The sequence below is a fragment of the Tinamus guttatus genome, unplaced genomic scaffold (assembly GCF_059628265.1).
Source record: "Tinamus guttatus ecotype Peru unplaced genomic scaffold, ASM5962826v1 Tinamus_guttatus_pri_ptg000035l, whole genome shotgun sequence".
Lineage (NCBI taxonomy): Eukaryota > Metazoa > Chordata > Aves > Tinamiformes > Tinamidae > Tinamus > Tinamus guttatus.
The window spans coordinates 8781244-8850351 of record NW_028288569.1 but is presented as its reverse complement, the minus strand read 5'-3'; the positions used below and the strand labels follow the sequence as shown (position 1 = coordinate 8850351).

Sequence of the window (69108 nt, the reverse complement as noted above, 5' to 3'; positions counted from 1 at the left end):
TAAGGCGTGCAGAGCTGATAAAAGGCAGCTCTGATGGGCTCTGTCAGGGATCTCGGAGAAACAGCGTGGAAAAAATCTGCTAACCCATATCCCAGCCCTGGTGTCTGGGGCCTCGAGACAGCGAGGCACCAGGGGGGAGCGTGGGGAAGCACTGGCAGGGCTAGCGAGTCCCATGCCCAAGTCGTACATGGGCCCTTCAGCATGTAAGAAAACTCCTGAACAACCAGGAGCCTGGAGCAGATGCAACCACCCTACAAGCAGGTGTGCAAGCCCCTGCAGCCCTGTCCTCGAATGTTAGTAACTGAGTGTGCTGTAAGCCTGAAGAGGCCAAGCCAGGGTGCTGCACTCACCCTGTATGGTTCAACAGTTTGTCTAACTGCAGGGATAGAGATAAGAGGGATCCCAGCATCATGGATATTGTGGAGGAGTGAGGATAACATTAGTGTGTGCCAGTAAGCTGGGAGGAGCTGAGGCCATGGGATGTGTGTGGAGAAGGCAGCAGCAGGACTCAAAACAATCGAGATGAATTGGTGAATTGGTCTCAAATCAGCAGGATGGAAATCATACAAGAGCAAGCACAAAATACCCCAGTGAGGTGCTGGAACGCTGATGCAAAATGGGGACTAATTGGATAAAGAGCACCGCTGCAGGAAAGGCTCCCGGGAGCGCAGACAAAAACTTAGTCAACTCTGTCATGCTGTTTCAAAACAGACACGTCTCTTGATGGGACCCACTAATGAGAGATTCATAGGCCAGGCATGGGAGAAAATGAGTGTGTTGCCGTTGGCTCCAGAGATGCCTCAGCTGGAGACGGCGGGCACGGCGCTTTCCAAATACTGTAAACAAGCTGGGGAGTGCTCCGAGGTGCAACAGCAACCATGATAAAAAGTTTAGAAAATAGCCTATGAGGGAAGACTGAAAGAATTGGGTTTGTTTAGTCTGGAGAATAGAAAATTATGAGGGAACATAGCAGTCTTTCAAAGCATAAAGGCTTGTCCTAAAGATTAGAGTCCAAGAACGAACACGAGGAGAAATGGGGTTACTTTGCAGGAAAGATTTAGGCCAACCATGCAGTAAAAGTGAGGCTTTGGAGCTGACCAGGGTTACTGTAGACTCTCTTCCACTGGGGCATTTGAAGTGGGGCCAGAGAAAAGTCTGTCAGGGATGGCTCAGGTATGACCAATGTTGCTCAGACGTGAGGACCATAACTGAGGCTGTTGCTGAGCAGCTGGTGGTGTGTCTGCCCCTTTCTTACCCTGCACTCTGCGCCGGGGGGGCCTGCAGCTCTGTTCAGAGCCCCTCTCTGCCAGCCAAGCAGGGGAACAAGGTGACCCAGCGCAGAGTCGCTGTGTGCCATGATCTTCGTGCTAGCCTCGCCATGCAGCCCATCACCTCCCTAGGTCCCTCTGTCCATCCCAGGTTTTCAGCGGGTTTCCAAAGCTGATTTGTGTTCTGTTATTTATGTAGGTGCAAGAGACTTACAGGATCCCAGCAGAGAGATCCCAGGAGGTCTCAGATCACCACGTGCTAAATAATATCGATCCTGAAGACTTTGCTAAATAGACGAGGCAGAGGAAAGTTTATTCCCACTAAGAAAATTAGAGAGCATATGAAAAGAAGTGGAGGGGAGTCGAGTTCTTTAGCCCTGAGAAGAGAAGGGTTTATAGCCTTCAGATATCTAATGGTGAGTGCAGGAAAGACAGAGCCAGGCTCTGCTGGGTGATGGACAGAGAAAGGAAGAGAGTCAAGGGCACAAATTGCCATGGGAGAAATCTTTCTGGACAGAAGGCAAAAAAATCTTGGTGGATCAGCATGGGTACAAGTCTCCCAGGAAAAAAAAAAAAAAAAAAAAGGTAAAATCCCATCGGGATTCACCTCACCTCAATGAGGTCCTGCACAACCTGATCTAGCTTTCAAACCAGTCTCGCCCCGAGTGGGGACTGCGCTAGAGCCCTGCTTCCACCCAGTGCCCTTGCCACCAGCACAGACTGCCCCCGCACAGGCATTTCTGTCCCTGCACGCCGGGGACCTTTGCTTGGTCCGTATGTTCTGCGAGGCTGGATCCCTGCTGCTTGCATCAGGCCTCAGCCCATTGTAAAGCGCTGTGCAGTAACAACATTTCTTGATCGTGATTCACAACAATAGCTACCACCCAAGTTCTTGGCTCACTGCGAAGTCCAGTATCTAGCAGTGCTCAGCTCAGCCCAACACTATCTGCCTCCCTCCTTGCTCCGATTGCAGCCTCGGAGCCGGCTCTGACCCCATGCTGTTCCTTCTTGCAAGGCCCAGGCACCCTGACTGCTGCGTGGAGTGAAGAGGGAGCACTTGGAGATGAACTTTTAGCAGAGCAAGCTCTGGGGAAGGCTGAAGCCCTTGCTTGTCTGTCCCTGATTTATTGATGCCTCCCTAATTGTGGAATGCCAACCATACATGGAGATGTGCAGAAAGACAGCGCTTGGCTTGAGGGGAAGAAAGGTCATCGCAGGCAAATCAGACACAGGCAACAAGAAATGTTTTTGTTTTGTTTTGTTTTTGGTTTGCTGCTGCAGCAAATGTAATAAATGTGCATCTGCTGAGCTGCTTCCACTCACAGAGTTTTCCCTTGTTCCAGATTTGGCTTTAACTCTCCTTTGTATCTCCTGACTAGCAGTGATCTGCCCACCAAGGGTATATGTGAGAGAGAGAGAGACAGTGTTCGTTTCCAAAGCAGACATTTTTTGTTTTATTTTTCATCTCCTGCCAGCCATTTTTTGGATGGAGGCATTTTTTCCCTTCTTTTTGCAGGGGGAGGGAGAGAGGAGTCATAATGTAAGCATGAATTTGAAAATGATCTGTAGAGGTAAGATTTAATAAGCTTACTGACAAAGTAGCAGGCCAAGAAAAAAAAAAAGAAGATGAGAGCAAAAACTTCCAGGCCTTCTCTCCAAATGGTTTAGCAGTGGGCGTCTGTCACTGATTAGAGTGGGCTGAGTTGTTACCTCTGAGGAGCAGAGTAGAAGCAGACCAAGCTCTGTGCCTCCAGCCACACACATCTTATCTCCGCAGTTTCACTCCGCATGCAGTCACTCCTCTCTTCTCAGCTTGCTCTTCCAGACTCTCCCCAAGTCAGCCCTCTCCCCCGTTAGCCCTCATCCTACACCACGTCTGCGAGATGGATCCCATGGCCTTACGCTGGTACCAGAGCTAAGGAGCATTGATTTGGTGACCATGGCAGAAAACGTGCAGTCTACACTCCACTCAGGGTTCGTTATACTGATGGAGCATTTGGAAGGCAGCCTGCTGTGGCATAGCGGCGGCAGCATCCCCATTGGGTCATTAGGTTGGGGTTTCCAAGTTGTGCTACTGAGGCAGCGCTTTTGGTAAAGCCTTTTAGTAATAACTCTTGTTGCAGACCTCTATCCCAACAGGCATTCTAGAAGAAGGATACTACTCACAACTGCACTAACATCTTGTCACCCAGGGTTTTTTTGGTCATTTATTTATGCCAAGTTGCCTTACTGGCTTTCCTAAGTCTTCTTCACCTTAACTTTAAGACTTATTTCTGCCACGTTTCGGTTACTGCAACACAGCCCTGCTTACCAATGTTCTTCACCAGTGCTGACCTGATTCAGGGTTCGGGGACAGCTTTTGGTTCAGGTGCAGGGCAAGCTAGCCCTCCGAAGTCAAATTACACAGACACCAAGGGTCACAGGCATGGATGATCCAAGCAGAACTTCTCCACAATTTAGGACAGTTTGGTTTGAGCAGTGCCTGTGTTTAGGAGACACTAAGGAGGGAGCAGTCCCTGGCAGGGCAGAAGTGAGAAGCAGCAGCAGGGCTGTGTGTGGCAAATCTGTGCAAGTGCCTTCCCACACTCAGCTTGGACCTAAGCGCCTGGAAATCTCTTGCATTCCCCTGGCAACAGATTCACTTTCCAAAACAAAATGAACTAAGACAGAATCATTTCCTATGAATGAAGCTGGAATGAAACATAAAACACAGACAGAAAAATATATTTGTGACATCCTAGAAAGAGCAGAGGGAATGATTTCATCTAGCATCCAACCCACTTGTAAGATAATCAGCAGCCCCTGAGGAGAAAGTCATTAACACACAAACACATTTTATGCTGGCCAAGGTGAGAAAGGAAGGGCTGTAAGTACCGAGGTGACAGCTACTTTAGGATCAAAGGAGAAGGCTGAGAGGAAACTGTAAAACTAACTTCAGATCTGAATGTGGGAGGCTGCCTGAACAAAGGGGAAAACTTAATTAAATGTGGCAAACAATGACTATATTTTTTGGGAAATGGGCAGTGATGATCTCACTTCCACAATACTACACCTGAGCAAACATTATCTGAAGATGGTCTGGATTAAGATCTCACTGCCAGTATGGTAATGCTGACCTAACCTTGACTTCAAAGGCTAAGAAGACTAACTGGGGGAAGCTACTTTGCCAGGGGTGCTCAGCATCAATTTCCTCTCTTGCCGAGTAGCTCCAGCTGATGGCTGCTGGGCACCGCGGAAGATGCGACCATCTCATTCATGCTAACTATTTCTGCTAATGCATAGAAAGGAAGTGAGGGTGGTACCAATGCTGAGGTGGGTGGCCTGACTCAGAAGTCTGCCAGGTGAAGCTCTATTTTTAATAGAACGGCTTAAAGAGACATGGGCGTCAACAGGGTAGGATGGCCTCCAGGTCACCAGATGCCGGTCTCACCATAGCACAAGTCTTCGGCAAACCATCGAGCCAGAAAGCAACCAGCAGATTTCAGCCACAGCCCAGGCTTCACTGATGATGGAACATTTTTTTGCATCCAGCTCGTGGTTGGGACAGGAAGACAGCATGACATAGTTTGTCCAAGCAAGCTCTGCACCCGTTGAGGGAAAGGAAAAGACGTGCAAGAAAAAATCAGCTTGAAGATCAGCTTGATGAGACTTCTGCGATTGACCTTTAGCACAAGAAGTTTATGTATGAAGAATGGAATCTACTGATATACTGAATTTGAAAGCTTGAATCTTGAAAGCTTGAAATTGAAGGCTGAATTACTAAGAATTGGTATATAAACTTGGCAAAAGCAAGGAAACTCAAAATCAAAAAGTTTCAAAAAAGGAGCTGAGGAATTGTAGACTACTTAATTTAATCTCAATTACAGGAAAACTTCTAGAATGAATAATACAAAAAGCTATTTGTAAGGAAATGGAATGTCCTGGGATGAGTAACAACCAATATTAGCTTCACAGTCTGGTCTTGACAAACCCATCTAATTTCCTTTTTAAAGAAGGAGAAGGAGGGAGATAGGGCTTTCAGGCCAGTAAGAAAAAGCAGATGTCAATATATTGACTTGAGTAAGTCCTTTGACACTGGCTTGCATGAAATTCTCATAAACTGGGAAGGAATGTGTGGTCTATCTGCTGCAGAGCAGATACAGCACAGAAGGTAGTGAACAGCACTTCACTCTTCAAATGGAAGAACATATCGAGTAGAGATCCACAAGTTCTGACTCCAGTCAGTATTCTCATTAGTGACTTGGAACAGCAAACAAGATAAAGAGACGAGGATTAAATTTGCAGGGCACCCAAAGCTGGAAGGATCCACAAGAACATCGGCGACAGGATGAGATTTTTGAAAAAGCAGCTTGACATATTAGAGAAATAGTTGAGAAAAAAAAAAAAAAGGAAAGAAAGGACACAGCAGGAATCCATGCAAGACTCCACACTGAGGAAAAACTGACTGAACAAATATGGCTATGGAACTACTGAAGCTGAGGTTAGAGCAGATTAAAAGCTGAACTGTTTGTCATCAGTGCCATACTCTCGGAAAAGCCAAAGAAAGATGTGCACTAATTAGATACAGTCTAGAAGAAAGCAAAAAAAATAATCAGAGGTCTAGAGAGCATGATCCGGGAACAAAATCTGAGAGAACTGGTGTTGTTTGGCTTTGAGAGAAGAAGACAAAGGAGAAAGATAGCAACTCTTTAAGTTTATAAAAGATTGCAAGCAAGGGGAGAACAGCACTAGTTGCTTCTACTTGCCTGTAATGGAGAGGATAGAAAAATAACAGACTTAAAGTGCAGCAAGAAAGATTTAGGCTTGCTTTTAGGAAAGTATTAGAACAAATATAGAAAAGCAGTGGCATAAAGTGTCCCTAGAATTCAATCTAAATTATTAACCTTCAAATAAAGGTTGGGTCTAAATGTTTTCCTACCCTTCGGGCTGATAACAGACCATTTTCTCAACTGGACCCTCACGTTCACTGCTCATAAACTAGTTATTAGTTTGCACTACGTTAGCAATGCAAAAAAAGGAAGGGCCAGGAGTAAAGATAGGGTAAAGGCAGACCAGGTAGGGTGGGGGATGTTGCCTCATAAATCATCATATTCCTACTGCAGCTTTCTGGAGAAAGCTGAAATGCACTTGGCAGGCACTGCATAGCATTTATTTAATGTCTTTACTAGCAAAAAGCATCTCTGAATATTATATTTAATTTAATTCAGTTGAATGTGGGTGACATGCAGTTCAAAGTGAACAGGTGACTTCACGACACACTATGTGACTACATTTCTATGGATCAAATCCTCTTCTAGTGTAAATCAGCACTAAAATTGGGTTTCTCATGCACAGGCGCTAACTCGAACAATCTTTGCCCCACACTCCTGCCCTACAGGCCATGTCCAGTGCTGTCATTTCCTGGTTACAGCTGTGTCTGGTGCTGCCATTTCCTGGTTACAGTAGCCTCCAGGTACACCGATCCAGCATCAATTCCAAGTAAAGACACTGTGAGTGATACATCGGCTGTTCCGTTTCGGTGCCTGACCACTCGAGAGCAAGACCGCAGCTCCCAGACGCGCAACAGAAGGGCTTGAAGAGCTTGGATGTGTTTTCTTCCACTTAGAGGTGGGAGAGGTGAACAGCTGGTGAAAATGGGGAGGAGATTGATGGCTTTGGAGAGAACAAGGCCCTCTCACTATGTGCAGACAGCTCTGGTGCAGAGAGCCAACTTCAAGTCTTACCTTGCCCTGCCTGACCTGTCAGCAACCTCAACCCTGACCTTGGAAGGACCACCCTTCTCCTAGGGGAAGAATGGTTTGGGGAATGGGAAAAAAAAAATCCTGTGGCGATCAGGTCAAGATTATTTTATTCCACAGGAGAGTGATGCACATAGAAGCTGGATGTCCTCCTCATGATCTGGTACTCACTGCACAGCAATTTCATGGTGCTCATACACTCTCAGACCCAAAACGTGGACTGAGACTGACCCGCTCATTACACTTCTGCATGGAGCTGCCTCCTTTACCGCGTACACCTCTTCGCTACAGTTTGGATGCCGTGATAGCACTCGCACCACATCCCTGGTAGAATTTGTTGAGTGCCTCCTACTCCAAAAGTCACCAGAATCCCATCTGGCTCTTGCCATACCCAAACACTTCAGCAGCATGAGCCCCAAGTCTAGCTTGCAGCTCCTGGCATCCCCCAGCAAGGAAACGACCCTCTTCCCTAAGAGCTGCTGCCTCTTTGCTTTCCCTTTCTTATAACTGGCTGTCCTTCCCTGTCTCGTTTCTGTAAAACACTCGGCGCGCGCGGCAGCTGGCGGGGGAGGGACTGCGGCGCTGGTGGAAGCCACTCAGATTTCACATTTATTTAATAGCTGCGGCTGTGCTTGTTTGATTTATCTTCACACATACGTTTGACAGATATGGTCTCATAAAAACTCCACAGAGTAAAAACACCAACAAGGCCTGCAGCCATGCTGCGCTAGCATGCCGGCTGGCTCCGGCGCGGCACCTCAGCCGAGACGGCGCGCGCTACAGCTGCTATTTCGAGGGGAAACCTTGGAATTTGCAACATGTAAAATAGAGGTTACTTGAATGCAGCCTACGTTCCCCAGGTGCTGGCATCTGGAGGGCAAAAAGAAGGCCCCAATATCCTCTTATCTTTAAACACTTCACTCTGTATAAATTGCTATATTCAGCTAAGCTCACGTTTGGGTGGCTAATCTCATCCTATTCCCAAATCCTGTGGGATATGGCACAGTACAGCTCAAGAGAGCTTAAGATTTTTACAGAAGTGCCAAAAAAAAAAATCTCTCTCCCACTCACAGTGGTTAGAGTAGATTTTTTCTTCACCCCCAGCTGCTGGGCATGCAAAGGGAGGCAAAGTGAAGTGGATGTAAAGGAAGCCACTGGAGTGTTAATGCGACCCAAAGGTAAGCTCTGGCTGCAGTCAGGTGGTGTTTCCCCATGCATACAAGTAACAACATGGTCTAGAAGAAGGCACTGAGTGCAGAGTGAATCTAATCTGTTGCTGTGGTGGCCACGTCATTTCTTTGCACATTACTCCCACATATGAAATGAAGTTCTTAACGCTCACCACTCATACTGAGATAGGGTAAATCTTGCTTTGTTTACAGAAAAATACGTGAAGCTCTATGTATCTGGCCAAGACGATCTTGGCTGGTTAAAACCGCTAAGAAAATTAGTGGTAGAAATTGTGACTGCTTCTCTGTGGGCAGATAAGATACTTGTGGTTCCTTCTCTCATAGGAACATTTTTTCCAGCTCTAGAAATATCATGTTTTCTATTTCATGCCAGTAACTCAGAAGGTTGCAACAAAGATTTGGAAGCCTCAGGTTTTCTTGGCTTTGTATAGTCTGCTTTCATGTACAGATGTATTCTCTATTGCTGAACTTTTAGCTGTGATACAGAGGCAGAGCTCGTCTTGATGCCATTAACTAGCCAGTTCTGATGGTAACACTTGCACTTGGCAAGAAGTTATTTTCAAAAGGTGAGGACTTTCCAAAAGTGGTTCCCCCTCACCCTGGGGACAGTTTTTCTCAGTGATAGAAAGGTCATCTTTTCTGTTTTAGGCAAACAACTACTAAGTCTGCAAACACCCCCGCCTTCAGGACATTCACTGGCTCTTCTGTTTTCGGAGGATTAGGAGTACTACAAAAAGATCGTAGATGATGGTCAGCGTGTCCGTGCATTTTCCCCACATTTTTGTCAGTATAGAGGATGAAAAACTTGCTTCACTTTCACTAGTATTTTGAAAGGGTAGAAGAGCAAGCTCCCAGACTGAGGGCCAACTCCAAAACACTGACTCCTTCCTTCTGGGGTTTGTGCCATTCGAGCAGAGATTGCCTGTGGACAATTTATTAATTACAACACCTGCTGTTACACGTCAGCATTGTTATGTGTAAGTGCCCACACACGTTGGGCAGCGTCTGGACTTGGACACTCAAGGCTTGATCCGTGACACAACCACCAAAGACCCACGATCTGATGCAACTTCATTCAGAAATATGCCAATCTTCGTCAGAGGAGGCTCCTTCCTTTCCATTGCCACAGAAAAAGAAAAGTTGCCCCCAGAACTGCAGGCTACATAGAAAGGGGGGTCCCTGGAGCCCAAGGAAGGCATTCAAGATGAAGTAACTGCATCACAGTTAATGCTATTGCAAGAAAGGGGAAAATAGCCCCTATGTATACAGACAGAAAAGGAGGACATCCTCACACCAAAAAGACAGCCACCTATATTTAGTATTTCTAACCCTTCTTTTTCACTATGGATAGCTAGAGACCCACAAGCAAGGTACCAACAAGCACTCAAGGAATTCAGCTGCTGGTTGGCTGTGCAGGACTTGAGAGCTGGAGGGTGAAAGTGATGCATGGAAATTAAGTTAATTTTAAACCGCAGGCAAGAGAGGAGACTTGCTAGCAGTTACTTAAGAGAAGCTGCTGACTGTTTAAATACCATTAAGAAGATTAATGTCAGCCTGCAGAACCACTGAAAAATTAGGGCTGAAAGGAACTCTGAAAGGTCAGTCTAGTCCATCCCTCTAACCTAAAGCAGGATCACCTAAAACTTGGACATCCCTGACAGATGTTGCTTAACTTGATCTTAAAGCTCTCCCATCCCCAGGCAGTCTATTCTTCATTATCTTTGTCATTAGAAAGTTTTTCCTAACATCTAAATTGAGTCCTTCCTGCTGTGATTTAAGCCCCCCCCCTTTTTTTAAATCTTCTCCATCACAGAGAAAAAGAAAAGATTATTTCCTTTTATGTGCCTAAAGCCTTTAGGTCTCTCCTCATTTGGATGAGAGAATTTTAGTTCTTCCAAGCTCTCCTTGCAGGTACTGGTTTCTCCTTCTGCCTGTTCTCCTTGCTCTCCTCTGGGCTGGATCCAATTACTCTACATTTCTGCTCGACTCATTTTCCCACCACCTCTACACCGTGGTCTAGCTGACTTGTGTTCAGCTTTTGATCCTTCTCTGAAGAATTCCCACTTAACCTGTCACTGCCCCCCGCAGATCACTGGGATTCATATTGCTGCTTAACTGCAGGACCCTCCAACCAAGCTGCATGCTGTTTCTTCCACACCATCCTCCCCATTTTTTTCCAGGTGTTCTTGAATTCTAATCCTGTCCAACACCATGTTTGTAATTTTATTTCACATGTGAGTTGTCTCTTTGTACATCTTTTAGTTATAAAAAATACTGAGCACAGCTAAACTGAGCACAGGACGTCACCCTGTTCAAGTGGTCCTTGCATTTCAGGCGCAGGCTATAGTTCACTGGGGGCCATTATTCGAGTGAATTTGTAGTTATTTCTACAAGAAACGTTCACAAAAATGACTTCAAACACCACATGGCTTTACAGCCGTGGGGCCTCTCCTGCTTCTAACCTGCCCCTACTGCCTCTCTTCCTGTCACCTCTACCTCCCCTTCCCCTAACCCAGGCACCCTCGCCTCCCCACAGCGGTCACCAGCCCTCACCAACCAGCCTGCAGGCACGTAAAAGAAAATAAAGGAGACATCAAAACTGTATTTTATTCCTCAGAAACCGCTGAGGAAGCCGCTCTGTCTCCGCGTACCCGCACAGCTCCCGCGGTCCCGGGCCGGGCACCGCGGCCGGCGGCTGCCCCCTGGCGGCCGGGGAGGGGGCGGTGACCGCCGCGGGGCATGCCGGGCCCTCCCGGCGGCCGTTGGAGCCGTTGGCGCCCGTTACCAGCCCCGCGCTGGCTCCTCACGGCGGCGCCTCGTGCTGCCCCCGCGCGGCGGCCGCGGCTGCTGCTGCAGCGTTGGGAGCGCAGGGTGAACCTAAGCTCGAGCAGACACATCGCGCTGCTGCAGCCCGAGCGGCCCTGGCTGAGCACCCCTGCCCAGAGGAGGCAGCTCTCGGCGCTTGGGGGACACCTAGATTTCACGGAGGGACAAAATAAAAGGCGCACAGAGCTCTCCCTCCATGCTGGGGTAGTCTGCCAGGAAGGTTCTCTATATTCTTATATCCAGTACTCAATCATACTTTGTGCCGTGAAAAAGACATGCCTGCCATCGCAAGTGGTTACGATTATAATTCTTTTGCCGTTTTTCAGTCATGATTCACTACTGGGAGGGGACTGTAGACTGCAGTTGCGCACTGAGGGGGCAGAAAGTGGGTGAAGGGATCCTGCAGCAGTGCCCTGACATAGCCCCTTTCCTCGGTGAGATGAAGCTCATTGAGCTTCCCCCCATCCAGAGCTAGGTTTCACCAAAACAGTAATAAGCATGAGAGGAATCAACAAGAGACTGAAAAACAAAATAAACCCTGCTGCAATACTGAAGAGATACTCCCTCCAAACCATCACTTTTGAGGGGCTCCTGCATCAAATGGATTTTATACCTCTGCAGCCCTAAGAAATGCTGCTCCCCCCAGGAGGCATTGGGCCTGGATCTGTCCCACCCAGGAGCCTCCCCTTCAGCACCCTGCCTCCACCCTCCCAGTGGCTCACAACTATCCCAGTATCCCTTTCCCTCCAAAAATCTCCCCTGTGCGAGGGAAAGGCAGCCAAGAGGGGATGAACAGGCTCCTTGGGCGTTGTAGCAGATATGCATTTCTGCTAAGTCTGGCCCCACAAGCTGTCAAGCTTTGTTGCAGTTTGGGGCTAATGGTTACAGGCCAGAGTTCAAGGAGGAATACAAGTCACTGCAGAACTGGGGACAAAGGCTTTATTACAATCCACTCATGAAGCAAAACAGCTAATGCACAAGGAAGAGGAGCAATAGGAACACACGCCTTGGAGGCAGTTTGCAACCTCAGGTATTGGCTGTAGGGGTCAAGCTTTCCTTTAGCATCCACCCTCCCTCTCCTTTAGCCTCTTGGTTCTGCACTGAGAGCATTTACTCACCCCACAAGGCTAACAAGGTAGCAAGAGGGAAGCCAGTGGAAAGAGCACACCTGCCACCATAGCAGGTCCCTAAGCTGCCTTTGGTCTCCCAGTAAATTCACATCTGCCTTATTACCTGCTCTCTGCTTTGCTGGGCCCTGGCTGGGGGATACTCTTGTGAGGTTAATCAAATCAGGCTGATCCCAGCATATTTCTTCCTCTGTCTCTACAACCTCATTCCACCTGTGTCCAAGAGCACCTCCTGTTCCCAGCTCCCCTCAGGGCTCCCATCTTGCCAGCAAGCACAGCTGCAGCTTGGCTGCCTGCATCTCAGTTATTCCCTGCAGCCTGCACAGAGCCCACCTGCCCAATGTGGATTGCCTCCCAGGAGTACCAGCTCTTAGCACATGCCATGGAGGACCTGGGCAGACAGGCTGCACCCCTCCTAATTGAGGGAAGGAAAAGGAATACTTGAACATGCTCCAAAAGGAAGAACAGCTCCAGCTTCCCCCATTCATTTACTTGCAGAGCTTGCCTAAACCTGCATGTAAGCTGCATCTTGCAGACAAGCAGTTTAGAGGCAAGTAGAGCTAGGCCAGCACAAGTTAGGGAGAGGTATTAACCCTTTTAGCAAATCCCACAGGCACTTTAGAGACAGACCTTGAGTTCAGCCTCACCATCTCTTCTCTACTCTCTAGAGACACTAGCCCTTCACTCTCCCTGCCTAGGTATTGCTTTGTTCAAGATGACTTATTCCAGCTACAAGTCCATTTTATCCTTCACAACTGCCTATCCAGAGGGTAGACACTATCTGCAGAGAGTGTATCCTGCAGAACACAGAGGGAGAATCCTATGAAGACAAACCAGATTACCTACACCCCTTCCAAACAGGCAGCTCCTGGGGAGCAGCAGTCTATCAAATGTCACTTCTAGTTGTAACTACACAAAGAATTTACTAAAATGCTCTTTATTTTCCAGTGCATCACACACTCTAATAGTCTAGTTTACCTTAAAGGCAGAGCAAAGCATAATATCTAGAGAACAGCCATCCCTTCAGGTGATGATGGGGTTGAGATACTAGCTACTCGAGAGGTGGAATGTGCACACACAAAGTGAAAGAGTCTACTTCCTAAGCAAGGAGGCCATCCAACAACCATCACTACAATTTTACATGCATCATACGTGTGAGTTCAAGTGATTTTTTGTGAGTTTGAGGGAGGAAGAGGTGCTTGCAAGAATGCAGTGCTGTGATCACATAGCTGACAGCTCTACTTTCAAAGCCTCTCAGGAGCAGAGCTTTTTGGTTAGAAGATCCCCTGTTCTCATGACATAGGACAAAGGCTGCTTAGCAATGAATACAAACATTGCCACAAAATCATGACAAATGCAGGTATGAAAGAGGGAAAGCTAGAGACAGTGCTTCAACATTTATTTGCCCCAAAAACATAAAAGATTTAAAACAGTTCTAAAAGCCACACAATGTTATATAATACTTTACAGCATAAATATTAACTGTGCTTCCCGCTTAGAAAAAAAATAGCAGGGAGGTCTTTTAGTCAGGCCTTTATGCCCATATGTACATAAAGGTGTTCCATTGACTTCAAGTACAGAGCAAGTGACAGAAGATGTACAGCAGAGCCCTTCATTCCACTTTGGTCCAAGACCTGGACATTCTCCCAAGAGAGATGCTGTGCTGCTGAGCAGAAGCCACATTCAGCAGATACTTCTCACACTGAGCACAGATGTCTACCGACAGCCAGTCTGTCATAGTCCGTGTGCAACGGCACAGGGGCTGCGCTAGGCAGTGGGGCTCCAATGTGACGGGCACACTGAAACAGAGGGGAAAGAGGGGCAGGATAGCTCACCCAGGGTTCCGTTAGAAGGTACAAGTGCTCTTGTACCTCTCCTCTAAGTCTTGTCCAGTACTGCTGAGTGATTTTATTAAATGCACAAACTCAGAGCAGCTGCTTCCACTTTGGAAAACTACTACGCCCCAGAACAGCTTCATTTATTGACACCTCTGTTGACCAACACTACTTCAGCTAACTGTCTAACAGACATCCGTGGCTGTTTCACAGTTGTGCGCAGGTTCCCTGTAACCATAGAAGTAGTAGGCCTTTTTGCCATCTGAAAGCATAGCAGCAACTTAATCTGTAAAGCCTCTTCCACAGGTCTGCATTGAGTCAGACCAAAACTCTGTCCACTCAGTGTGGACAACAGGTAACACTGCCCTGATTTTTGGCAAATTGAGTTAGATAAAGCCCCAGTATTTGTTGTTCTGAAGTATTTTGGTTACAGAAGAGAATGGTGTCTGAGGGAAAATATACCTGTTCTTCTAGCACAATATGAAACTTTGATTTGGAAAGGACAGACCAGAGACTGTTTCCAGCCCTGTATATGCTATTAAAAAAAAAATTAAAAAAAATAAATAAATAAAAAACAAAAAAAAAAACACCACACACCATCTACTGCACACATAGGAAGACTGAGAAGCTATTTGTGCATTACTGTTGGGTCAGCTTTATCCAAGATGAGCATATTTTTAGTTGTAGGCCTGAGGGGGCTACCCCTGGGTCATAGTGAAAGATGCCCAGCAGTATAGATAGAATACATGGACTCTGGAAATTCTCACAGAAATGAAGCTGTCACCAGGAACCTTGTAAGGCCAGGCTAGTATGGGCAACTCTGAACCAGTGCTGGAAGCTTGACAGCTAAAATGCAAAATGGACTTCAGAGCATCTACCCAGCTTCTTATAGGTCACCTAAAGCCCACAGCATTTTCCAAGAGCTGTGAAATCAGTTAGACTAGTGGCTTGGTTGATCATTCAGCATGACATCCAGCTCCTCAGCACAGGACCATCTGCTACAGTTGCCAGCACATTTACTGACTTGTATATACAAGTGACTGATAATACCCTTGGAAGGGGGGGGGGGGGGGACACACCCCCCCCCCCAACAACAGAACACAGCTGTCTCAACTTACCTAGAACACTTCCAGTGCTCCAGTTCATGCAGCAAGTCTGAGTTCTTCTGCTCCTGAGTAGATGGATCCTCCTCTTTGGAGAGTCTCAGAAGTTTTAAGAAGCCCAGTGGAAGATGTACACACATTCTGAAGGGCATGGACATCTGGAATCATAACACAGCAGTTGCCTTGGAACAAGAAGCCTCCTTCTTAGCAGGAAAATTAGCATGCACACAATTGGTCTGTTAGCCCATTTAGAAGATGGGCACTGTGATACTAAATATCCTGACCCTCCTATAAATAGAGCAGAATAATCAGGATGAAAGGATGCTTAGTATAACAAGGCATATCTGTGATTTGATTCCGTATTTAACTTTTAGAGCTTGGGCATCCTGACAGTTTTTTCAAGTCAAAATTGTTTCTTCCATTTTTCTCAGAAACAAGTTAGAGGGCAGATCTGAGGTATCAGTTGGATGAAGGATAGTTTCCTACGACTAGGGGAGGTGGGGAGGGGAGGGGGGGGGGAAATAGAAAACAAAATCCATATGCTGTTGTAAAGACCAGACTTGCCTTGATGCAGCAGTCACAGCAGACAACACTAAGAGAAAGAAATTCCCAGAATTATTATTTGAGTAAAGCTCAGCAGATGCAAAAGCTACAGCTAAGGGTGAGTTTCCCAAGCAAACTGTACTTTGATTACGGCACAATGACTTAATGGCAAAGTAAACAGGAAAGCTCAAAGCTTGCTCATTTTGCTAGCACTCCTGTTTGTGGTAGTTTAAATCATCTGAAGTGTGTCAGCATTCTTAAGTTGAAGGCTTTATCTGCAAGTGCCCTTTACTCTTCACCCAGCACTAATACCACAGTTACAATTCTCCAGCAAGTGCTTGCTTATTTCTAAGCAAATCAGTGCCTCACTATTACAATAAATAGATTTAAGTGAGGCTGAACTAGCCTCAAGTTCTTCTTTTCCTCCCTCACAGAGGAAACCATCTCACAGGTGGATACAAACACATCCAAATGTTTTTTCAATCAGAGCCTGTAATTCACTTTTCCAGTCCTGAAGAAAAAAATTCTGGTGAAGACTCTCTCAAGTTAAATGCAACTTTTATATTAAAATTGCTTTCCACAGAAGAGTGATTTCCAGGAGTTAACTATACTACCTGCCCAGTAAATACGGTTACTGTTGATTTAAACCAAAGAGTCAAAACTAAGGTTCTACTTTAGACACAAAGTTTTCCCAAGTCATCTGTAGGTATAGACACATCAGCCTGCCTAGGATAGTAAAGCGAGCAACCTGCTCCTATCTAAACACTACACCGGTTTGGATACTGCATGCTTTCTTTACAGCTCTTTGACTCTTTCTTCCTCCTCATTCAGTGCCTTTGTGCCATCTCACCTGCTGCAGAGATAACAGCTGTAAGGCCACTTCAGGAACATCTGCTTACGGCAGCTGAAACAGATCTGTGAAAAGGAGAGTTACTAGTGAATGCCAATGGGAAATATCTTTGTATCAACAGTATCTGCTGCCTGCCAAATTGCTTTCCAAATAAACCAACCGCCTAAATACTTTAGATCCACATAAAATAACAGAGATCCAATGAAGGATAGCAGAGACACAGGTATTAGAAACTAAAAAGGCAAGGAAGTCTTATTTGTAAGCCTACATTTTTATGATGTAGAGGTTTAGAGCAGCTGCTAGACAATGGGGGTTTAAAAAAAAAGCCTCTTGAATAAACAATAGCTGCATTGTGTAAGAGTGTAACAGTAGCTAGTTAGAGAGGGGAGAGAGACATTCTTTGAGGTAGACTGCAGCAATCCCAAAGAGATTAAGTCAGGGCAAATTTGAATCCAATCCTGAAGCAAAAAAATGAGTCATAAGGAAGCTGATGAGTCGCTTGAGCTTTATAAAACATATTCATACACAGCTGGCAGTCAGAAGTGATGTTATCTTGAGAACTGGAGCTTGAGAAAACTAAAAAAATTTGCAGCAGTGAGAACACAAAGGAGGCAAAGAGCCATTTGAGAAGAGGCAAGTTAAAGCAGGGCTGGCAACTGCAGTGAGAAGCGAGCAAAAATTCAGTCTCTGGAACTCTGGAGCAAGAGACTGGGGGAGTAGCACAATGATGTCAACAGGAACCCTTTGGCCTTGTCTATACTGCTAAGAAATGACGGAGCAAGAGGCTGACCCCCAAAGCCAAACAACAAGGGCATCCTCCCATCTATGCCATTCCAAGGGCTTGTCCTCAAAACATTTGTTCTAAGGTGCTGAGACAACCCAGCACAGACTTAGTGAATAAGCCAGCAGTTAAGGTGAGCAGAGAGCTGGCTGCCCTGCACCGTCTCAAACCTCCTTGCTCAGGGAGGGACAGAAAGCTTGGGGCAGAGAAGAGCTTGCAGCACAAGTCAGCTGATGGAGTCTAAGAGCCTTTGCCTCCCTGTATAACAGTACCAAAAATCACAACTAATTACTTGTCACTTCAGAGCCAACCAAGAGGAAGGGCAGACGGCTCTGCTGGGTTGGAAACAGCAGACAAGAAGCATCAAGCAGAGGCTGAGGAGAATAGAAGGCTGAGTAGTTTCCTAATCAAATCACTCAGCAACTTAAGCTTGATTAGTAGCCATCACAGCACAAGCATCAAGATTTTAAACAGCCTAGGGTCAGTCGGAGAACAACTTCGGCAGTTGGGCATGGAGGGACACAAAGCCAGCCAGCTTGTGGAAAGGCACAGAGACAAGGAGAGGAAACGCACCTTGGCTCTTGGAAAGACACCATCGCCACACCTTCTGGGAGAGCCTTCCTCCTCCAGCACCATCATTGCATATCTGATTCCAATTAGTTCAGCAATCGTTGGCAATGGCCATTTGGTAGGAAAGGGACAGTCCTAGGCAAGGACAGAAGTTAAGCATCCAAGAAAGCTGAAGGAAGCACACATTTGAGGTGGTCATCCTCAAAACTGGGTCTCAAGAAGCTCAAAAGCATTCCTTCCCAAAGCTTCATTCTGCTAGGATGGCCCCTATCGGCTGACACTTTCAGAGAAACTACTGCTCTACCAGAGAAAGAATTGGTACAGAAATACTGCTACAGTATTCAAGCTCTTAGACAAGAAATCAAACAGCATCTTGATGCTTCATTAGAGAAACAGGTCCCTTGGTCCCCTCCAAGGCTCATTTCCATCTCCAGAGCCTTCCCTGGGAATTCCTACCCTTTAATGCAGACCCCAGCACAGGTAGCACACTGGCCCCTACTCACCTGGGCACAGGATCCCTTCCCATGGCACTGGCCTGCCTTGCCTTACCTTCCCTTCCCCAGGACCCACTATCCCCACATGAACAGGGGATAAGAAAGCAATGCTTTGATTCAGGTGTGGAGTCCAGGTCACACCTGCGTCCCTAGCACCCTGCTGAATAAAGAGATCACACAGCTGTGGTCAGTTTAGGAGATCGTAGGGAAGCAAACAGAAAAGAAGGAGGCAAGGGCAGAGCACAGCCTGTCAGGGCAGAGCAGGGCTGTACCAAAAACCTAGCATTGCTTCTAGAGCAATGACAACTCCTGTATTGCAGGTCCTTAGTCACTGACACTGTAGTCCCTCCATTTTGTCCATTTTTTCTATTAGCACTTGAATGCAATTTAAAGGATGTTTGTGAATATATAAGTCTAGACAGAACATGGGGAGATGGAGAAAGCAGGGCACTGCACCAAGAGCCTGCTTGAGCAAGCCCTGACAAGAACCTTTCAGGTAATGCAGTTGTATTTTTCTCTTCATATGGAGGAGAGCTTTTACTTCATCTTCCTCAAGCTGGAAAAAAGAATCTCCATAGGGACACTAAAGCATCCAATCTTGTCTAAATTGTCTGCATGGAGTCAATAATACCTCAACTTAATATTGGTGTACTGTATAGGCTAGAGCATGTGGTCATTACAGTTGTATCAGACTGGGCTTGCCAGCTCATGTACAGAACTTACAAGCTCCTTGCTTTGAAGGGCACTCTCTAAAGATCTAGACCTTCTTCTGTATGGACGCAGCTCCTGTTGGCTGGAGCTCAGGGAATGGACAGGTTTAATGTCTCCTAGGATGGGTCCACTTATGGGAGCACATGTACAGTTTGCAGAGACACCTGGAGAGCAAATGAGAACATTAGAGTATTAAAAAAGGAAAAAAAAAAAAAAAAAAAAAGGCACAACAACACACCACAACACTGTCTGCTTTAAATTTCCATCCCAAATGCTGAGCACCTAAGAGCACTACAGTGCTTTCTGGCTGTAGCAAGGCTTACACCTCCATCTCCCTCCATTAGCCCCAGTCACAAAAAAACAGAGATTACAGTAATTATGCCTGTCAGTAGGCAGTGAGGAGTCTCAATTAGCATCATGTAGTTTAATTAAAAAAAAAAAAAAAAAAAAAATCAAGTGGTGCCTTTGCTGCTTGAAAACTTAAACTCATTTAACTTTTGCTATGAATTCCAATTAGGCCTTTGGGGACACAGTATCATCATTTTGAAGTCTATGTAGCTCCTGCAGCTTCAGTCAACAGAAGAATAGCTTTCTAAGGGCACCTCCCCAAGCTCAGTGCTTGAACTTCTCACAGAAAGTGTCTTTTAGTGCTTAAAAGATGTCCAATGAGTCCAGGCTAAGGCTGTAACCACCCAGCAGGCCACTGTGCTTTGTCACCACCCTAGTTAGATGCACATTTAGGAAGACACTGACCTCTGCTAGGGCAGGTTGTCACAGACGACCTGGTTGAGGCAAGCAGCATGCTGGAAGGCAGCAGGGCAGTTGCTTCCTGTAAAGCAAAGGACAAGACAGTCTCATGCTGCATGCAAGGGACACCAGTGCCAAGCCCACACATCAGGACCACCACTGCTAAACAAGACCAGGGAGCCCACTGTCCAGAAATGATCTGGATTCCGTCAAAAACAGTGGGAAGAGAGAGACACATGTGGTACATTTAGGTACTTCCAAAAGGCAATAGCAAGTTGGTTCTCCCAACAAGGAGGTCACATTGGACCAACTTCAGTTTCATGGGTTCTCTCTCAATCCAAAGCAGATATTGGTCTCAAAGCTTCAACGGTTCAGAAACCAGCTGCACTAGAATCCTCCTTTACAGCCCTCAGAGCACATTAGAAACATTTCCTTGGTTTGAGCTCACATGCAGCAACTCCAGAGAGCAGTTCAAGAGACTGCACCCCAATAATGTCTCCCAAACCTAGTGCAGTATCTGGGCACCCTTGTTTTTTTTAAGCTTCTTCCCACTAGAAAAATGGAAATCCAAATTTGATCCCATTACAGTCTCTGCAAAAAAGTTCTCTCGACTCTAGCAGTAATACATCTCACGGCTCTCAAATACTGAGCGTTCCTAAAAGAAGCACTGAGTTATACAAATACAGCTAGGATTTTCTGCCTTTAAAAATTCATATCCATTTCCCTCAGTTAAGCAACTGCATTTCAGGCAGAAATGTTTACAGAAAGCAAAGATTCCTGTGTGTATGCCAGAGCATCTGTGCTAGACATGATCTATCAGAGCTTAAGCTCCGCTCCACAGAATTTGACTATGCCTAGGCTGAATTCCAGACACCAAGCAGTCAAGCTTTGCCACAATCAATCCATGGAGTAAGAGAACCCAAACACTCCATATCCCAGCTCAGTGGCAACGGTGCTCTCAGTACACAGGCAGAACAGTGGAAATGCACTAGTAAAGGTGCTTCCTAAAAACAAGCCATTGGGTGCCATTCCACATACACTCGCACACCACCTGAAAATGCAAGTACATCTGGCATCAAATGCCTTGCTGCATAATGCAAGGAAATAGGATTTTAGGCAATATAGGCCAAAACTGCTCCTATGCTTACGAAAATTGCTGTAGGATCTAGTTTCAGAAACCAAGAACAGGCCTTGTTTTTTTATAGGCTCCAACTACACCACAAAAAAACATGCTTGCGTATGGCATGAGTTTCTGTAAAGAACTTCAGTGAACCCAGAAGCACCATGTTTTTCCTAAGGGACAAGACTACCCACAGTAAGATTTGAACTTGATGTTCCAGAATGGTATGTACATGGGTCTAAGTGCCTAAGTTAACTATGCCCCTCCAGAGTCATTTCATTTAAAGCCTTACCTGAACTTCTGGTCCTAGCTGCTGTGGTAGAGTGTTCAGAATTTTAACCTCTGTACTGAGATTTTGAAGAGGTGAGACACTATTACTTGCAGATTTCAAGGCAATATTTGGTGCCACAGGCATTTCTGAAGGGGAAAAAAAACAAAAAACAAACAAACAAAACACACACACACACACACACACACACACACACAGAGTGTGAAGTTTTCTGTTGTAACAAGGACCAATGAACATTAAACTCCACACATCAGAATTTACTAAGTTTTGTCCTAGCAGTTACATCATCTCTGTTTTAGGTGATGGCCCAAATCCTGTTCTTTAGTGGATAGTTATGCTGGACAGTCACTGTTTTCTTAGGGGTACTGGTTTCAGCAGGTTTGGGGCTAACCCAGGGCAACGAACAGAAATTTGAATCTCCCTACGAAAGGATAAGTTGAAACTCTTTTGAGTTTCAATAAACCACAAGCTGCTTCTCTAGAAAAGTATTCTTATGCCCTACCACCTGTGTCAACACCAAACCTGCATTCCTGCCTCCCCTGCATTACACACACCAAGGAAGAAAGGTGGGCTTTCATCTCCAGGGCAGCCTGTTAATTTTAGTCAACACTGGATTCACACACATGCGTCAAGTCACTTGGTAGCAGGTGAAGCCCAACAGATACCTTTGGGCCTGCTTCCATCTTCTTTTGATGCCGATGGCTGAAGCCTCTGCAGTTGGTTTATTTCTGCCATGAGATGTTCGTGCCAGCTGGGCTCCTGCGGCAGGTGCTTTTTCGGCTTCCTCTCCAGCACCTGCAGGCAGAGCAGAGCACTGGGAAGAGTCAGCAAAAAGCATGACCACCAGCCTCACAAGTGCCTCAGTTGGGAGCATGTTGTCTCAAGCACACCCCCCTCACCTGCCCTTGCGCTTTCCACGTCTCATCTCTAAGTTTTGGGGGCATATGAGATGAAGTTTACATGATGTGTTTGCTGTGGAGTATTAGCCACTGTCAGACTCAGATCTAACTCTGGCCAAAGTCTAGGAATATTTCAAGACCACAGAGCATGCCAAATGGAAGAAGCTGCAGAGGAAGCAGGGAAACTGATCTTTCTCCTCTGAAGATTTGTCACCTCCCACTTTCGTAACCCCATATATTAGCAGACAACGATTTTCTCAGGGTCTGCTCAAAATTTAACTATGGTTAATACAACCCTCTTCCAAATCAAATCAGGTAGCTAGGACGTTAGCCCACAGAAACCATTTTGGCAGCTCCAGAATCACTTTGTTTTGCCATCACCAGGTGCAGCACCCAGCCACTTACTGGTTTTAAGTGAGGCATAGGAGAAGCTGCACCAACTCTGGCGCCCTTGCGTTTTTCCTCAATGATCACCTGAAAGAACAGAAATGATGCTTAAGAAGTTAAGTTATTCCTGTACTCATTCCCTCTCCCATTCAGCAACATAATGGGCAGCAAGTCACCATTTGGGAATGTAGGAGGTGAAAAAGATATTAAAAAAAAAAGTAGGCAAGTATAGAAAAAAATAGGTTTGCTTTGTTTTTTTAAAGCAGACGCAGCTTTGCTCGCAACAAGTTACAGGCAATCTAAAATACCAGGCAGATGTTTGAGGCTTGCATAGGAAGTGTACAGCACTCTAGCCCTGGCAGATCATTAAGAGAGCTGAGAAGCTGCTGGAAACAATATTGTACTTTGAGATTTTAATGCCACGAGTGAGTGTTCCTGACAAGCATCATGGTCACATCATAGACCTGCATCAAGCCCTGCACTTGCTGCAGAGGGAAGCACTGACGAAGGCAGCTGTACCTACACAGATTTAGCTGCTTTGATCACTTATCCTTACTTTGAGGCTGTGCTGTTTGCTTTCCTTGTGTGTACAACTTGAACACATGGGAGGGCAGGTGGAACAACACTACAGCTTTGGGGCACTTTCATTCATTTGAAAGTTAGACCATGGTTTACTGTGCTTTAGAGTAGCTTTGCCAAAGGAGAAATCCTTGTTTAAGAGCCTTCTCAAACAGAGGCCTGATCAGCAGCACCCCATGCCTTCCTTCCGTATTTCTGGCTATATTTCTTTGGACTTGCAGCTTGCTGACCATAGCAGAGAAAATAAATAAATAACAATTCAAGAGCCAGTTAATCCTGCCACCTTGAGTTATGGTTCTGTACTGCACAATGTGGTCACACTATTGTACATTGCAAACACTACAGCTATGATGTACTGTCTCTTTTTCACTCCTGCTCATTGATGCATTGATACCAGTTCTCCAGATAAGACTGACATTTCTCTGAAGGCTGGAGCCAGTCAGGAAGAGCAAGAGCTAGGATTTTATAGGGGTGCATGGCTCAGCTGAAGCTGTTTAATCCTCTGCACTCCAGGAGCACTGACAACAGGCAGAAAAGCTCATGTCTAGCATGGTATGCAAAGTTTTCACTTTTAAAACATATAGCTCTTTATAATAATTAGAATTGTCTCATCTTCTGCCAAGAAATACGTTTGCAAAGCACTCCAGTGCCACAAAGTCTCATGGCAATGTTTTAGATCTGCTCATCACTTCCAGCTCAAGCTGCAGCAGGCGAGCAGCAGCACAGGCCTTTAGAGCTCACTCATCTCTGTATCTGTGCACATTTACCAACAGTCAGTGTTGGAAACCCCTACCACTCGAGTCAGCACAACGGCTGCCCTGGAAAAATATTCTGCTTTTCTTATCCTGCCCAAACTCCTGCAGCAGCCTCTGCCCAAGGCAGAGCAGAGCACTTGCTGAGAAGTGCTTTTACATTGCACACATCCCACATCAGCTGAGAAAGCAGGGAAACTAGGAAGAGGTGGCAGACACTGCACAGCTCAGGGAGCCTAGGGAGACGGCAGAAAGCCCAAGCAGTCGAGGGGCTGTTTCGTGCAAGGCAGCTTAATTGCGCCAAGGGAGAGAGTGTTGACCCCTGCAACAAGAGGAAATTTAGCATCCAGCTTCATAAAAGTTTGGCTACCCTGAGTCAAAGTTACTGGAAACAAAGTGCTTAGGAGGACAAACACTGAGTTGAGAGATGCTTCTGAACTCATAGAATACCTTGGAGAAAGGGTTGTAAGACAGGCTTTTAAGAAAGCACCTCAACAGACACCACCCAGAAGCCAGGCAGTCAGAGCAAGTGGTTTCAGAGTGGTTCACCAAGCACAGTGGCTCACCTTCCGAAGGGTGTACCTCTTCTGCTGAATATCATCCGCCAACATCTCGTAGGGGGAGCGGGCACACTTCTGTGGAGGGGCACGATGCTGAGGTGTCCCGGGCACTTTGCGCAGCTTCACGCCGCTCTGCAGCTCACGGATGACGGCAGGCCACAGCACTGTCTATGAGAAGAGAAATGAGCTTGTGGAGAGGTATTTGTCAAATCATGTTAAGTGGAGGGAGGAACCAAAGTCACTCAGAGATACACAAGGGCATTCTTGACACCCTCTTCAACCCATTTATAAATCAGCTGGAGATGTACAGTACATCTCTGTACAACTCAGAATTGCTTCTCTTTGTCAGTTTACAGCAAGGGATCCGGAAGCTGGTTCCTCAGAATCCTTTCTGAATCTTGTTGCTAAATTAATGACTATTCTTCAGCAAGACACAGTTTTTGTTATCAGGTAGCTAAGTCTATCCCCTCTCTTGAAGAAATACTTGAGAAAGATCCTGCAAGGATGTCAGGTGCCAGAGTTTCACAGTAGTGTAACCCAGGAATGAAATCTCAAATCTTACTACTAAAATTCCCCATACTTTCAGAAACAAATGCATGAAGGGTCCACAGATGAAAGGAGACAAGGAGAAAGGATCTCGTACTTTAACCTTCCCAGCAGCCCGTGTTAGCAGTTCCAGCCTGGAGACACAAGCCAACATCTGTTCATCCTGTTTCTCTCTCCTGTTTCCACAGGATGCTCAGGCATAAAGATAAACCAACAGCAGGGAAAGAGGGAAATAAAAACCAACCGAACAACTCATCGGCATGTTTAGACAACATTGCAGTGGAAGTGCTAAGTCAACAGCTTACCTGGATCCCAAAGGCATGCCAAGAAAGAAGCAATTGTATTATAAACAATGAAAGGGAAGCAAAACAGAAAACTGCCTCAGAACTAAACTTCTGACTTAGACTCCCCTCCCTTTTCCACTTACAGAACAGAGCATCTTCACTAACCCTCTCAGCTATCTTGGTATAATGTCAGAAGAGCCCTAGGCAAGCGCTGGCTGATGGCTGCCTTCATGGAGGAGAAGGAGGTTTAGCTGGGGTGTTTTAGCCTGGCTTTGGAACAGTTTAGCTGAACTCCGTAAAACCACAACAGCCATAAAAGTGGCCAAATACTAGCCACGTCTCCTGGGCTAGCATATTTACTCCATAGGAGAACACAAACATCCCTTACAGAAAGTCTAAGGCAGGAAAGAGCTGGACAAATTAAACAGTTCCAGAGGCAATGGGTATGAAAAATTTTATCCTGATCCATCTGCACTTTCTAAAGTTTTATTTCACATGATGACAGAGTTGTTCAGAAATGTACCACCTGAAGAGACTCTTGTACTATAATACTGCCACATTATTTTACAGACAAGACCGGCCTTCAGCTGACCCTTTCAGAGCCATGTGTACATCCAAACAGTCTCTCCAGCACAGGAGGCATCATTTTCACTTAAACTTTTCTTTCTCACCCAACTGAACCACTGCAGTTACTCTGCTTGCGCCATCCCATGTACTACCAAACTGGGTATAAGCTTTGTACCACGCAAGATGCTACTTGAACACAGGAGAGCAGAGAGGAAAGAGCCTCGCATACAATACTCCATGCCCACTGCATGCAGTGTTCATGTTCAACACGTAAGCAGTAAGACAGCTCTGCTCCTAAGAGATCTTAGCACATAGACTTCAAGGTGAAAGCTGCCTTGCAACACACTTGGACAAACTCTGCTGAGATGCCACCACTCTGCACATCAGGCTGTGGCCTGTACTTCAGAAAGCCCATTCCATAGGGGTCAATATGAGAAAGTGGCCCATGGACAGCCCTAGCTGCTTGGCGTCACTGAAGGCATCAGCTCCAGCCTGTGGGATACCAGCAAAGCTGGCATCATCATTATTTTAAACTCAAAAGAGTTTGTCAGAACTATGCAGTCAACTGCTGCTTAGGGACTTGGAAACAAGAGGCAGAGGATTTGCAACAGACATCCTGCCTTTGTAATTCATGTCTCCTGAAGAAGCAGAGGCCAAATACACTGGCCTTGGGGCCACACAGCAAAGCCTACATATTTATTCATGTATTCCCTGCAGAAAAGAACTATAGCAGTTGATGAGTTTGTGGTTTGGGATAGCTTGCCAGTTTATTTTAATAGATCACAAAATTGAGAATATGCCCAAACACACATTTCACAAACATTTTCATACGAATAGTTTGAGCACGCTTCAAAGCAAGTACTGTTTAGACAAAAGGAGCAAGTCCACAAGTCTCTCGGGGCTTGCCGTTTGTCTCCACGGACTCCAGACTACAGCACATTTGTTTATGCTGGGCACAGCTCCAGCCAGCAGAGTTATTTGCTTCTGACTGAGTCCTGACTCTGCAAGGCCACAGAGAGAAAAGAATAAGTTGCTTTCTCTGCCCCAAGCAGAGAAAGAACTAGGAATGGAGAGAATGAAAGGACACGAAGTGGCAGCAAGCAGAAGGGGGGAGCCTCTCCCTTCTTTGCTCCAGCTGACACTGCAGGAACTGCACAGCCAGAGACAGGTGGATCTACTGCTCTTTGGTCCCCTTCAACCTGCTCCAGCACGGAGTCCACACGATAACCGTGCACTGGTCCACCTCAATGCTGCCAACAGAGCAGTTTACTGGGAGCTAGCAGTTCAACTACAGAACAGAGCAGCCTGCTCTTGGCAGGTATCAACTCCTGCCAAGAGATTGGAGCTCATTTAGCAGAGGAAACAGCCTGAATAACTACTTGTGGACACTTGCTCCACAAAGAATGCCTCCAATTGCACTTTTAGAAGTGGTTTAAGTTGAACCACAAAGGCTCTTTGTGCAGAGTAAGTGTCCACATGAGGTAAACACATTTAACAGTAGTCTCACTTCCCAGCTTGTTTTACAGACAAGTCTTTAACTACTTAAGCTCTTAAACAACCAAGGAAGTTTTGTTTGGGTGTGCTTGAGATCCTTTTCTATTTAAAAAAAAAAAAAAAGTCATCAGAAAGCCTCAGAGAGCAAAAGTAGATTAAAAACACCCCAAACTCCTCCACAGTGGAAGAATTAAGTCCCTTACCAAGTATTTTTCCTTCTTCTGAATGGGATTTTCCAGCAAGCATTCCGTGTCCATTCTCCTTAGTCTCTAAGTAATGAGCATACAAGGCAATGATTATCTTGTCCTTTTCCAGTACTTTCCCATCTACCCATTTCAAGTTATCAGTGTTAATCTGAAAAAACAAGAAGCTGAACTCTACAAACATTCAAAAGCCTATAATTAATCTGGTGCAGACAGAAGCCTTCCATATTACAGAAGGTAGACCTTCTGCTACATGTTAGATTTCTAGCACAAACTGAAAATTACTCTAGAACTAGATGAGCACATGGAAGCAGAATGAGCACTGCTAATGGTTGATGCTGAAATACCTCTCTTGAGGTCTGGATGATAGACAGAAGCTTCTGAAGTTCCATATATTCAGTAAAAAGACTCCTGCAGGTCCCCTTGTAATGGCTGGCAGCCTCAGAAGGCCTGGGCAAGCGATCCTCACAGATCTGGAAAAGAGTGCGGCTATTTAAGGGGGAAAAGATCTCCCTGAAAGGAAAAAGGCTGTAGGCCATAGGGGAGGAGAGGAAGAAAAAAAAAAAAAATCTTAATCTGTAGTTGAGATAGTTTTCCTCATACCTCGTGGCCCCTTTAAGAAAAAAAAAAAAGGGGAAAAAAAAGGAAAAAAATACATAGGTACTTTGTTTTTTTTCTGTTAGATGGAGCGGAACAAAGGAAGATGACCAACTCTGTATGTACAATAATGTGAGCAGTTGTGTTGATTAATACATCTTGTGACTAAGTACCCCCACAGGGCAATCTCCAGTACAGATATCGCATGACAAAGTACTGCAGGTGGAGACATTTATCCTGGTTTCTACCCTCCACCCCAGTAAGACCAAGGCATTGGAAATGTTGAAACGCTGAAGCCAGGGTCAAGAGCAAACTACTAGTTTGAGCTGTGATATTTAACACTTAACTCTTTCAGAAACTTAATATTTGAGCAGAAAAACCTTTTTCTTTACCTAGATCCTTCAAAGGATTTCATACCTAGAGGATATATACTGTGGAGGTTGTACTCCCTGGAAACAGCTTCCTATACCTTGACCTGTAGGTGATCTGCTGGCCAAACACTTAAGGCTCAGTTCAGCTCTGGGGCCATGGCAAGCCACTTTCAAAAAATTAGGCCTTAAAGAAGGTTTCTTTGCCCACATCTCCCACATACAGCTACAGGAGGCTCAGTACTGCAGAGCTCCACAGAGAGAGCTGTACAAGAACCCTGCTCAGCCTTCCTGACTATCTCTTTGCCATTGAAACTTCCAGGCACTTAAGGCATTTTTCCTTTCCCACACACATGTCTTCTAAGCTACCCAGCTTTTTCCCTGGAAATTGTTGAGCCCATTCACTCACAGTCTTGTCTCATCAACTCTTCTACAGCTGCTACATTTATTGAGTGGGAAAAGGAAACCTTGATAACATCCTGCAGGGTGACCACCACTTTCATCGCCTCGTTGTCCAGCTTCAGCATGAGGCGCAGCAGCTTCTCCAGGGGCTCGCTCAGTTCTCGCTCCACCTGGCTGTCAATTCCCCAGTCCAGGGCTTCATAGATCACCACTCCCAAGTACTCCAGCAGCTACGGAAACAGGCCAAGGAAGCAGCCTCAGAGCTCTCACTTCCCCCCACACGCAGCCCTCAGTGCTGAGCACCTCCCACAGGGTGAGGGGAGCTGAAGGGCAGCTGCCCACCGGCTGGCCTGAAACACTCCCCAGGTAAGCTGTTTTAAGATGTTAAATGGCCTGACTAAGCACCATTAAGTGATCGGTATTTTAAAAGACAGAAAACCTATGGGCTAGGGCTAATCCATTGTCAACATCTTCTGCGCACACACTTTCCCAGGCCCATCACCATAGTTGAGTTTGAATCTAGAGCTTTATGTCATTTTCCACATAGCAGGACACAGAATCACTCCGCCAGGCCTCTGCTTCCCCAGGGCACAACAAGCAGGAGCACCATGATATGTTTTAAGCACCCAGAAACCTGGGTCTCCAGAGGTTGCCTTCTGCCACAGCAGGATTACAGCTGCATGCACATGAAGCTGAAGGCACCAGCTTACCTTCTCCTCTAACTGTTGAGCATTGCCAACATCTGAAAGGGAAACAGGAGAGGAGAGGGATAAAGAAAACTGTGTAGGGGTTGATAAACAGCTTCTACCTAAGTATTTGAACCAAATGATTTGTAAGATGGTCGCTAGAAAAGTTAGGAGGCTGCACAGATGAATTACCACTCATCCAGGCCTTTGGAAAGAGGCTCCAGGAGAACAGCCACATGATAACACACAAGTAAAAAGAAAGAAGAAAAGCATTTCCCTGTTTCCCCCACATTTTAGCTAGGTAAGAGCTAGGTACAGGAACAAGTCTAGTCCCCACAGCTACCTGTGCTCTTCTGATGGACCTTGAAGGAAATGGCACCATCAGCATGGATGAAGATGCTCCCAGGACCCTTGATGAGCACAGCATGGAGCACAGGGTGCAGCCCACGGGCCAGCTGCCGCATTCTCGAGCAGCACTGGAAGCAGAGGGCCCAGGCCTGCTCCTCGCTCAGGGCACGCTCCAGGCACCGCAGCACCTCTGCCAGCGACACCATGGGGGGCTTCTCCTCACATGGCAGCAGCTCCATCACCAGCAGCTCCCAGGCCTGACTCCAAGGCTAGGGCCCTCCCAGCAGCCTTTAACGGGCTCCACTGCTGTGTCCCACCCGCCCCCTTCCCTTCCCTGCAGGTGTGAGGGATAAAGCTCATTTTGCTCTGCCTTTTTTTTTTTTTTTTTTTTTTCCAAAGGGACACACTTAATGCCACCCTCTAACTTGTATCTATAGGAAAGCATGGGGCAAAGTGGAATCTAAAGAGATAGCAGGGCTTTTAAAGTTCGTGCTCAGCTTCACCTTGATGATTTCTAGTGGGAATATTGATGGGAAGGTTACTTGGTGCAAGGTAGAAAAGAGCAAGCTCGGCCTCAGGTAGGGAGGGAAGGAAGAAGAAAACATTGTATATTAAGGAGAGAAGAAGCCATGGGATCTCTTCTCCAGGATAACTACGGATAGGACAAAAGGAAATGGCCTCAGGTTGATCAGGGGCAGCTCAGGTTACACCTTGGGAACAATTTCTGCAGGGAAAGAGTTGGGAAGCGCTGGAACAGGCTGCCCAGGGTGGTGGTGGAGTCCAGTCCCTGGCAGTGCTCAAGAAACGGGGAGAGGAGGCGCTTGGGGACATGGCTTAGCAGGCAGGGTGTGCGCTTGGGCTCGATGCTCCTGAAGGCCTTCCCCCCCCATAATGACTCCGTGAATTCCAACCACATTTTCCAACCAGCTCCGGCCCCGCGAACCCACCGGCGCGGCGGGCAGCGGCCCCGCGCCCGGGCTCCCCCCACCCCCGGGCGGCGCGTTGGTCCCGCCCGCCAGCCCCGCCCCCCGCGCCGCGGCTGGCCCCGCCCCGCGCGCGGGAAGATGGCGGCGCCCGCGGCGGCGTGGAACCGCCTGGACGTGGCGTGGCCCGCGAGCGGCGCCACGGTGGCCGTGCCGGGACAACACGGCGCAGGTGGCGCGCGGGGCGGGCGGCGGCGCGGGGGGCCGGGGCCGGTCCCGGTCGCGGTGCCGCTGACGGCGCCCTGTCCCGCAGTGCGGGCGGCGGCGGCGCTGCGGCGGCGCTGCGCGGAGGCCGGCGGGCGGCTGCGCGGGCGGGCGGCGAGCGCCGAGGCCGCCGTGCTGCGCCGCGTGCTCCGCGCCTACCGGCGGCGCCTGCGGCGGCACCGGCCCTTCCTGGCGCTGCGGCAGGTGGAGCAGTGCGTGGCGCGCGTGGAGCGCATGGAGCTGGCGGCCTGCGTGGACGCCCTGGCCGGGCTGCTCCCCGGGTGAGTGCCGCGGCCCGCGGCGCCTGCCCCGAGGCAGCCCGGCCGCCCCTGAGTGTCACCTCCTCCTCCCACAGACCCAACAGGAGCAACTGCCGCGGGCAGGGCGAGTGCTGGGTGCCCAGCCAGCCCGTGCTGGAGACGGTCGCCGTGAAGGTCCTGGGAGGCTGCAAGCTCATCGTGCGGCTCCTGGAGTGCTGCTCCAAAGCCTTCCTGTATCCTCTTCTCCCCCGCGCGCCTCGCGAGACCGAAGCCAGGTCTGCTCTAGGCCCCATGTTGCTGATGGACCCATCGCGCGATTCCCTGGAGCAGCCCGAGTTCCTTTGATAGCCAGACATCTTTTCAAGTTATTACGGAGGCGCCTCGGGCCATTGGCTGGCTGCTGTTTTGGCCTCGGGCAGCCCTGAGTTTGGCTGCTCCTCTCCCACGTTATCCAGGCTATTAGCTTGTCAGTTGTGAATTGCCTCTAGTTGGGGCGCTCTGCAAGGCTCATTATGTGCTGTTTGTTTTTTAAGCTTAACTGGTGTAATCTTCAGCTTGTCGGTTCAACACCTCTGCTCCGAGGAATTCATACTTCTGAACACCGTGGCTTCAGGGCTGCTGAGCCGGCTACGGTTGGTGCCTTCAGAAGTCTGTCTTGTTTGTTGTCTGTCTTTCTGACATGCCTGTCAGGTAGGAGAGCTTCTAATTACACTTTGCTGCTGAGTGAGCTTTTTTTCAGTTGGGAGGCGGGGGAAGGATCTGGGAAATGAGAGGTGCTTCCATCCCTTTGGACTCGATTCCAGCACAGGAAGAGTGGAATAACTGGAGGCTTCCTGCATGCTGTTTTGGAAGGCTCTGTCCTTGGTTCGTTACAAACCTCACATAGAGAAGTTTGTACTGAAGCGAGCAGTGATGCGAGCCGGCTGCCAACGCTCCTGCCGGGCCTCCGCGCAGCGAGTCCTGCCTCGCGGTGCGGCGGGAAGGCGGCGGTAACGCCGTTCCGTAACACTGCGCAGACTTCCAGGGAAGTCATCGTTCCGGTCTCTGCCAGTCCCATGGAGCAGCAGTGGGAAAGTAACCGCTGGCTGTAGCTGAGGAAATAACAGCAATGCGCACAAGAGCTCATTGAAACTGTGCTTGGCACAAGTGGGTCCTTCTCCAGGGGACGCGGAGAAGGAGACCACGTGGGCATCAGCGCTAGTGCAGCCGCCCTGAGCTGGTACCTGCCGCTTTTTGGGGAGCATCTGCTGTTGGATGATTTGGGTTTGACCCGGGAACCTGCTGAGCCACAAGGCCCTAGGGGAATGGAGGGGCTCCCAAACAGGGCTCATTAGTTAAACGAGTCTTATGAACGTTGCCTCAAAGATGGAAGGCACGCTGACACAAGGAGCTCAATTGGAGAAAACTGCTGATGGGGTGTAAAAGGAAAAGCTCATACCAAGGGGGGATGAGGGAAGAGCTACTTGGAATCACTTCCATGGGCTCCTTCTGTCATGCTGAAGGTGGCTGCTCAGGGTGGCTTTGCTAGAGATGCTCCGTACTGTGTGCCTTTCCCCCGCAGGATTCAGTACAGGTGGGTGCTGCAGAGCCTCATTTCCTTGTACGAGGTGCTGTGGACATCGCTGGACCTCGTGTCGAAGACCCAGCAGATGCCTTATATCAAGGGATTTACCTTCCCTTCCGACATCAGCGACTTCCTTGGAGTTTCTGTCTGTGCTGAGGTGAAGAAGATGGCTAAAACTCCTAAAGCCACCAAAGCTGCCAGCTGGCTGAAGAAGCTCTTCCCAGCAGCACCAGAGGCAGCACCAGAGGCCCGGAGAGATTTGGTGACCCAAAGCGTTGTGGAAAACAAGGGCCTCCTGGGCTCCACAGACATTGGGAAGCCGGTTGTGGCCGCCAGGGCCAGCAGAGGTAGAGCATTCTGCTGCAGCACTGCTGCCTTCTGGCATCTCAGAAACTGACCTTCTCTTGTCTGCTTGTGTCCTGGCCCTGCTGCTGGGCTCTCCCAGGCAGCGACGGGCACGGGAGGCTCCTTCACAGCTATTTGTAACTCACTGAATCCATCCTTATCTGCGGCCAGTGGCCATGGGGGATGAGCATAGTCGCTGTCCCCTTCTTGCTGCCTGGAGGAGTGTTGAGCATGGGAGGCTGCTGACAACAGCAAGACACATGGCTGTCTCTGCGGGAAGTTGTGAGACTGCCTGCATTTAATAAGAGCCATTCTCCCTCTGTCTGTAGGGAAGCGCCCTGGGCTTGATGTGAAGAGCTTGCTTAGACCATCCCGGCGCCCAGCCCAAGAGGTTTGTTTGTGCAGAACCATTTTACACCAGTTCTTATAACTTTAAAATACCCTTAGACTCAAAACGTAGTTGAAAATGTCCCATTCTGCCCCCAGCCCTGCCTTTCAGAATACCTACGGTAGAACACTAGCTGTCTTTTCCTTAGGTTGGCTTTTCTGACCAGCTAGGTCAGCACGGAGGCTTTGCACTGAATAATCTTTTGTATGAGTTTGAGCAGGTACTTGTGGCTCAAACGAAATACAGCCCTGGAGAGCTGTTCTTTATTTCACAAGAGCAAGTAAATACTAGACAGGAATACAAGTTTTAATTTTCAGCCTCTTTTTGTATTCCAGTAAATGAGACTGCTCTTCTACTTTCTCATGCTGTACCTCTCTCCAACAGGGGATATCAGGTGTGTTGTGTTTTTAAAGAGCTACCTTCTTCCAATTTGCTTTGTTTCAGGCTATAAGCATCACATCAACACCTTCCAAAGCCAAGTCAGTGTCACTTTGCTCTCGCACGGCAAAGTCACCGCATATCAGATCTCTTGTGCAGATGTTTCAGAAAGCCACCTCTTTTGGGGAGCTGTCGGAGGCACTCAGAAAAGCTATTCTGTGGTGCAAAGGCAACAAACTGAAATCAGTGGCTTATTTTCTGCGTAACAAGTTACTAAAGAGCAACCGGCTGCACCATGTGGAGGCTCAAGGATGCAGGTAACTTTATATGAGCGTGGGGTTTCTTGATCTGATGCTTTGTATTTTAATAATGTGTCTTTTGTAAGGAAGTGCAGCCCATTTTCTTAATTTTGAACGGGATCAATAGTTAGGGCCCCGAGGCATTCCAACATGAATATGAGGGTTAGCATCAGTCATTGGGGACAGGATTTAAAAGGTGAACAAACCTATTCTGAACAGCTGCTGAAGTCATGTTTTGTGCACCTTCCTCCCCCTAAGCTTGCAGAAAAAGCTGTGCTGTGTCAAAACATCTGTCTGCAAATACTTCCTCTGTGGCTCTCAAAATGTGCGCTGCCGAAAGCCGTACCGTGGGGCAAGGCTCTGCCAAGGAAAGATCAAGTGGTCCAAGCGGTCCCAAAAGACTCCAAAGGCCGTTCAGCAGGAACGTCCTGAGCTTCCTGGAGCTGGTGAGGGCAGTTCTTCCTTCCTTGTGGCTTTCCATGCTGGATCTGTGGGTCACGAGGGACGTGCTGATGCCAACAGAGCCGCTGGAGAGCGCAGCAAAGCGGGGCCCCCTGTGCAGCTGCTGCTGGGAGCAAAGCCCGGCTCCATGCTGAAAGAAGCTGCGGAGAACATGGATATTGATTCCATTTTTGCAGCAATGGGTGTCTGATCTGGGCTGGGACCAGGAAAGGACTTAAGTCATTCTGAGCTTGTTTGCTTTTTTTTTAATAAAAATCCTCAGAACCCCTTATAGCAGCTTGGTTACTCGCACCTGAATTCTACTCCAGTAGGGCTGTACTGCTAAGAAAGCAATAATTATGTTAACAAAAATCTTAGTTTAAGCCTTTGTCTATCCTTTGTTATGGAGGAATGTCCCAAACAGCAGCCTAACCAGCATCTTTTGGACTAGCCTTATCCAGGAACAAGGGCTTTGAGTTACCTCCAACAACAACCATCCCTTCCCCCTTTCCCCAGCGTTAGCGTGGAGCACCTGCCTGAGCAGGGCCCAAGGCAGGAAGCCTCGAAGGGCAGGAAAACCCGGCACAGGAGAACTTGTCGTTCCTAGGGAGACAGGAGAACAAGACAGCCAAGATGAAAAAAACAACCTTCCTACCCGAGTAAGGATACGTGATCATTAGCACTAAGAAATCCATTTTATGCAACTTGTGAGAGAATTCATTGGTGTAATTATTTTAGTTACGAGGAGGGGGCATGAGAACAAGATGTTTTATTTGCAGAGTACACAGGATTCAGGGCCAGGAAGCACAGTTTGTGCTTGAAGGCACAGGTTGTCCAGTTATCCTTTTCTAGGTCTCTGGTCACGGGAATATCTAATAGTGACTTAAGTAGTTGTGAAAAATCAGCTCTCATTAGCTCTCTGGATACCTAACAATATAGTCCTACCTCAGACAGACTTCCCATTACAAGAACCTTTACAGCTCATTTTCACATTTCTTGAATTTCAAAAAATAACATACCACATACAATCAGGGCCCCTCATAGGCTTGAATACTTCTGAGTACAGGCTGAGGGCCAAGGCAGACATCCCGGCACTGATCTCCATCCTGAAAAAATCCTTCCAACAATGCGCATAAATTCCTTGCTTTGGGGCAGGAGGTGCCCAGCACGCACAGGGAATCACGACCCGTAGTTTGCTTCATCAAAGGCCTTCCTGGCTCGTTTCAGTTCTTCGTTCATAGTCAGCAGGTCCTTAACTCTGGCAAACTTGCGGGGGTCCTTGCGGATGAGGAAGACGATGTCCTCGACCTGCACACGGCCCTGCCGCCCGATGGACATGGCCTTGTGCGTCTGATAGAGGAAGAGCAGAGAGTTAGCTGAGGTCGAGCTGCGCCTTTGACGCCTAGGGATTTTTTTCCAAGCTTTCAATTCCATTGTATTTCTTGTCACTTTATAAGCAAAAGGCAAGCAATTTTGGGATCTGGGCACCTTGTCACAGAAGCACCTTTTTTTGCCAGTCAGCTATTGCCAGCTCACACACCTGCACCTGGCATGTACTGAGTTAGAGGTTTTAGCCTACAGAAAACTAACATCTTAATTAACATCTCTGAACCTGCTTTTAGCATCTTAAAAAAAATGATTTCATCCCTTTTTGCTGAGCTGTGTTAAGCGAGGTTCATCCTATCCTGTCCTCTGCCCAACTGGGGTGCAAGGATTGCGCTTGCGAAAATAAGAGCTAATAAGAAGGGTTTATTTATTTATTTATTTATTTTAATCATAACACCGAAGCGGGACTTACCATCTCCGTGATGAACTCGATCACGAGATCCTCGAGGATATCCACGGACTCGGTGTAGGGGTTCTGGTCGTCCCCGAAGCCGTACATCATGCAGCGCACTGCGGCGACAGGCGCTCGCCACCGCCGCCCGGCCCCCCGCGCCGCCCGGCCCCGCGGCCGCCGCACTCACACTCCTTGGAGAAGAGCCGCTTCCTCCGGCCCTGCCCGCCCTCCAGGCCGCCCGCCGCGTCCTCGGCGTCCTCCTCGAACTGGGGGGGGACACGCGGTCAGCGCAGCGCGACGCGGCGCCCCCGGCCCGGCCTGGCCCCGCCGGCCCCGGCCCCGCTCACCGGCGCGTCCTCCTCCTCGTCCGCCATCGCTGCTCGCCCGCGCGCGCGGCTTCCGCTCGCGGCCGCACGGATTTCCGGCGGCTCTGCTGCAGCGCGCGGAGGAGGCCGCCATGTTGTTGTACGGCAGGGGCGGCGCCGCGAGCTCGGGAGAGGCAACGAGGAGGAAAAGAGGGGAAAAAGGGAAAAGGGGGGAAAACCCCGCAGCGCGCGTGCGCCCCGGAGGTCAGGTCTGCACCGCTTCCTGCTGCTGTCGAGGCAGGACGGGGAGCCGAAGCCCTGAAGAAGGGAAGTGCCCGAATGCAACGCACTGAGGAAAACCAGCACTGAACAGGTGTAATCATAGATAATTCTCAAGAAAGAAAAAAAAAACACTCTGGGAATCTATCAGGAGGCTCAGCAAGGAGTGAGAAATGGCACAAAAGTGCTATATGACAAGGAGCTTAAGTCTGCTAAAAGCAGTGAGCTGGTGAATGAAACCCGGGCAGCTTTCAGGAGAAGCAGTAGCACTGTTCTTTATAGTGAGAAACCTCAAAGGGAAACGCGCACTTAATGAGCCCTGGAATTAAGGGAAACAAAGGAGTTGGATGTGCGGTCTGCTCCGTGTCGGCTCCCCCCAACTCTCAAGACTTCATGGCTGGAGCATCATACAACAGCACCAAGACAGAGGCTCATTCCCGCCGGCACAGCAGCTTCCCGCAGCCACAACTTCGACAGAAGTTTAATCCAGAGGATGGAGATGGCCCTTCCAGCAGCACCGGCCCCGGTTGGCCGTGCGCGCTCTGGTAGCTCCCGTGGACGCTGCTCTGGGGCTTCTGTCAACCGGCGTTTGGCAAAGGACCGGCGGCGGCACCCGCGCGTCCCGGCAGTGACACCCGCGCGTCCCGGCGGCGGCTGTCGCTCCTTGGGCTGGTGCCAGGCACAGCTCAGCATGATGCCCCCTAGGCCAGAGAACAAGCAGACTGTCAACCACATACCCTCTCACACCAGCTTTGCAGCAATCCCTGCCTTCTTTATTTAGACATCTAAAAAAAACAAAAACAAAAACAAAAAACTTTTGTTTATTTAAGTAAGCTCTGTCTTATGTCTTATGCTGTTTGGTCAAAAGATGTCAGAAAAAGGAGAGGCAAAGGGACCATACACAAACTATTGAACCAATTTTAATTAAATACCATTTCTCGAAGATGAATACAAAGATAGTAGAGTAGAACTTCTCTGAAATTATTGAAATAAATCTGGAGGATGGATGAACTTCCCTCACAGAAGCTTAAGGTGATATTTAACTACTGCCATTTGTGACAGGAAACAGCGCTCCTAACAGATTGAGTAGAAATCCCACACTGCCTCATCGTACGACCTCCTGTACAACTGCAAAAGGAGCCTCAAGATGTACGGTTCCTGCTACCCCTTTCAGAGTCCTTCTGACACTGTAACTGCCCAGGTTTGGTCTCCCCAGGACAGAGACCTGTATCTGCTTGTAGCCAGGTACAACTGCTGTGGGACAAAGTTTTGCCGTCTGTCGCAGCACCCCTAAAAATACAGGGCCTCACTACTGTGCTTCAGCTCGTGGCGTGGAAGGATGCACGTAACAAACGTGTCTCATCTCTAGCAGTTCAAAGTGCAGCTGCAGAGCTTCATGTTGCATCTAAAACAAGGTTTTAAATCAGCACTGACTGAAGATAAAATGCAGAGACAGCTCCCTTGGGTGTCATTCATTTATCTCACTCAGTCCCAAGCCAACAGCAATCAAAAGGCAGATCCCGTTAAAGATGTTCCTGTTCCTCCATCTGCTTGGAATGGGGACACCTTGGTGTGTACAAGCAAGGTGTGCCACCACACTGCACTTGTTACACGCAGGCAGCAGAGGATGCAGCTTCCCAGACAGGTCTCTCCTAAAAACATCTTCTTTAACGAAGCGTTGGCCATTTGTGCTCCAGACAGTGGGCAGCTAAACCAGCCGAGACTGGTGAATTTCTTAATACCATTCAATTAAATTTGGCAAACATGGCTTTTTTAATATTAGAGCTATCAGTCTTTTCTAAACTAAATGTCTTTTTATTAATCAGATTATTGGACTCTCTCTAGCATCTTAAATACAGCAGAGTTTAGGCATGCAGTAGCAGCTTTTTGGACATTGGTGGAGCGAGAGGAAATGCTGTATTAAAACTTAGCTCCTCTGTAGAGTTCTGTTTTTAATCAACCTCTCTTTCCCCCCACTCAAAAAAAAAAAGACCCTAGTACTTCAGGTTTTACAAAAAAATAAAAAATAAATAAATAAAAAAGCCAAAGCTCTGAGTTTGGTACCTCTTGTTTCGGATGTGCCAAGCAGATCAGGATCTTTTCAGTTGCCCTCTACAACAGGCAGGTTTCCAGTAACGTGGGCTATGAAACACCTTAGCAAGTGAACCCCCGAATACTTCAGCGAACTGTGGAGACAAAGGTGGGCACATTGAGGGCCTGATGCTGCCAAACTCATCGCTCACCACTCGCTCGTTTCAGGTAGTTTGCACCACGGTTTAGCTACAGGGAAGTGGCAGCAAGGCAGGTTACCTGACCAGGAACAGCTGAGGAAAGCATGCCTGAGTTTTCTCCTTCACGAACTCCTGGATCTCCAGTACATTCTTTAACAACACTCCCTTGGAAGCTCGGTCGATTTTTGTTAGCACCAGCTGCATGGATTCAAGAAGGGAGGGTTGACACAAAATGACTATTTGGGTACTGGCCTAGAACATTTCTAAGAGTGGTTCACCTTACAAGACAGACTGAAAGCTCTAGAACTTATTTAAGTGGAAAAATGTTTCAGCCCAATTCATCTGAGCACTGCTACAGCCTCCGTAAGGACCAGACCCTTTCAAGACCCTAAGGCTCAACACTGAAAAAAAGTTTTTGTTTTAATAAATCAAGCCAACCCCCCTCAAAAAGCCCAAAATAACGTAGACATTTTAGGTCTATTTTATTAACAATAAAGAAATGTGGGGTGGCAAGGGATGATACTACTACTGGAATGGGACATAACTTGCATAAATAAGCTAATGAAGAGAGCACACGCATTTATAGATTACCACTGGCTTACAACCAACACAGGTTACGCTGCCTCTGCCGTTTCAAGAGCACAGCATTACTTACCACGTAAGGAATCCCAAACTCTTCCAGCATCTCTATACCGATATGATCTGTTTTCTGGAGTCCGACTACTCCGTCCACTAATAAGAAAGTTCTCTTCAAGCTGCCAGAAATACAGGTTAACCATGACCACAGCTGTTATTTCATGGTTATTGTGGTATTTCTAAGTACATAGGCAAGAACAAGTAACGGGATTTGGAGGAGCCCAAATAAGCCATACATAATTGTTGAGAGGGTTGCTGCAGAGCAGCACCTTAATCTCTGATATTTTGGTCTGCCTCAGCCTGAATGAGCGCCGCAAACCACGGCAATCACTATGGAGGATCCCAGAAACTTGGGAATTTCCCAGCCTCAGCACTAGGCAGGAGCACTGCTTGAAGTGCCTCTCTTCACCCAGTTACACTGCACACAAATGCTGTGTACAATGCCCAGGTCTCCTTGCTCTGGGGAGGTGACGTTAAGTTGCGGCGCACTCGGGCGCTCCCTTACTTGGGCCGTTCCTGCAGGTAGACCTCCACCATCTCCACGAAGTCCTGCGGGGCACGGTAGCCGTATCCGGGCATGTCCACCAGAGTAAAATACTTCCCCACGTTGAAGAAATTCATCTTCTTTGTGTGGCCCTGGAGAGAGAAGATTTACCCCAAAACAAACAAACAAATAAATAAATGAGCATGAAGAACAGGGTTTAAAAAGTTGCTTTAAACAGCAGACAAGGCTAGTATAGGGCGGTGATGCCTTACATGGAATCATTATGCTGGGGAAGGCCTTCAAGATCATCCAGCCCAATCACAAACCCATCCCCACCCTGCCTGCTAACCCATGTCCCTAAGGGCCTCATCCACCTGTTTCTTGAACACTGCCAGGGACAGGGACACCACCACCTCCCTGGGAAGCCTGTTCCAGTGCTTCACCGCTCTTCCTGTGTAGGAATCTTTCCTAGTATCTAATCTGATACTGAACAGGCCTGCACTGTCCCCACTCGGAGGAGGCACCACAAACACTACGGCTACTCTCACACAGGGCTTACACCACGGCACCCGTTATGCCAGGCCCCCCTACTCGCTCCGTGCGCCGGGCCTCCCCATGGGGCCAAAAGGGCCACTTGCTGCCCCAGCTGCACAACTGCCAGGCCCCTCGGCCTCGTGGCCCCTTCCTGGTGGCCCCGCGGGGCACAGCGGGCACTTACGGGCGTTTTGGACACCCTGACCTCCACGGCGTCGGGGCTCAGCGCGAAGAGCGCGCGGATGAGCGAGGACTTGCCCACGTTGCTGCGGCCCACGAAGCACACCTGGGGGCGGGCACGGCGCGGGGCTGAGCGCGGCCGCCCGCCCGCCCTCCCCGCGGCCCCACGCGCGCCCCGCGGCCCCGCGCGCACCTCGGGCAGCGCGGACGGCGGCGCGTGGCCGAGGCGCTCGGCGGAGCCCGCGTAGCGCCCGCCGCGCCGCGCGAAGAGCAGCTCGGCGCGCTGCAGCTCCGCCACGGGCGGCGCGAAGGGCTCGGCGGCGGCGGCGGCGGCGCCGGGCGCCAGCGCCTCGGCCAGGCGCTGCAGCGGGAAGAGCAGCGCGCCCGCGCGGCGCCGCTCCAGCCGCAGCACGGCCGACAGCGACGACGGCCCCGGCGGGGCCTGCCCCGCCGCCGGGGGCTGCCCCGCCGCCGGGGGCTGCCCCGCCGCCCCGCGCCGCCCGCCGCCCCGCCGCGGCGCCCAGCGCAGCGCCCGCAGCATCGCGGCCCGCGCGGCCTGCCCGCCGCGGCGCCGCCCCGCGCACGGCCGGAAGGGGAGGCTCCCTGGCCGCGGCGCAATTGCTTTTATGTGTTTATTTATTTGGTTGTGCGGACGGGCGGGAGGTCGCGGAGCGGCTCGGGGCCGCGCGCTGGAGTCCTGCCTCGCTGTGGGGCACAGAGGCGCCGAGGCGAGCTGGCGTGGGGAAGGGCTGCCCTTCCTTTGAGCTCTGGGCCCTCCTTTTGCTCCTTCCTGCTGGGATCGCCCTGCTCTGTCCAAACCCAAGCTCGTCTGCGGGGTCTGGGAACTACAAGCGTGGTCTTCTCTGGAAGGGGGAAGGAGACAGCGTGGTTCGGGACGGCAAGCAACACCCCACCTAAAGAGTGACCTGAACAAACCACAATAACGTTATGTTGGCAAGCAACAAGAACAGGCCCGAGAGCGCTCTGCTTTGAACATGAAAACAACAACAACAACAACAAAACTTTTGCTAATAAATCAAAAATAACACATACATATAAAAGTACTTTTCAGAGTGCTGCCTTGAGCGTCGTTACTGGCTTTGACCACGAGATGGAAATGAAAGCCCAGCTAGAGCGTCTGTCCTGACGAAATCCAGTGCAGCGGGAAAGCAGAAAGGTCGCAGCACTAAACTAATAACCTGCAAAACGGGCGGTTGCTAGCAGGTTGCTGCAGAAAGGTTTGAAAATAAGGAAGGCGCCAAGGCAGGAATAACACGAGGGAAGCAGGATGTCGTGCAGCCACCCCTGAGACTCCTCTATTTCAAGTAAAACAGGATCTCAGAGCACTTCTCCTCTGAGTTGGGGAGGAAACGGTCAAACACGGACAGGCATTTAAGCCCTCTCCAGGGCTGTGCTGGAGGTGGATCTTGGCTACTTGGAGCGCCTGCCTGGGAGCCTCTGGTGGTGCCGTTGCCTCAGTACCATCCTGCTGCCTCGTGGCTGCCTCGTGGCTGCGTTTCTAGAGGCGATGAAGGATTTTGGCTGCCAAAATAAAGCCCCATGCCAAGCCCTGCAAGTACTTTTTATCTCTTCACAGGCACACAGTACGTTGCTGAGCCGCGACGTGGCTGCAAGCCAATGGCTCAGAAGCCGAAAGGCTAATTGAAGTAATAAAAAGAAAGTGATTATTTTGCAACAATCACTTTTAGTATCACAGAGTGAGTAGAAGCTTCAAGTTCTTACTCTAGCCAGTACCGAGCTAATACCTTTGGGCAGGAAAAAAGGGGGAGAAATGAAAGAAAAAAGAAGAGGCCTTACCCTAAGGATTACTGAGCTAGGCTGCACCACGTGTTGTGGGAAATTCTGCCTTTCCCTTTCTCAGTTCCTGTTTTTGTTGCTCCGTCAGAGGAACTTGTTGTCCAGATCCTTCCAAGTGCTTAGGTGCCTTGCTGCTGAAAGCCTCTGATTTTGGTAACTTGGAGCCTAGTTTCTTGCTGCCTCTGTCACTTGGAGAGGAGCTCTGCTGCCCACAGGTTCTATGCTGCAGTTGTGGTATGGTACGCCGTGTGCTGCAGGCATCTCTGCATCACAGTTACATGTGACCTTTGCATTTTGGACTCATGTCTAACCATGAGAAATGCTTGTTGCACCTGACACCCAAACCACACACTGTTGAAACGCCAGCTGCAGTCACCAGAGAGCAGGTAACTGGCTGAAATCGCCACAAAGCGACTTTGCGGAAGTCAAACTACAGCAAGAGCAGTCAGAAGAGACTAAGATTTTGTTATAGTACTGCTGTTGGTGTTTCTAGATATACGGTCTACGAGCACATGGGGCTTCATTTTCCATCTGAACTTAACGAGCGCTACCTCGGAGCACCAGCCTCTTCCTAGTCAACTTGTGCTTAGTATTTGGGGCGGGTGGTAGCCTACAGCCGATGCTTCCCCTCCGTTAGTGGACGTCTTCCATCTGTTTGACCAAGGAATGGAAGTCCTTCCAAACAGGCGTATTTCAGCCCAGTCAAGGAAATACAGATAGCAGCTGTGACTGTAGTTGGTGGGAAAAGGCAAATAGGCACCAATTCAGTGCATTAATTTTGAGAGGGACTTACCTTATATCTAGGGAAAATATCTTCTCTGGTATGAGACAACACTACCAATCACATTACTAATAGCACTAGCTTAGAGGAAAAGGCTTTAGGGATAGCAGAGAGAAAGGGTAGCACAGAGAAGCAGACCTCATAAAACCTAAGGAGGTCTTCTGGCTCTGAACAAATTTGCACAGCAACCACTGACCTTCAGTGTTCAGTTGTGTAGGTATGGGGTAATATAACCCCCAAACAGTTGGAGAAAGAAAGAAAAAAAAATGGTACAAGAAGATCCAATACCCCAACTGTGTAGATGTATTTTAAATCTCAGCAAGAGAGTTTCTGCAATGCTAATATATACGCTTATCTCCCTCCCTGCAAGGAAAAAGTGATTGCCAATGCCTTTTGGAGGGAACGTGCTAGGCTTTAAAATGTTTGAAGAAGGGTAGGATGAGGGCAACAAGGATGGGTTGTAAGGGTGTTTTTTTTTAGAATATGCTGAGTATTGTTTAAAGTCAGAACAGCCTTTCCCCAGTTCCCAATGATAAAATTCTCACAGTGAGATCAGAGAGGGTCAGTGAACAGGAAGCGACTGTCATTTCTTCCACGTTCAGCTCTCCACGTCACAGGGAGGCTAGTGCACCACAAGCAGGCAGCTGTAGCTCTGTGGCTGCAGCAGGAGCCCAGAAGCGAGCGATGAGCAGTGACTCCAGCAGCACTGACAGAGGGTGGTGAGAACTTGCAGCAAGTTGGCTGGCGTAAGAAACCTGCATCACCATGAGTGTGAGAGCCGCTTTGAAAGCTGGTGGCAGGACCACGTACCCTGGTTTTCTTCTTGTCGTCGCTGCCATCACCGGATCCACGGGTAATGCTGGTGGTGCTTTGGGGGATGTATCAGGAAGGGAAACATCTCAGTTCTTCTGTGAATTATTATTATTTGGTGGGGGGTGAAGACAAGGAAGAAGGCACCTTTATACATTTCTGAAAGGACATTTGATGGAAAACCAGTAGCCTGAAAACCAAAACACTTCTAGCTGCAATAATTTTTTTTTAATGACTTAATGAGAGCTGGTAGTAATTGTAGTAATTTTCTTGGAATAGACCATTTTTCATAAGAAAGACACTCACTGAAAACCTCAGTCTGCACTGAGAAACATGCCTGATGGGAGGTTCTTCGATCACCCTTTCAAGCTTTCCTCTGGTCTCTGTGGCTGGTCTGTCAAGGGAAGTTTATTAGGATTTTATGACATTAGATTCAGAAATTAATCATTCAAAATTTTAATGGGAAATCTTTCTTCTTTTCAATTTCAGCTAAATACTTTCAAAAGCAAACTCCAAAAGCAGGTGCATTTTCAGATTCCATATAACCTTTCTCCTTCCTACCCTACAATATCAAAATAAATTCACATTTCTTTCTGATGTTTGGTATTTGTTAGGACTCAGCAAAGCAGAAAGTCACAGGGCAGTGATCAATCTGTCAGGAGGCAGGTGATCTTTGAATCTAACAGGAAACAGGCGGTTGGCCTTATCCAGTTAAACATCATATTTCCTCCTTCAGTATCTGATTTGATACCATTATAATTGGAAGAAATAGTTCATGTATGCTTTGAAGTGACAGGGCAAAATTTGTCCTCCGGCCTTGAACTGCTTAGAAAGGCCACTTACGACCTTACGGACACCTATGACACAAAAGTAGAGTGAATGTCGTCAAATATCTTTCTTTTTTTTTTTTTTTTATCCAGCATTTGACAGCAATGCTGAGGGAAAAGCATCCCGAGAGCTCTTCCCATATAGATGGGCTCTGCAGCTCAGCCAGACTCTACTTTTCCAATCGTGTTTTAAATCCACTGCACTAGGGAGAGAGATTTAGAGAGGAAGGGACTGAAAAGGAGGACAGAGAAACGTATTTAGTTATCCAGCCCTGTCTAAGCGAGGCAGAGCTCTTGGGCTGGCCGAGACAGGGCCTCACTCGGGAGTGCAGCAGTGCAGACCCTGCCCTGTGAAGCACAGGGCACAACTCCAAGGCTACGAGGAACTTTCCCAGGCACCTTTTCACACCTCTTTCTCTTCCCTGTCTCCTCCAGGGAACATCAGAGAGGAAACAGCAGCAGTGGGAGGCAGCTTAGTGCTGACCTGCCCTAACAAATCAGACATAATGTTCGTAACCTGGAAAATAAAGCCCAAGGCTGGAGGCCACTGCATCTTGGGATACAGAGCTGACTGGAAGCAGTCCAACAGAATAAACTGCACTGAGAACATAACCTGGAAATCAGGACCAGAGCACGACCCTGCCCTTCAGATACAGCCTGTGCAAAGAGCCAGTGAGGGAAATTACACCTGTGAGACGGCTGCAGGGGCTGGGAATTTCCACATGACCTACCACCTGACTGTGCTAGGTAAGGGGCTCCTGCCTCATTTTGCAGTTCTCCAAAGAGTCACGTCCAAGCGTGGCCAGAGAAAGCTCCTCTCTCCCCCTGGCACAGCAGTGGGAAGAGCACTGCTGCGGGGACAAACTGGGATACATTTCCTTTCTAATCCCTCCCTTTCTCCCCTCTCTTTATCTACCAAAACTCTTCTCCCTTCTGATGACGCCTCTTCCACTGTGCACTTGGGAAGGACAGGCACTGTCCAACTTCCAGGGTCCAGAAGAAGGGTCTGCAGGCCCATCTGGTTACCCAGTGAAGGCAGTTAGTCAGATGCTGCTGCTTTAATATAACCAACATTGTTCATTTTGGGTGGGGAATAAGGAATCCTCTCACAGCTGCAGCAAGCTAACTCCACGTGTCTCCCCAATGTTGCAGTGCCCCCCAAGGTGGCCGTGTACTGCGACAGCCGCGGGAACCCCGTGTGCCAGGCAGCAGCAGGGAAGCCGCCCGCTCGCATCTCGTGGGTGCCGCGGAGCAGCTCCAGCCCCGAGCACGAAGACCTCGGTGACGGCACAGCGACCGTTCGTAGCACCTTTATGGGAAATGGCTCCGACGTGAAAAATGCCACCTGCCTTGTGTCCCACCCAGCTATGAACCACAACCAGTCTGTAGCCTGCGGCTCAAGTAAGCTTCCCTCTGTGCCCCTGCATTCAAAATCCCAGTAACCCTCTGTGTGCCAAAACAAACATTAGTAGCACGGGATGGGTTGCAGCAGGAACCACGCAGATGAGCTGAAGTTCTACTGAGGAGCTTGTTAGGAAGAAGAAAAGAACTGTCAGAATTGAAAAGTGCTCTGAAATTCTAGATAAGGCCTTAGATATGGTAGTCTTCCCTTCCACTGACAGGGGCAGATAAGAAGAAAGACAGTATCTGATTCAGAGTTTCATGACATTGATGCACATGACTGACATCTTTCAATCACATCTATTTAGCTTACTTTCATAGCACCATTAACTCTGGCTGATTGCTGGGTCGTGCATGGTTAGCGACAGGAAGACTGAGCGCCAGTTGACCCCCTCCATTAGCTCAAGGCATTAATACTTCACAGTGGTTGGGAAACGATGTGCAACTGCCATGTACTTTGCTAAAATACTCTGCTAGGGGAGCTCAGAGCTGAAATTTGCTACTACGTACATATAAGGGCTGCAGCTGGACTATAGTAAGGAAATGGTAAGAAGGGGCATCTCATCAGTGGACTGACTGCTTAATACAAGGTTCCTCTGAAGGAGATGGGCTGTTACTGTTAATGCTTATTTGGAGATCTCCATCTGCCACTTATTCCAGCTACCTCATATCATTCTCCAAAGTACAGTGTAGAGACAATATTGTCTCAAAGATGTAATTCTGACAGAGATGAATGATCTGCGAGTTACATATCTAAAAAAGCAACTGTTTCTTTTTAGAGAGCAGGGCATTTATTCACTGCATCATCAGCCTTTCCAGTGTCCTGGGCCTCCTCCTGCTGTGCCTTGTTCTTCACTGCTGCATATTCTGTGATGGCAGGTAGGCACTCGCCATGATACACGCACAATCCCCCCTGACTAGTCCGGGGGAGTTTAGCAGGGCTTCTGCTCCTGCATCCCATTGTGAACAGGCTAGTTCAACACGCATTCCCTGAGCCCTAACACAGGTCTGTTACACCACAGCTGGGAGGATGGTCTGCACATGACTCTTAGGGACTTCTTTCCTGCTCCTATATATTTTTTTTTCCCCAGTAGCAAAAGTACAGAGGGAATGCTTAGTTTGTTGCCTGGGAGATGAATCTGAACAAGGGCTGCCAAGTTATTAACTTTAAGAAGAACAGGCAACAAAATCTCTTTCTGGAGCTTTGAGCCTTTCTGGTCTTACTTACATGAAGCTGAAGAAGGCAAGGCCAACCCAGAAATGCAGGAAGTATTGCATGACAGCAGAACGGGTCTACTTTTGCACCTACATAGGATTTATGGCAGCAAAGTCTACTCTGGCATAGCTTGGCTAATTTCATCTAAGGTTGCCTCTCGCAAGGTGCAGTTTCTGCCCAGAACTGCAGCAGAGGCAAAATGAACTACAGCGTCCAGGTCTCTTGAGCTCCACTTCACTGAGCCTCTTCACAGCTGTCTGTTCAGTGCTGGCTGGAGCACAGCTGGCTCTGTCTTGCTCATCTTTGATTATGGACCAATACATTCCAATATTCCTGAGCTGCTCTAAAAAAAAAAAAAAAAAAAAAAAACTAAAATAATGTCTCAGGAAAGGATTCCTAGTGCCCAGAATAAACATTTCCCCCAAAAACCTACTCCTCGAAAGATATGAAAGGAAGTCCCAGTATGTCTAGGTCAATAACATGAGATGCTGCAGGGACTCACCAATGCCAGAACATTCAAGAAAAAGCAGCAGGCGTCCACAGCGTCACTACAACATTACAGTTTCTGTAAACATGGCATGCAGATCCTTCACGGTCTTTGAAGTTTTCCAACAGTAAATGCTGTTATCAGCCATGTACGTATCAATCTTTTCTAACAGAACCATACCTAATATACGTGCGATAGTGAATGAATTCATGTTGTGTAAAATGAAGTCACTCCACTTGAAATGCATCATATCCTAGTGTTTATATACCATGTCTTATGCGATAAGGTAAATCAGAAAGATCCTTTCCTGAATGTTAATGAACAGCAACCTTATCAGGATGATCATGCAGGACCGAAGCTAGTGTGGCTCATTTTTACAGTAAGGATTCTAAAGATGTGATTAATAGCTACAAAAAGAAGAGTAAGAGAGCAACTTTGACTGAGCAGTTACTGCTGCTTCATGTATAGAAGTTATTATAGTCCTGAGCCTCACTCTCTCATTTACCTCTTTGCATAACCCAAAGAGCAGCAGTTCACAGAACACTGCTCTCTAACATTGATTCAGAAATTGTAATCCAAGCCAAAATTTTAGAGGTATCAATGAAAATATGCCCTAGATTGACAATAGCTCACCTTTGACAGCAGTATTTCGTATCTGAATCCTTGTCTTACTGAGCTTTTTGCGTCTATACTGTGCTTCACTTGCAATTTGTGATTTTTCCATTTTCCAGATTGGTCAGCTCTCCAGCCAGAAAGCAAAACAACTAGCACCCTTTGGAGCAGTTTCTGTACAAAAGGCTCAGCACCTTCAGGGTAAGAAGTTCGTACTCGTGTACTAGACCCTGAAGGGTCACATAACCACTTTGCCTCCTATTCTTTGGTGTATTTACTCTCAAAGCCATCACTTATCCCTTGCAAGAGGGAGAATAAAGCAATTTAGGATTTCTATAGTCCACTATGGACAACTACTGGAGGAATCAAGAATGTTTATTCCTTTTCTCACTAGGCACCTCATCCTCTTATTGGTGTGCTCCCCACAAAGAGAGTTTTGGCAGGAAAAAATGACTTTTTCTGTTTTATTATTGTTAATGAGGATACTGTTTTTAAACTTCTGCTCCTCTCCAGCCCACCATAAAAAAACAAACAGAAAAAAACACCACAAAAACCCACAAGTATGGAGAAAAATTCTCATAAATTCAAAGACTACCCTAACTTTTCTCTTCACCCCTTCACCTCCCCCCTACCCACACACACACTAAGAGAACTGACTTCTTTAAGTTTCAGTCCTTCTGCAGCCTGTACGCAGAGTGAGACATGGTGGACAAAACCTTGCGTGTTTTGTTCTTTTTCAGCTTGGCGAGCCTTCCACCAAAAGGCTACACAAAACTCCTCTCACATCCTGTTCACTTGCCAAATCACCTCAGAGCAGCATGTCTTCGATGTTACTGATACCTCAGTATTATAGGTCACTGATACGTATCTCCTCACTTCCCCATTACTGCTCTTTGAACAGGATGAACGGACACACGGTGAGACTGAAAGATGCTTCCACTGCTACACAGAATTTCTGAAGCTTGGTACGAGGATTCAAACCGGACTCAACCTACTGGCTGCTAGCACGCTAGCCCGTGGAGTTTCTTGCTTTTCCTCTGTGTGGTGCAATTCACAAGAGTAGGAAGAACAAGATAAAAACAAACTTGAGAACCTGTTTCTTGGGTTGACTTCTCATTTCACATGTATAAATACATGCACAAAGAGGCAGCAAAGGGCATTTATTCTTTCCCTGTTCCAGGTAGAACAAGACTGGCTTGCTTTAGAAACCCCTTATGAAGAGCATACATCACTGCTTCCACCCTCCACAGCCTTGAGGTAATACAGGTGCTGGAGTGACCAAATAGGCTGTAGAGCATTGTGAAAAATAGGCCTGTCCTGCTGGCTCTTTTGAGGCATGTGAGTGTGGGCACAAGTCCTCATTTTAGTCCAAGGGAGGTATAAAGGTAGTGCAGAAACTCGAGTTAAAAGCAAAAGACATCCCAGCCTACCTTCTCAGTCTACATTTTGTTATATCAGCAGGATACAAACACAGCAAAATGCCATTGCTCTATGGGTGGTTTTGTGCCATAAAAAAAAAAAAAAATGGGGGGGGGACTAAAGTTTCCACTACAGCCAGCAGGTTGTTGGCACCTCCACACCATCTCATTCCTCAAATTTGCACAAGTCTGTGTGGCTGCAGACCATGTTAGGGAACACAGCAGGCTGAAATGAATCCGCTCCACAGTCAGATTTACTACAGGATTGTCACAGGGCAAGGGAGGAAAGGAACAGCCATGGCAGGGAAGGCTTGGACATTTTTGCTTAAGCAGTAGAGTTGGCTTACTACTGCCTTAAACGTTGATGATGCTGCAGTGCAGGAGTGCAGATGCATCTCAGCTAGAGGCAGCAACTCTAGGGTGGGAGAGAAACTCCAGTACAGGTTGCAGGGGAAGAGAGTTAACCAATTTTAAGAGCTCTTCTGTCTAAAAGTGAAAAAACTAAAGATGATTTCTTTACTTTGCTATTTGAAATCTCCCCATGCTGCCACAACAACTTCCTCCAAAAGCAGGTTGGAAAAAAAGCCCCTGTTGTTCGTTTCTGTCCCAGGACACCTTTAGGCCTTGGCAGAAAACCACTCTTTCAGAAAAGGGTCTGAAGCTCTTAGCTACTTGGGGAAAGACTGGGGCCACAGCGATAGTACCCTATCAGCAGTAGCGGACGAGTATATTTCCTCCTGTTCTCTGCTTGACGCTTAACATGCAATGCAAAATTTGTCTTCAGCCAGCTGTGTGAGAAGTGACAAAGTTGCCGTCACAGTATCTCTTTCCACAGTGCTTTCCCGGGCTCTCAGAACAGGAAACTTGGTGCCATGAAGGCAGCTCTTGAGCTCCTGGCAGCTAATCGCTAGGGAGCAGGCAGGCCTCGCGGTGCAGGCATGGCGAGTGGCGCTGCTGCCAGAGGAGGACACAGGGACAAGTTCCTCTGACTCAGCTGAGCAAGGGGTCAGCAAGTGTAATGAGCCTTCATGCTCCTTGCTGTTGGAGCAAGGGGCAACTAAGACTACCTGTTAGCAGCTATTGAAGCTTGAGGCTGTGGGAACATGTAGCTGTTTATTTTTGTTGTATCCATCCATGGCTAAATAACAACAACAACAACCAAAACAGCCCCAACAACTGTTTGCATCTCTATATTGAGACTTGCCAGTTGCTTCTTTGGGGCTTTTTGATGTTTGATGTAGAATCATGGAATCATAGGATGCTTAAGGTTGGAAGGGACCTCTAGAGGTCATCTAGTCCAACCCCCCTGCACACGCAGGGTCACCTAGAGCATGTGGCACAGGACTGCGTCCAAGCGGGTTTTGCCTGATACGTTCTCTAGATTCAGGCTCTTTCCAAAATACTTTAGGCAGAACTTCTTTAAAATAAGACATCTTTTGATGAGAAGCTCACTACTCAGAGACTGTACATCAAACTGTGCTGCTTTCCTCCATGTAAAATGGAAGACGGGGCCATTTTGGAGCCAACTGCAGATCCATGTGGCTGCTCTGGGCCTCTCTGCCTGAGGGACCGCAGGCCCAGGCCGAGATGTAGCCATCAAGATCTATTCACAAGAGGTACCAAAGTTGGATGACAGCAGTGTACAGGTCATTATCTGACCAGCCAGGACAGATGATCTCCCACCAGGGCCCCTCTCAGCATTCGAAGTCCAAAGGAGTCCAGCTAATCACCTAGAGATCAGTAAAAAGTAACAGGGTCCCACAGTGAAGACAAGTGATTTAGATGGTACAAACAACATTCTTACTCACTTCACATGATGCTGCTCAATGTCTGATCAACCAATACCTGTCTGATCCATAATACTGGATGCTGAGGTCCTGAGCACACCTGGGGCTTCAGTCTCTCTCCCTGGAGCAGTTGGCTGCCCATGCCCAAAGCCAGCTCCGATACAGTACAGTTGGGTAACTGTGGGTCCTACTGCTACAAAAACTACTAAGTAGTGAGAAAGAGCTGCAAGAAGCCCAGGGCTTCCACCACATATGGCTCAGGAGCCGCATTTAAACGCAAGCCGTTGCCTGTGATCCTTGCCTGAGCTGTGCTGCAGGCATGTCTGACAAGGTCAGCCTTGTACTTGCTGAACCAGACCCTTCTTTGCCCACTTACTCCCAGTTTCACCTCTAACCTACCTCACCGCTGAGAACTTGTCCAGGGATGCTTGGCTGACCTTTGTTACTGTCACCCAAACTGCTCTGCCTTTCTTGTTTGAGCACAGTGGGACTGTGCCCCTTTTTGGCAAGGGCACAGCCACTTGTGGAGCAGTTCACTCACTGCGGAGCAGTTCGCTCTGGCTGCTCCCCAACAGTCATCAGGACAAATTCTGCACCCTCTTCTGATCACAAATAAAACTTAAACAAAATTCTGTATCTGGAACTTCACTGCATTAGTTATAAAAACAAGAGACAAACGCACATTCTAATGGTCTTTTTCCAGAACACTACCAATAGCAAAACTCTGTCCTTTTATGCTCCAAAATACTTAACGCCACTGCTGTTACTCTACTGCCCCTTGAAACCAAACCACAGACTTTATTTCTACACTCTGTTGAAATTAAGAAGTGAAATTAAGAACAGAAAGCTGTGTTCAAAGCAAGGCTGCACTTTGCACTCAACCCTTCAAGAGACACGTGAGCTGCAGCTCCCACCTATCCATCACACGCCAGGGACACATCTTGGAAACCCAGCCTAGTAGTTGCAGTACTCTTCAGTCATCTTCAGTCCTGCTCTGACGACCCAGCATGACTTGCCTCAGCCATCGGCAGTGAGCCCCCACGTTAAGGTTTCAGTACGCTTCTTTGGACACAATGGCTGAAGGTTACAGAGGCACTCTCAAATTAATGCACATAAAAAGTATACTTGCATTTGTACCTGGAAAGCTGGCTGCTATTTTTTTTTTTTTTGATCATCTATTTTGTCACAGCTCTGCACAGCTTGCTCTGGAAGATAGAGTGCCATTAATCAGAAGGTGCCCCAAGCTACATTCCTCAGTGCTTCCCTGTCCCCAAACTGGGGAGCAAGGATACAACATGATTGGAGGATTCTGACAAGGATTCCGACTATGAAAATACAAGTTCTTCCCAAGTTCTGGAAGTCTGGAGCAGGAGCCACAACGCTTTTTGATGCCAGACTTCAGGAGTACAGCATTTGCAAACCTGAGGGGCCCCAAACGGGAAGATAAGACAAGGCTAATAAGCCTAAGTTTAAAAAGGGGCAGAAAAGCTAACAACAGATTGTTAAAACAGGCAAGTTTCTTTGTCTGTTGAAGTGATACATGGTATACGAGTGCTATATACAAGTATTTGACAGTGTGTCAAAGAGAGAGAACATATGCAAGAGATGCCCTTGTGGCTTATCTCTGTCGGCTTCTCTGGTACACCACAAAAGAATTCTTTTTGCCTTCCATCATACGAGGATGCCAACCAGCCCTGGCTCCCGCAGATTTCCAGACAGCCGCACATGAGCCTTCTGCCATAACCCTCCTCACCCAGCGGGGCAGCTACCCGCAAAGACCCAGAGAAGAACCTCTATACCTTAAAGTGCTTATGGCATAACTTGTCACCATTATTACTTAACGAAAACAAAAGTACCACCCCCCTCCCCCAAAAACAAATGAAACAAAACAAAACCCATGTGCAAACCCCACTGGCTGAAATGGGCTTTGTGTGCACTGCGGTTTCCACAGCTGTGTGGATATATCAAGTTGCAGTGCTGTCCCTCGCACAAAAGCTGAGGGCACCAAACAAGCAGGTATTTGCCCACTAAACTCATTCATGGTTCAGGCTGAAGAGGCCAGAGAAGAATCCTGCACCAGAGGAAGAGCTGGGGATACATTTATGATGGATGTTGAATTTAAAAATGTCTCCCGTTGTTTCATAAAAAAAAAACAAAAACAAAAACACCAGAATTAAACATTTAGATTCAACAGCTTAAAAGTTTTAAGTTTTCACTGAAACCTAACAACAAGAAAAGCGATGCACAGGAAAAGAAAAAAAGAGAACATACACACACACACGCACACACAGAATCATGTGCTATTTTGTCTCAGTGAAAAGTCTCATTCCACCCTAAAAGGTAAGCGTTGTTGCTTGCTTGACACAAGATGGAGATAAAAGAGCTGATAGTGTATTTTTAAAACAGCTACCTTGGGTTTACACGCAACAAACATCTGAAAGAGCAACAACAAGTCTATGAAGTCTCATGAATCTAGATGAGAGTAACCAAATTAAAGAAATATGTATCTGCAGCTACACCAAGAAATGCATTCAGCCAGGAATGTATGAAAAAAGTAGCAATAACTTGAGAATGAGCCTTTGGAGGAAAGCTCTACAGTTTGGTTTTAGTTGCTTGCACACTGTTGCTTTAGCCAAAGGGTTGGAAGTGAAGAGAAGACAACACGCTCCCCTTCCTCCTTGCTCACCCCAGAGATTAGCAGGTGCACATTTCTGTGCAGAACACAGCAGCAAGGTGAACTCTCACCGTTCTGTCACAACATCTGGAATTACACCGGTGAATTGCTGCTGTAGCCACTGACACTTGAGGCATTTGAAGTTAAAATAAACCCTCAGATTCTGGGATTATAAGGAAATCAGATTTTTTCTTTTGTTTCTTCTTCAAAGATGAACCCAATTTTTTCTCACTACTTTTATTGCAGAAAAAAAAAAAGAAACAGCAGCTTATATTCTAGGAGGCAAATAATTTTTCCCTATCTCACTGTATTTCAACTACAATTATTAGCACATCCTTTACAAAGATTTTCTTAATAGAAAAATAGGGATTTCCCCACAGATCCTTCTTGAATAGGAATAATAGACCTTTTCCTTTACAACTAAAGAGACCAAAACATCATTTAAAAGCCTGCTGAGTTCTCCTCAGAAGAACCTTGTGGGTACAAACCCCACTGCCAAAAGGGGATTCCTGGAAAATATCAGTACTGGAGCTAGTTGTAGCTTTAAGGGAGATCTAAATATAAAATAAATGCATACCTGCTTTCCTTTTCTTTTTGGGGGGTGGAGTTTGCCCTCCATGACAGGGAAGGGAAGACCCTTTTAATATCTAGCTTTATTTTATTTTATTTTATTTTATTTTATTTTATTTTATTTTATTTTATTTTATTTTATTTTATTTTTTCTTATTTCATAAGAGAGCTACTTCTCAAACATAAGCTTTTCAACACAGTTAAGGAAATAGACTGGTGCCCAGACATGATGACAGCTTGTGGGAAGAGAACTTTATCCTGTAAAAGAGTGGGGACGAAAGACATCATCTTATTCATAAAGGACTATTCTGGACTAAAGGTTTTATGATATCATCTTTTGTTTAGTGCAAACAGATTCACTCCCATTTATCCCAATAGAAACTTTATATCGAAAATAGCTCATTTGCTGATATAGACTGAGCTGAAATGGTAGTTTGGGAAAGAAAAGTTCTATAGTCTCATAAGTCTCCAACTTTCCACAAATGTTTGCTTTTTGTGCACCTCTAGCATCAGCAAAAATTTCATTAAATTTGTGCACCTCAAGACTGATCATAAGCATAGACTTCTGTGCGAACGTATTTGTGCTTAGCTAGTTGAGTCACCAAATCAAACCTATAGGGCATGAATAACATGTAAGTAAACCATAGGTGTGAGAAGGACTTTATTTCTATAGCTTGTTGTTATTTCTTCATGGTAGGAAACAGTATTATTGAAAGCCACAAAAGGTCTAGGCACAGAAAACCACACCGCCTGAGCTCACATGCATACTCACACTGGTGACCGAGTTTCTGAAGCAAGACAGACCTATTGCAATGGAAGGTGCTCAACTGCCTTAATTCAGCTGAGCTTTGCACACACTTATCAGCACATACCACATCTTTATCAGAAATCACAAACTCACAGTAATTACAGTAAAATAATGTATGCATGTTATACAATGTTCTGGACCTTCCTGACTTTTTCTGACTGCTTAACTTTTATATATTAAAATCAAAAAAAAATTTTGCCTTTTTTGCCTCTGTTTTGTTTCTGGATGTTGCTTATTTACACTAACTGTATAAAGGGAGCAAGAAGCAGTAGGAGCTTCTTGTGAGAAAACCAGACATTACCTCTAACTTTCCATTACCAAAATAAATTAAGATCAGTAGTTTTCAAGTTTTCCTCTGCCACACATGCTCTTATTTGCAAGACAGCAAATCTGTGACCACAGGTTCTTTATTTTACTCAGTGAATCTGTCCAGAAGAGTATGAAAAGCCACCCACAGCTTCTCAGCATGTGTGCTCCCCAGTGACCACTGTTCTACTGATTTCAAGTTTATGACACTTTGATACATAATCTCCGGTGTTTACGCACATAATAACTTTTTGAATATGTATATGATTATAGATAGGAAATTATGCATGATTACCTACCCAACAGAAAACAGTACATCTGAAATCTGAAACAAAGCTGATTTCACGTTTGTCCTACTATGGGCTACCTTAATCCCTAAACCCTTTTCTTTCATGTGATATGACTGCTAGAAGTCATAGGAGTGACTTAAGAGTCTTCTTCTAAGTGGTATTTCTCGCTCTGGAAAAGGATTAGATAAAAATAAAGAGGGAAAAAAAAGCCTTTACCTAAAAATGAAACCGTTCAAATGACAGTAGGAGGAAAACCCTTTTACTTCGAACAAACTATAGTACAGTTTTTACAAGCAGGCTTTATGTAAGTCCTGTGAAGTATGTTAATAGGTGGATGCTTGCAGGTGGTAGAGGTAAGATCAGCTCTTAAGCACATGTTATGGTTCTTATTAAAATGATCCATTTTGGCATTTATATTTTTGCCAAATGCTAAAAATTTGCACTAGAATTTATCTGTTATAGATGTATGCCTCACCAGATATTTCATAGAATCATAGAATGCTTAAGGTTGGAAGGGACCTCTAGAGGTCATCTAGTCCAACCCCCCTGCACACGCAGGGTCACCTAGAGCACGTGGCACAGGGCTGCGTCCAAGTGGGTTTGGAAGATCTCCAGAGAAGGAGACTCCACAACCTCTCTGGGCAGCCTGTTCCAGTGCCCTGGCACCCTCACTGTCAATAAAATTTTTCTTAAGTTCCTGTGGAACTTTTGGTGCTTCAGTTTGTGGCCATTACCTCTAGTTCTGTAGGTGGCCACCACTGAAAAGAGGCCAGCACCATCCTCCTTACTGCCTCCCTTGAGGTACTTCTAGACACTGCTCAGGTCCCCTCCCAGCCTTCTCTTCTCCAGCTGAACAGGCCCAGCTCCCTCAGCCTCTCCTCATAGGGCAGATGTTCCAGGCCCCTGATCGTCCTCGTAGCCCTGCGCTGGACTCTCTCCAGCAGCTCCACATCCCTCTTGTACTGTGGGGCCCAGAACTGGACACAATACTCCAGATGTGGCCTCACCAGGGCTGAGTAGAGGGGCAGGATCACCTCCCTCGACCTGCTGGAGATGCTCTTCTTAATGCAGCCCATGATCCCATTGGCCTTCTTGGCCACGAGGGCACACTGCTGCCTCATGGTCAACTTGTCATCCACCATGACACCCAGGTCTTTCTCTGCAGAGCTGCTCTCCAGAAGGTTGGTCCCCAGCCTGTACTGGTGTCTGGGGTTATTCCTCCCCAGGTGCAGGACCTTGCACTTGGCCTTGTTGAATTGCATGAGGTTTTTCACCGCCCAGTTGTCCAGTCTGTCCAGGTCCCTCTGGATGGCAGCGCAGCCCTCTGGGGTATCGGCTACTCCTCCCAGTTTCGTGTCATCAGCAAACTTGCTGAGGGAGCACTCTGTGCCTTCATCCAGGTCATTGATGAATAAATTGAACAGGACTGGACCAAGGACTGACCCCTGGGGGACCCCGCTAGCTACAGGCCTCCAACTAGACTCTGCACTGCTGATCACCACCCTTTGTTCTTTTTGGTTTTTTATGTTTTTTTTTTTTGATTGTTTGTGTTTTCCTTTACATTTCATGTTAGAACATTAATTCACAAGAATATTTTGCTAATAGCAGAAAAAGTGGACAACCTTTTGTTTGAAGAGCTGTAGCAGTGACATACTAGATCAAGGAGTTAACATCTGTCAGTGCTTGCCTTTCTGTTAGTGATATGCTGTGCTGAGTCCCATAAAAGCCTGGCCAAAACTGACCAAGAGACAAGACAGGTACAACTCATGCTTACACTGCATAATTCACTGAATCTTCTTCCCCACTGAGAGAAGTGGGGAAGAAGTTGCAGAGTTGCAGAGAAAGAAACCACAGGCACAGTCCCATACTGCTGTAAGATCACATCTCCTTTATTCACAGGAAGGTGACTGTAAGCCCAGGCCCTGGAAGTCCTTGTAAGAGCAAGTATATCATTCTGAACAGAAGGATTTCTAAAGGCATTCATCTGTATCTGTATGCATTGAAGTTGGGAACATTTGTAATCCTATAAGTAGCAACAAAGTAAAATAGCAAAGGGCTCACCATGACTGAGTTAAGAAAAGGGGAAAGGCAGTGATTGAGTGACACAGCCCTTTGCAGACCAGGATGGAATAGAACAATAGTCATATTTCCTAAATGAGGGATATTTAGGATTCTTGACTCATAGATTTTTATGTGACACAAAAGCACAAGGAGTGGGCTTCAGAGGAGAGTTCCATCTGAAGAGGATTGAGTTAAAAAAAGGGAATCACAACCATCAACCCAAAGACTACTGAAGAAGAGCAAGGAAGCTAAGGAAGAGTGGTAAACAAGCATTCTCACTTCAATCTCCATGCCCTATGCTGCATAATAGAAAGGGCTTGGTTTAGAAACCCACCTGAAATGCTTGTGCTTTTTTGTACTTCATGTGTTGCTTGAAAGACCAGAGAGATCACAAGGTGAAAGAAACATAGGAAAACCAAGCCTAACTTCTGGCTGTCCCACGTGGGTCAACAGTTGTCCTGGGGATCCTTGGGTACCATTTGCAGGTAGGTAATCCACCCGGAGACCCTTTGCCTGGAAAATGAGCTAAAGTCAGCAGAGCCAATGACTAAAGCAGAATGGCAGGCACTGGCCTCTCTGCTTTGTCTGCTCTAGCTGTGTCAACACCATTACCAGTGGCAAACACTTCTGGTTTGCCCCACTTTCTAACCAATGGAACATCAGTCTTTCAAGATGAAAATGAGCTAATAGCTGATGGGAAACAGAGCTGCTCAGCTTCAGTCACCTGTGTCCCGCACTAGGCAGAAGAGACAGAATTTCCTTCGGTAGCTGGTGTCTCCCCCCAGTGCCTGGGAGGCCCCTCACCATCAGTAAGCAAGGCCCTCCTCATAGAAATTGTAATGATGGAATCTAGGGAGAATCTCAATAGCTGTTAGTTTTTGTGGGGTTTAGATGAATTAAACTGTTCTTTGGGAACAAGCAGATGCTACGGACAGGAGAAATGGCAGAGAAACCTCAGAAAGGTTTCTTCCTGTTTTAACCCTGATGCTTATCACCAAGACACATGAAGTTGCAACAAATGCTGGGAACTTCCGCAGGAGCCATAAGATGAAGCAGTGTTGCATAAAGACCTGTTTGTTTTGTTCTATTTGTCCAGCATGCTTACAAGTAGGAGGATATCTACCTAGACAACTAGATACAGCAAGTAGTGCAAGCTGAGACAATGCTGCTATTGTCTGATGCCAAAGCTCCTGCTACTCCCTTGCCAGTTATTTCTGGTGCTTATTCCCTCACAGTCACTCTCTCCTCAGCAATATGGCTGGAGAACTTGAGCATGAGCCAAATTGCAACAAGATGCAGTCACAAATTTGGAGCATTTTTTAAAGGAGGATTTTGTAAAACTACATCCAGGCTTTATGAAGTATTTTGTGAGAAACTACCTGGAACCTACTTAAAGATATCACCTAGGAATATAGGTTTCTGTCTGTGTGTCCAGTTTTTAGAGTCTAAACCATACAAAAGAGAAATAGGGTATAAATAAACCATCAGAGTGAAAAACTCTTTTCCTTTTGCACTGAGAAATGAGAAGCATCAGAATAAGCATTTTATGTGACTAAATTGGGATTGCTACTAGTTCTCTGTGGTAATATAACTGCCTTACTGAAAGCCACAATGAATTCAGAAGCAGAGAGCTACCCTGTCTTGAGTATGTATTTTTAATCACTTATCTCACATGGAGATAAGTTTGTACAATGAAAGTGAACGTGGTACCTGCTGTTGTTGAAAGGTTCTCCACTGTTTAAAATCCTTTTTGTTTTTTTTTTCCCAGAACAAGCTTAAAGTTCTCATTCATTTGCATAGAGGATGCAGCACTGTTATTGGCCATGTCAGAGAACTCACATAAGGAATTTGGAGTATGTAGAAAAATCCACTTGAAATCCTTCCTTAACACAACAGGCAGACATGAAATGTATCACCGAATATTGTCTGTGATCACCATATCAGGAGTTCTGGGAATACTGTCTGTGAAGAGAAACTATCAGTTCCATGAGATAATTAGGAGAAAGAAAATGGGAAGCTATTACCTAGCCTCATTTTACCTTCAGAAAAGTTAGTTATCAGGATGACTCAGTCAAGAGCCACCAACGAAATATATTTACTATCCTTCTAGGACAGAAATATGAAGCATGTTCATATAAATATCAAGTATTCCATAATCTTAGAATAGTTGGAGTTGGAAAGGACCTTTGGAGATCATTTGGTTCAAACCTCTGCTCAAGCAGGGTTCTGCCCTGCCCAGAGCCACATCCACCTGGGTTTTACATATCTCCAAATATGTAGGCTCTGTAGCTTCTCTGGGTAATTCATACCAGTGTTCAACCCCCCTCTCATAATGAAAGTGCTCTCTGATGTCCAGATGCAACTTCTTGTATTTCTTGTATTTCAACTTGTGCTCATTGCCTCTCATCTTGTCACAGGGCACTACTAGGTATGGCCCCATTTTCTTACATCCTCCCATTGGATATGTCTAAATATCACTAATCCTTCTCTTCTGCAGACTAAACAGCTCCAGCTTTATCAGCCTTTCCTCATATGAGAGACATTCCATTTTCTTAATCATGTTCAAGTATGTTTCTCAGTACTGAACATAAAGCCCAGAACATAAGGAAGTATGTAAGAGAGTTTCCTTCTGAATACAGGTCACCAAAAGAGGAGGGAGAAACATTTCTCTCTCTGCTGAGGCAAGGAAGTGCTCATTACCCTGGCAAATGTAAAAATCATCTCTAAGAAACAGACATTCACATGTTTAGGGAAGTAAGAGTAGCTATTTTAACTAAGCAGATTGGCCAGGCTACCGCCTGGAGAACAAGGGCAAGAAGAGAACAGGTAATTAAGAAAAAAATATTTCCACTGTTGTGCTGTAGGCTCCTTGTGCTGACTGTGGACAAGTGATTTAAGGACTATAGGTATGAGGGAGCAGTGAGAGAAAGCCGCTACCTAAAGGATGGTGGAAACAGGAGCTAAGCCTGATAACACGGCCAGCACCCCAAGGGCCTTGCCAGCCATGGCCAAGTTCAGCAGTACCTGAACAAAGTGTGCAGGGCAGACCTGGGCATGGTAGGCAAGTTCAAATCATCAGGCAAGCACATAGTGATGGGGCATGTCCAAGGTCAGGCCACAGGGAAATCCACGGGTCAGGGCAAGGTCTGGTGAGAGTATTTAGGGTCAGACCCAGCCCAGTGATTTCCAAGCAGGTCCACAGCGGCAACAGAGGCACAAAGTCAAGCTGAGAGTTAAGGTCCAGATCAATAGGGACTGCAGTCAGGTACAGGCATGACTGTGGCTGAACTGTAGACTACTACTCCTATAAGACAGCTCAGTGAGGGAGTGAAGGTCCAGGCCTGAGCTTCCTGCACCTGTGGGCAGAGAGTGTGAGTGGAGGTGCCAGGGGAGGCTGATCAGGGCCATTAAGGCTTATTAGTGTGTTCAGGGCCCTGATAATAGGAACTGAAGTCCCATGAAGGACAAACTAGCTGTGCAGAAGTGAGTTCCATAAAGGTATGTGGGTTACTTGCTGGTTACTAGAGTTTTTGCTGCTGCATCAAGGTTTTCACAGAAGGCATTAAATCTTTTGGACTGTAACATGGACGCATCTGCAATCACAGAAACAGGGGAGAGACCAGCCAGTGTGTCTCCTGGACCAGTGAAGTAGCAGTGAGATAGGTTTCCTCTTGCAGCACTGCAACAGTGGCTACAGTCACTCATAATCAGCACTGAAAAGGTGGAGCTTTGCTCCACACAGCTCTGGCTTAACTGCAGGAAGCACAGTGCCATGGCTCCATGTATACTTTGCTGGCATCCAGACTTCTATTCGCAAACAAGATTGTTTTTTGCATGCAACCCTTTGTTCTTTCCTAGGATAATAACGAGTCTGAAGAGAAACCTAAATATCTCTGCACAGAAGGAATTCTAAATCTACAGCTTTTGGTCTGACTAACAGTGCAAAAAGATGTAGCTGGACCCGTATCAGTCATGGGACATTGCAAAGGGACTGGGTAGTGCTAAATCTTCAGGACATGACACAGGTATTTACAGTGCAGCTAGTGTAACTATGCAAAAATAGACATGCCTTCCTGGTTGGTTCTTGCTTATTTTTACTGCATGCACTATTTTCACTTGGGTACATAAACTTTTCCTAAGTCATTTGCTTAACATTTGTACATCAAAAGGTTATCTTATATTGCAATAGCATTTATTCATTTCATCCATTGCCTGATAACATCATCAAAATGCAAGGTGTTATGAGATTAGGCAAACAAAAACAGTCTCAGCTTTTTCAGGCAGATTGTCAATTGCACCAGATAAAAATGCTTCATTATGGAATGCCGCAATGTACAATATCACAACAAAAGCCATGTCTCAGTGGTGGATTTGAAAGCCATGTGAGTTTTGCGTGTAGGACAGTATCTTTGTGAAAGAAAGAAAAACGCTTGGGAGAAAACTTGGATTTGAAAGGCTGAGCACTCATGAACAGCAGTGCAGGATTATCTTTACTTTAGGTTTTGGTGAGGTTTTCAATGCCTCACAGGCCCCTGCTCGCTTCCTGTGATATATCAGCAACCTGTTGCATAGCACCTGAGGAGCTCCACTGTCTATTTATTATAGTTTCATGTGATTTAATCCAGACAACTAGCTTTCATTCTTTGGGGGATAACTAGACTGACTACTGCAGGAAATTACAGAAAGGAGACAAATACATTGTAGTATAGAGCTTACTCGCTGTAGCATGGGCTATAATACATCTCAGCAAGCAAAACCTAGAATATTTTGTAGAACTATGAAGACTCATGGCCCATCTATATACACTGCATCAAAAGGTAGCTACAAACTCTGTCTAATGTTACTGTATGTAAGAACAATTAATAAGTCACTGTTGTCAAGTACACACAAGTGGCAATTGCAATGATGTGCTATTGTTCTCATTTAATCACATATGTTTTCTTAGACAAGGATTAATCTTTTCAGAAGTCTAAGTGCAGCTGAATGACAGGATGCATTAAAACTTCTAATGAGACCTTTTGATTTATTTTTTAAAAAAATTAACCTACACATAATGACATATTATCATCATGACATACCTATTAAAGTAACTATATTAGATAAAAATCTGACAACATTACATACTTTCTGTTAAAGTTTAACAGAAAGTGGACCTTCAAAAAATCCCTTATAAAGTCAAATTGCAATCTCTCCAACAAATGAAATCCTTGGCTTTGGGTTGAATACAGTATTTCATGCAAATATAAAATGTATTTCTAAAAGAGGACAGCATAATTTGGTTTGACCACAAGGTGGAGATGAAAGGACAATGTGTGTGTGTGTTTTTTTTTTTCTCATGTTGAAGTTATTCATAATCAAATCAAATGAACATCAGCAAACCAAGGTTTATGCACTGGGCAAAAAGAAAAACAAGTTATGACTATCTGACACCATGCTTTGAAACAACCTAGAAAGGGATAGAAACAATACTTCACTGTGAAATACAGCAAAAGCTGTATGATAGAATGGAAAATTGGGAATGTTTTTCTCTTCTAGAGAAATATGATGTTCAAATCTTAGCTCTTATTGCTAACACAGATGAAAAAGTAGGGTCAGATGTATATATGTGTAATGGGAGAACCATGCAACACAAATGGGATGTTCATTGGTCTGAGTATTTTTGGTGAAACAGGGCCTTGTGATATTTTTGTCAGCAGAGGAACCCAACCAGAAGGGAAAAGAAGTCTGGTAATTTTGCACAAGAAGCAGACAGAGAATCTGTGCTAAATGTAGATAATGATGCAAGAAATTTACTTAGTTAGTCACTCACTTAGAAAGTTAGTTCAGTGCCTATCAGGAACATTGCAGTGTTGCCAGGACTCAAAACAGGTTAGTTCAGGTCCCCTACACCCCCTGCCAAGTGCCAGAAGCATAGTTAGGAACTATTAGGATTACAAAACATTGAAATTAAGAAAAAGTATTATTTAGGTTTTTCTTCTGGTTGCAGAAAACAACAGACCATAACCCAAAGACTCAGTAAAGATGCACTAAATTAAACGAATATAAGACAGTTATTTTTAAGTCAGCTTCATAATTTATTTGCATTCTCAAATTATTATTTTTATTCATCAAGGCAGTAGCTTAAAAGATTTTGGATATCTGTAGGCTGCAGGTCTTGGGTATGCCACATTGCGAAGTGCTCTTCATTCACTTTTCTGTTTGTTCCAGAATCCAGATCCTTCTGGACTTAGATTTAGATGATCGATTCTTATAGAAACCAAAAGTCAGAATGTCTCTGTGATTTAAATGCATTAAGTGTACACACTGTTTCTTATAAAGCCATGTAATCTTCCAAACACTATGGTTGAACCTAGTGTCTGCAGAGGAAACTTGGAAAAGTTCATCTGGTCTAAATAATGGCAAACAATATATGCACTACTTTAAAAGCAGCAGAAGATTTTATTACAGAAGACTTAATCTAAAGTTTCACTCAGTTTAGGCAACAATTTGGATTATAACCATCTATCAAAAGGTGATTTTGGGGAAGAAAAACTGTTGCACTTCTGCTACAGTAAAAAAAAAAAAAAGACAAATTCATTATTAAACTGCTGTTGATATTTATAGCTTATCAGGGCATACAGTTGCTCTTTACAGAGCTTATCACGAGTTGCCACTGTAATCAAAAGGCACAGGGTTCAGAAAACCACTATAAAACGGGAAGCTCGAAATGCTCTGCTCAACACCACTTTTCTGTCTCAACAAAATTCACGTTGGCATATTTCCTGGAATTCAGTGCTGAATCATTTTATGCAAAGATTTCAGCACTTTTTTCACCCAAGTAGTTACTACAGCAGTTTCTAAATAAATAATAAATTAGTAGGGGGAACATGTCATTGCTAGTTCCCAAATTGCTATTTTTGAGCTTCTGGTTCTCTGCAAACTCTTCAAGCAAGTTCGCCCAGTGCTGCAGAAACCTAGAGTTCAGATGTCATCACTGTTACTCACCAACATTTACTTTAGAAAGTCTCACCTGATAATATGAAGGTCTAATTTTTTAAACTACCATAATTTTACCATCTTGTTTGTTCTTTTACCTGAAGTATGCTCCTCTGCCCCAACTTCTGGTGCCACATGATTCTGTGAGATCTCATATTCTAGCCTTCGCTGGTGCAGAAGCAGGGAGGGGTAGAAATACTATATTTTAGAGTCATATGAATTGGGGATAGCAGGCTGGGTCAGTCAGAGTAGAGATTCTTTCAGATTCTGAACTTTCTAATTAAATCATTTATAACTGAACTGTTTTATTCCTAACAGTAAAGCCTAAGGAAAATTCCTATTGTGAGCATCTCCTCAAATGCTAAATACTTTATTTATTGCTTCAATAGTAAGTTTTTTAGTTAACTGGATGGGGTTTTTCATTATTAGATATAAACTGTGTCTTTTTCTGAAGAGTTCGTGACACAGGTATCAATGACACAAGGGTGAAAAGAAGGCACAGAATTTATCTAAATAATATGGAATATTTCCAATGAACCTCATGAATTCCTCATGAATTCCTGCCTGAGAGCTCAGTCCAGAGTTTCAGCATGACCTGAGCCACAACATAGATCCTTTGCTAGGACAGTACTTTCAGGGAATAATATTTCCTTCAAAGATAAGTACTCCCAGAGCGGAGAGACTACATACTATTCTTCTCCACTTCAGATTATTTTGGAAAGCTTTTATTAGCAGCCTTCATGGGAGACCCATTCATGAGCTGAGGAAAAAGCATGTATGAGATTTAGCAATTATGTCTTTACCCTTTTTTTTTTTTTTTTGGTCATCTTCAGGAAATAGTGATTTTCCCTTTCTTTTTCAACTTTTTCTTCTCACCCCACTACAGTTCTCTTTCTTTCACTGGAAAAATAAGAAGAAATATTGCAGGGTAAAAGCCTAAAGCTGACAATCCATAACTTCCCTTAACTACCTACAGATTGAGTACATCGATGCTATACTATTTCCTAATATATTTAAGATCAGTTCAGGTAGGATTGGATGGGTGGGAATAAACGGTATTTCAGATTTCATGAATATCCTGTTCTTCGTCTCAGCAAAAGTACGACTAGTGCTCATTCTCTGCGGTGAGATAACCTGAGATGAGGTAGAGCACTTCTTTTAAGAAGACAGCTAATCTTTACCTGAAGACTTTATGGCATGGGAATCATCATTTCATACAGTAGTTTGTTCCAACACTTAGTCATGCTCAATGTTAAAAATACATGCCTGGTTTGCAGTATGAATTTGACTGGCTCTAACCTGGGGGTGTTGCACCTTTCTCACTCAGTGAAAAAGTCCTTTACCACCTGCACTTTTCCTCTGTGCAAATATTTGCATGCTGTGATCCAATCACATCTTAACCTGCCATGTTTCCATTTGGTTTTATGTGCTATTATACCTATTCAGACTAAAGCTTAGAGCTTCTAGAAAGGGATTTCTTAATATATTTGAGGAAAGGAATATGGGCTAGTGACAAGATAATCTGTCACTTTATTTTACAGAGGCTGCTTCAAACCTTGGGGCAAAATTCCATTGAAACTAATGAATTTGTCCTTGTTTAGCTTGACAAGTTTGGCCTACCAGGGTAAGATGTGTTACTGAATGATTTAAGCCAATTCGATGGTGGTGACCCTAAAAGTCAGGCTTTATTTCCCATTTCTAGTCCCACTGTTCAATCAGACTTCACAAAGCCCCACTCTACACTGCTGGGAAAAGGCACACAGTACAGCTGTCTCCTTCTTCTAGCTAGTAGGCACTAATGTGAACGCAGGATTGCAGTGCCCACAATATTGTCTTGGTGCCCTTCTCTGCATGCTGCCTCAGCGTGTGCTTTACCCAGCCCTCTTGTTTCTGCCTCTGCCTCAATATCCCCCCTTCCAATCTGTGGTGATGCCATCTCTCATGTTCCCTCTGCTCCATCAGAATGAAAGAGGGGAGAGGACGGGTGTTCTTCTGCTCCTGTGTCCCAGCTGGTGGCATTTTTTCTTCCCCAGCAGCATGTAAGAACAGAGCTGGTTTGCTGTCTGTGAGTCCTAGGGGCAGAGGAGCAGGAAGGCTTTTTTTTTTTTCCCAAGGGGAGGGAGTCGTAAAGAAGGAGGGAGTCCTCTCAACTTCTGCATTATCTATCTGCTTTGTAAAGATTAGTCATCTAGAGTAAGGTCTGGTGTGTCCCTGTTTGTGAGATCAGATCACGCCGGCAATGACGAAGGGTTAGTGAGGCTGGAGCGTCTGCCTCCTTCCCCTCTTCTCTGAAATCCCACTTATTTCCTGTCTAAAAGTTTTAAGAAAACTGTAATACTGGTTGGATTGCTGATTTTTTTTGGAAAATGAAAAAAAGACTTTGATTTCATCTGTCCATAACCACTGCATTCACATCAGACGAACATCATGATAGATCTCAATGCAACCTACACATATTACAGTGATCTTGCGCTGCGAGACTCCTGTCATGTCTGTTTCTGTGTAAGTGGGTGTTATGCACTGAATTTCACAGATAAAATAGGCAATACTAAAAAACAGAGGAACTGAAAGAGGCTTTTTTTTCTAGCGTTCAGAGGGAAGATGCTGAAAATAGTAATTTCGAATGACTAAGTGTAGGTTTTGCTAATTCTCTGTGTCAATATAGTTGTCTTTGGAAAATGACACAGATCATCTACTGATGAAGGGCATTGGATTTTAATTCTTAATTTCTTCATTAGAAATGTCCACACCATTACAACTGCCTCTCTAAGCTTTAGTAAGCCAAAGACGGAAAGAACTGTCTGAAATCCGGTTAGGCCACAGAAACTCCCGCTTTTGCTTACATGTGTAACATCTGTTGCTGAAAAAAAAATCAATGTCTCTACACCCTGGAATTGTCTCACTGAAAAAATCTTCCCCAGATTTCTCATGTTTCCATATTCCATCTGCTCCAGTAATAAAGGATACACCACATACAGTCTTCTCATTCTGTGCAGTCCTTACTGGGGATAATAGACATGACATGACTTCCAAGGCAGTGTGGAGGTTAGTCTCAACCTAGCTGAGCTACCTGACTTCCAGGCCACACCACTTTAAGTAAGTGCTGCAAATG

The 69108-nt window shown here is 46.3% G+C and overlaps 5 protein-coding genes across 6 annotated transcripts; 2 read left to right on the top strand and 3 right to left on the bottom strand.

The window, feature by feature from the left end:
- Positions 1 to 13567: 13567 nt before the first annotated feature.
- Positions 13568 to 30103, bottom strand: LOC104565211 (protein spire homolog 1). Of its 2 annotated transcripts, XM_088533040.1 has the most exons (16): positions 29860 to 30103; positions 29541 to 29572; positions 28896 to 29060; positions 27811 to 27936; positions 27464 to 27529; positions 24376 to 24537; positions 22497 to 22565; positions 21858 to 21987; positions 21196 to 21320; positions 19790 to 19865; positions 19049 to 19200; positions 17835 to 17966; positions 16481 to 16545; positions 15652 to 15679; positions 15103 to 15245; positions 13568 to 13948 (listed from the first exon to the last, which is right to left on the bottom strand). In XM_088533040.1, the coding sequence occupies exons 1-16, from the start codon at positions 30101 to 30103 to the stop codon at positions 13762 to 13764; spliced, it is 1902 nt and encodes a 633-aa protein (XP_088389166.1). In that variant the 3' UTR covers positions 13568 to 13761. The 2 variants fall into 2 exon arrangements, with proteins under 2 accessions (XP_088389166.1, XP_088389172.1); XM_088533046.1 differs by lacking the exon at positions 28896 to 29060.
- An 825-nt stretch (positions 30104 to 30928) lies between these two features.
- RMP64 (ribonuclease MRP subunit p64) lies at positions 30929 to 35020 on the top strand. The gene is made up of 8 exons (XM_088534343.1): positions 30929 to 31019; positions 31101 to 31332; positions 31407 to 31544; positions 31866 to 31959; positions 32814 to 33222; positions 33550 to 33611; positions 34053 to 34303; positions 34544 to 35020. The coding sequence occupies exons 1-8, from the start codon at positions 30929 to 30931 to the stop codon at positions 34935 to 34937; spliced, it is 1671 nt and encodes a 556-aa protein (XP_088390469.1). The 3' UTR covers positions 34938 to 35020.
- An 861-nt stretch (positions 35021 to 35881) lies between these two features.
- On the bottom strand, positions 35882 to 36969 carry TAF13 (TATA-box binding protein associated factor 13). The gene is made up of 4 exons (XM_088533029.1): positions 36854 to 36969; positions 36694 to 36772; positions 36525 to 36622; positions 35882 to 36076 (listed from the first exon to the last, which is right to left on the bottom strand). The coding sequence occupies exons 1-4, from the start codon at positions 36878 to 36880 to the stop codon at positions 35906 to 35908; spliced, it is 375 nt and encodes a 124-aa protein (XP_088389155.1). The 5' UTR covers positions 36881 to 36969; the 3' UTR covers positions 35882 to 35905.
- A 1582-nt stretch (positions 36970 to 38551) lies between these two features.
- Positions 38552 to 41413, bottom strand: GTPBP8 (GTP binding protein 8). The gene is made up of 7 exons (XM_088533018.1): positions 41349 to 41413; positions 41160 to 41261; positions 40463 to 40593; positions 39977 to 40076; positions 39401 to 39519; positions 39155 to 39276; positions 38552 to 38742 (listed from the first exon to the last, which is right to left on the bottom strand). Exons 3-6 carry the CDS (start codon positions 40576 to 40578, stop codon positions 39192 to 39194), a joined length of 420 nt encoding a protein of 139 aa, XP_088389144.1. The 5' UTR covers positions 40579 to 40593; positions 41160 to 41261; positions 41349 to 41413; the 3' UTR covers positions 38552 to 38742; positions 39155 to 39191.
- A 4484-nt stretch (positions 41414 to 45897) lies between these two features.
- LOC104565207 (cell surface glycoprotein CD200 receptor 1-B) lies at positions 45898 to 46833 on the top strand. The gene is made up of 2 exons (XM_010211879.2): positions 45898 to 46138; positions 46544 to 46833. The coding sequence occupies exons 1-2, from the start codon at positions 45898 to 45900 to the stop codon at positions 46831 to 46833; spliced, it is 531 nt and encodes a 176-aa protein (XP_010210181.2).
- Positions 46834 to 69108: the final 22275 nt, after the last annotated feature.

Coding starts and splice junctions, on each gene's coding strand:
- RMP64 (XM_088534343.1), top strand. CDS start 30,929: ATGGCGGCGCCCGCGGCGGCGTGGAACCGCCTGGACGTGGCGTGGCCC. Junction 33,223..33,549: donor GGCCGCCAGGGCCAGCAGAG/GTAGAGCATTCT, acceptor CTCTGTCTGTAG/GGAAGCGCCCTGGGCTTGAT. Junction 33,612..34,052: donor CCCGGCGCCCAGCCCAAGAG/GTTTGTTTGTGC, acceptor GCTTTGTTTCAG/GCTATAAGCATCACATCAAC.
- GTPBP8 (XM_088533018.1), bottom strand. CDS start 40,578: ATGAATTTCTTCAACGTGGGGAAGTATTTTACTCTGGTGGACATGCCC. Junction 40,077..40,462: donor TACCTGCAGGAACGGCCCAA/GTAAGGGAGCGC, acceptor TATTTCTGGCAG/CTTGAAGAGAACTTTCTTAT. Junction 39,520..39,976: donor AGTTTGGGATTCCTTACGTG/GTAAGTAATGCT, acceptor GAATCCATGCAG/CTGGTGCTAACAAAAATCGA.
- LOC104565211 (XM_088533040.1), bottom strand. CDS start 30,103: ATGGAGCTGCTGCCATGTGAGGAGAAGCCCCCCATGGTGTCGCTGGCA. Junction 27,937..28,895: donor CCCTGCAGGATGTTATCAAG/GTTTCCTTTTCC, acceptor ACTCTTTTCCAG/ATCTGTGAGGATCGCTTGCC. Junction 19,201..19,789: donor GACAACCTGCCCTAGCAGAG/GTCAGTGTCTTC, acceptor TTTGCTCTCCAG/GTGTCTCTGCAAACTGTACA.
- LOC104565207 (XM_010211879.2), top strand. CDS start 45,898: ATGTTCGTAACCTGGAAAATAAAGCCCAAGGCTGGAGGCCACTGCATC. Junction 46,139..46,543: donor CTACCACCTGACTGTGCTAG/GTAAGGGGCTCC, acceptor CCAATGTTGCAG/TGCCCCCCAAGGTGGCCGTG.
- TAF13 (XM_088533029.1), bottom strand. CDS start 36,880: ATGGCGGACGAGGAGGAGGACGCGCCG. Junction 36,773..36,853: donor ACGAGGAGGAGGACGCGCCG/GTGAGCGGGGCC, acceptor GTCCCCCCCCAG/TTCGAGGAGGACGCCGAGGA. Junction 36,077..36,524: donor TCGAGTTCATCACGGAGATG/GTAAGTCCCGCT, acceptor TTCCTCTATCAG/ACGCACAAGGCCATGTCCAT.